Here is a 72,089-nt window from a genome sequence, read left to right as displayed (position 1 = left end):
TACTGGACATGGATATGGAGGGAGACGTTGATCTACTCCGTTGAGAGTTTGGAGACGTGGGGAGTATCTGCGTTGACTTCCTGAAAGTATATAATTAAAACTTTTAATATTTATTTCCAGATTTCTGGCTACGGGAAACAGCTACAAATCATTTGCCTTCAGCTACAGAGTTGGTGCATCCACTATTGCAAACATCATTCCTCAGGTTTGTGCTGTTCTATGGGATCAACTAGCAGGTATATATACATGGAAATGCCAAAGGATGAGGATGGATGGCAGATAATTGCAAAAAACTTCGAATCCACATGGAATTTTCCACACTGTGTGGGTGCAATTGATGGAAAGCATCTTTTGATAAAATCCCCAAACAAGACAGGATCATTGCATTTCAATTACAAGGGTACATTCTCAGTGGTATTAATGGCATTAGTTGATGCCCAATACAAATTCATTTACATTGACGTTGGTTCATACGGACGCAACAGCGATGGTGGCATTTTTGCACACTCATCACTTGGAAGAGCTTTGAGGGCAAATGACTTACATTTTCCACCTGACGAACATTTGGCAGATGCACCCAATTTAGGTCCAATGCCATTTGTTATTGTAGGTGATGAGGCTTTTCCCCTCATGCGCAACTTGATGAGGCCATATCCAGGAGGGAAAAAAACTTTACAGGAGGGTCAACAAGTGTTTAATTATCGCCTATCAAGGGCAAGACACATTGTTGAGAATGCATTTGGTATTATGGCATGCAGGTGGCGTATTTATAACACCAAAATGATGGGTTTGTCATTCTACAATCAACAAAATAGTTAAAGCGACATGTGTGCTGCACAACTTTCTACAGACCACATCAACACCAGCGCAGATAGCATCCATGACGGCTGAACCTATCGATGACAAGCCTGCAGGAATGCAGCATTTTGCGAGAAGTGGCAATCGAGGTAGCACTGAAGCTTCTTTCATTCGTGATCAGTTTAAAACATACTTCACAACAAGTGGCAAAGTATCTTGGCAATATGATGTGGTACGTAGAGGAATGTTTACAGAATAAAATTAAATTTACCTTGAATCGTCATCAGATTTGTCAATATCGGATGCATGGATAGTCTCTCCGTCATCACTGGGTTCTTCATCATAAATGGGTAGATTTCCTTCAGTTCTGTGAATATATCAAGTTACTGATAAAGTGAATATTATGGTACTTTTATGAATATCGTGCTTATGAATCATGATGCAATTGTATTAAATTATCTATACATGATACCAAATAAAACATAATAAACATCACACGTTCTTACTTTTTCTCTTCTACAAATGGGTCAAAAAATTTGAAAATTGAATAATATTTCCATTTCTGTTGCACAGCACTGGCAGACTGTCCACTTCGGGTCTTTGCATTTCTTAATCTTTTGTATCGATCTCTTTTTGACCACCATTTGCGTTTGGTGTCTTCACCTGAAAGTTTATTACATGTATTAATATAATTTTATTATGGCGATGCCGATGGGGAACATGCTAAATGATGATAACAACGAATAGTATGGTGATGAATATGGTGATGATGATGATGATGATATGTAAATAGATGTACAGATTCCTTTACATATTTTTACAACTACCCCTTCAGTCACTGATCCCAAGCTAGCGTCCGTTCAAGGTGGCGTGGGTCGTCTGATCGATTCCACTTACTAGACCCATTAGGCTATTTCTCGTTCCAGCCAGTGCTCCACAACTGGTTAACAAAGGACGTGGTATGTACTATCCTGCCTATGTGTTGGTGAATATAAAATATCCCTTGCTGCTCATCAGAAATAGTAGCCCATGTAGCGGCGGCAGCGGGTTTCCTCTCTTAATCTGTATGGTACTTAACCATATGTCCCATGCCTATATAACCGTAAATAAAATGGGTTTGGTGGGGGTTTTTTCTCTCAATGGGTATGTGTAAACCACTTGCACCGAACAGTGGTTCATTACTGGTTTAACAAAGGCTATGGTTTGTGCTATCCTGCCTATGGGAAGCGCAAATAAAATATCCCTTGCTGCCTATCGTAAAGAGTAGCCTATGTGGCGACAACGGGTTTCCTCTAAAAACTGTGTCAAAAATGACCATATGTTTGACGTCCAATAGACGATGATAAAATAAAAATCAATGTGCTCTAGTGGCGTCTTTAAATAAAACAAACTTTACTTTACTTTTTTACTTTCTTTACTGTACTGCACTGTGCCGTACTGTACCATACCGTAATTTTCATATATAAATTAGGATTACATATTTCAAAAATACATATCTTTACTCTTTTTTTTTATTACATGCATTTTTATTTACATGCATTGCCATATTATAAGTAGGCCTACACAAGATGCTAGGGTTATACAAACCTGATATTTTCATGACGTTGCCAATGGACATCCATATATTTTTATGCATCTGTACGTCTTTGTACATGTGGTGTGCAGGATTATATAACATCTCCCTCTCACGGACAAGTCCTATAAGCTTCTCGTAATCGAAATCGTCTGTTTGTCTCGGCATTTTATAACACTGAACATCAATAATAAAATTAAAATAAACAATTTTATTTTAGTTTAGTATTATTAAATTTTATATACATGTAGAAACAAATTAGTGTAATAGTCAATATTATATGGAACCTTAATTTCAATTAACCAAATTTTATAAAATTACTTCTCCATTAGAATTACAACATGAAATGTAAAATAACAAAGTTATGGTCAGAGTACATATATGATAATTTTATAATTTTAGTAACAGCGAGGAAGTTACTTTTGTTTGCAATGAATGGGGTATTTCGTTTTTAATTACTTAAATAGTAACCTCGTCCCACGTCTATGTACGGTTTACTACCCATTAATGTTGAATGAGAGAATAAAATTTTAACGAAAACATTTATAAGGAAAATAAAGCATTTACCAGAAGTGCCAGACCAACAACCTACATAACTACGTACCTTAGAAACATATAAATTTCACCAGTAAAAGACACTGCAGACAATAACGTTTTCGTATTTATAGCAAATTGATTACAAATTACTTATAGCCATTGGTCGATATTAACTCATCATTTCAACAAGAAATTCATGAATACTGTGATTTCACGTGTAAATGTATTCAGTGGCATACCTGTATCACTTATTTTTCGTGGGAATGTGTGGTATTTGACCTTTAACAAAATATGAAAGTACTTGATGGGTTGGGGTATGTTTGAACCCCACCTTACCACAACCCCCCTATAAAAATTAATTATGAAAATATTTACATTGGTGGAATAATGAAATAACTTACACACACAAACACACAGACATATATACAGACACACAGACAGACAGATATGAATCGCGAGGTCAGGAAATACCCTAAATATGACGTCACACTGTGGGAATCCTATCCGCATCCATTGTCCGCTTCAGTCAAAATCAGATTTGTGCGGACGAGTGTAAGTGTGCGGAAGCGGAGACGGGTAGGTCTCTTTGCATGCATTGATTTCAATACAATCGAATTTGACTGACGACGGATAACGGGTGCGGGAGCGGAAGCGGAAGGAAAAAACGGATAAATGTGATTGCGGCCTTACACTTACCCATTGAGTCACTCTGGGTGGGAGCTGGTAACGGGTTGCGAACCCAGTACCTACCAGGCAGACTTCTATGTCCAATGGCTTAACCACGACGCCACCGAGGCCAGTACTATACATGTGTAACAAAGTTTGATTTACTTTCAGGTCTGTCAGCAGCTTGTGTTCTGAAAGAGCAAGGTCTTAATGTGATCGTGTTGGAAGCCAGAGACCGAGTCGGAGGCCGGACGTACACCGTCAAGGTATATTACAATCACGTGCTTGGCCTGTTTAACATAATTTATGTTAAAGGGACATTCCTGAGTTTGCTGCAATTTTTAACATGTTATCGACTAACGGAGACCTTTTAATGATTGTAATTACATATTAAATATATTTTTCAGCATAAAATATTAATGGCTGTATATTAAACATGTTTTGGATCGTTCTACTATTTGTACTAGGTTAAATTTCATTTTATTTCCTAAATGTTTTTTTTGTTGTATGTACGAAATTATTTGAAGACAAAATCCAGATTGGGCTTCTTACAAATATTAAGACGGCCAGAAACACATCGAATATACAGACACTGATATTCTAAACAAGAAAATATATTTAATATGTAAGTTTAATCGTAGAAATATTTTATTTTTCGGAAACATCTTATAATGCAACAAACTCGGGAATGTCCCTTTAATGAAACTCTTAACATATAGGGGTGGGACGTAGCCCAGTGGTAAATCACTGGCTTGATGCGTGGTCGGTTTGGGATCAATTCCCGTCAGTGGACTAAATTGGGCTGTTTCTCATTCCAGCCAGTGCACCACAACTGGTATATCAAAGGCCGTGGTATGTGCTTTCCTGCCTATCTGTGGGATAGTGCATATCAAAGATCCCTTAATTGATAGTAATGAAAATATGTAGCGGGTTTCCTCTCAAGTTAATACTTAATGTTGAAATCACTGAATGTTTGACATCCAGTAGCTGCATGATGATTAATAAATTAACGTGTTGTGTGGTTTATAACTTTATAACTTTACATATTTAACATAATTTGTATAATTATTTTTAAAGCTACTGTCTCAACAATATTTTTAAATGTTTATTAATGTTATCACAAACTTATGAATGGTACAATGTATGCAGCATTTTTGCCAGAGGGTAGCCTAGCTACAAAGGGTCAAATTATACGTACTCTACAATCTTGGAAATTAATGGATACATTTTTATAATTTTAAAATAGATTATATTAAAATAACTGCTGTTTAAACTTTGTCAAAATGCATGAAATGCAGGCTGGTAGGTACAGGGTTCGCAGCCCGGTATCGGCTCCAACCCAGAGCGAGTTCTTAAGGGCTCAATGGGTAGGTGTAAGGCCACTATACACCTTCTTCTCTCTCACCAACCACTAACAACTAATTCAACTAACCCACTGTCCTTGGCAGACAGCCCAGACAGCTGAGGTGTGTGCCCAGGACAGCGTACTTGAACCTTAATTGGATATAAGCACGAAAATAAGTTGAAATTAAATGGAGAAGAGCACCTAGCTATGATTACAACTATGAGTTGCAAGTAAATTTAGGGTAGGACGTGAGACGTTGAATTGTGCAAAATGTTGGTGGTAATTTTATTTGTTAGTTTTCATAATTAACTTGACATCAACAATAAATAATTAAATTTCTGTTACATTCATTGCAATATAACATCATGCCATTGGTCCAGACGTAGCAACGGGAGTTTGTTCATTTTTCGATGAACGTAAAAATTACATCGTCAGGGAACGTCATATATGTGATGACGTCATTTTATATGGGCAAGTTGTCTTAATGAGCGTTAATGTTTATGGATAAAAAATAATTCAAAATAAATTATGACGTTTTAGTGTTATTATTAGTATATACATGTATGATTCAAATTTAATTATAAGTATTGTCTGTTATTTCTTTTACATTCATCTGGGTATGAAAAAAAAAAAATCATCTGCAAACTTATGTGAGAACGGCTTCACCGATTCACACAGTTTGCGGATGAATTGGGGTTTTACATACCCCGATGAACGTAAAAGAAATAACAGACAATACTTAAATAAATGTTAATGTTTCAGAGTGACAAACTTTGGTATGTTGATCTCGGGGGTGCATACGTCGGCCCCACACAGAACCGGCTACTGCGATTGGCTAGAGAATTTGGCGCCAAGACATTTCTGACCAATGAAGTTGAAGATGCAGTGTTCTTCACAAGAGTAAGGTTTCTTTCTACACAAAACAACTTTTCATTTGCAAGTATTGTTTAAAGGGTTAGTGAATTTAAACATGAGCCAAATTATGTTGGAAAGATGCCTACCTGGACCACCAACACAAGCCTACTGACACTTTAAGAAATGAAAATTGCATAATTTTAGAGTTAATAAAAAAAAACGTGACTACATGTATTCCTGCTAACTGGGAGTAGCCATTTTCATTTGTTTTTGTTGCATCCGGAATTCTAGCTTGGGGTGAAGTGACGTCAGCTCCGACCAATTCCTGTGTGCACAATGTAAACAAACGCATTCATTTACGACAAGGTGCTTCGCTTTCATCAACCTGACTTGTAAAACAACATAAATGACTTCATAATGTAATAAACTATTTAACTAAATAAATTTCAGTTTGCACTAATACAACGAAATGGGGTTATATTAGGGGCCGTCCATAATTTTCAATGTGGAGGGGGTTAAGGGGCCAGCGTACACCTTTTTTGAAAATGAAAAATGTCGATCCATTGATGTGCGAATCGGCGGACACATTCAAATGTCGCGTGCGCAGCTAGCTCTGCTCTCGTCACTTCACAGTAACAGTGTGGCCAATCTACGTCACAAAACAACGTAGTGACGTCATTGTTTCAACTGAAATCGGTTGTATTTTTATAATTACAACTGTGTTAATATCTCACCAAATACTTTCTCAAATGAGATGAAATAAAGCCTACAATGTGTTAGATGTATTAAGGTTTTTTTCTGCAATGTTGTCGTCTAGTGTATGTATTGCTGTTTTTTAAGGTTACCTCGAAAGAGTTTTGATAAATGTTGAGTGGTTTAGCGTAAATGCACTCTTTCGATGTATACACTAGAAGGAAGGAAGGAAATGGTTTATTTAACGACGCACTCAACACATTTTATTTACGGTTATATGGCGTCGGACATACATGTATGGTTAAGGACCACACAGATATTGAGGGAGGAAACCCGCTGTCGCCACTTCATGGGCTACTCTATTCGATTAACAGCAAGGGATCTTTTATATGCACCATCCCATAGACAGGATAGCACATACCATGACCTTTGATGTACCAGTCGTGGTGCACTGGCTGGAGCGAGAAATAGCCCAATGGGCCCACTGACTGGAATCGATCCCAAACCGACCGCTCATCAAGCGGGCGCTTTACCACTGGTCTATGTCTCGCCCCCTCTTACACTAGAATAGAAGGAAACATGGCGGAAAAATGCTTTGTAGGCTTTATTTCATCAAATTTGAGATAGTATTTGGTGAGATATTAACAAAATTGTAATTATTATTTGGGAATATGGACCTGGATTACCTAGCCACATCAACATTTTTCATTTGGGGATGTACACTTTTAGGGGGGGGGGGGGGGGGGGGGGGGGTCAAAAGTGTACTCTTTGTACACTTGTGAAAATCTTCAAAATTATGGACTGTCCCTTATTTTTCTCTGTTAAAAAATCCAAAGACAAAATACATACTATTAGGCCTATTAATTGGTAGGCTATGTTGGAGCAAAAACGACCACTCATGATACCCAAGTGATAATGTTCTTTCCTTGGGACTACGTAATTGGTCAGTTCTGTGATTTTAGATGGGAAAGTCTACTAAATGAAGAGTTTTAAGAATGATTTACAGTAATAAAGCATAACGGCTGATAATGTCCATTACCATTTTAGGGATGGCAGGTATATCCCAATACTTCTGATGTTAAAAAAATACCGCCTGTAGGTAATTTTGTGTCTAGACTGCGGTAATTAATGGCATGTCTGCCTACAAATATACACGTGCCAATCAGGAATCACAGGTGGAGGCCACTGAAAGTACACTAGTACAGACCAATTAACTAAGAAAACACTCCGTTTATCATTTCAGTATGTAGGTTATTGCAGGGACAAAACATGATACAGTTATTTCGACACTTTGACAGTGGTGGCTTATTCTGTATTGTAAAATAATATATACTTGTTGCTGGATTACTGGGATGGATATTATTACAGAACATTGCACAGAAATCAGTTCAGTTCTAAGACTAAATATTATGTAATCACCGGCTCGCCAGATGTCATATTCCAGGGCATAAAATTTGGCACGCACGATTTTGTCGTTCATTTGTCGGTCATGCAAAACCAATATCAAGATAAACAACGGATTGTTTGTGCAAAAGGTGTAATTGTCAATCAGAAACTCTAAAAAAAATTGTCTCTGTTTTCGGAAGAAAATAAGCCTACATTGCCGGTATGTGAAAGATACAATGTATCCATGTACATTCGTTATAAAATGTTACCTGCGTTAGCACGCCACTGACATACATGTATTTACAATTTACGGTAGTTTGCTGAAATTCTCACCTGATGTCACGATATTCAGTGCTTGAAGTACGTGACACAACCTTTATGGGTAGTTTCTTAGAATATTATATTATATACCGATGCAATTTAATGATACTGATGAAAACAAAATATGTTAAATAAGTTATAGACAGGTGTCATGAAAATATCTCTCACTGCTATTCCAAGCCAATCGGAATAAGTAGGCCGATTACGGATTCTCCGCAGAGTTCAACACTTGTATAGGTTCTTTCGGACTCATTTGGGTCTATTAATACCAAATGTGATGACATTCTAGCGACTGTACCTAGTGTCAGACAAAATGACGCTAATATTAACTTTGTGACTGTCAAAGCATACCCGTACATAGCCTCATCTGCCTCGCGTGAAGGTACCTGTGCAGCTACCGTTAGATTGATTTAGTTTAAAACCCATTTTGCCTGTCACAAGAGCATGTACCATGTATTACAAACATTTACATGTACAGTGTACCCTCGATTTATTGCCCCCTGATTTAACGCCAACCTCGCATACCGCCAACTTTCTTTAAAGTACCGTTTTCATTCATGTTTATTTCCCTCGATATAATGCCACCCTCGGTATCCACCTTCCGCCAACGACATTTTTTAACCGAACTCCATTTAGCCATTATAATTCCCTCAATTTTGCCGCCAATGGTCTGGTCACAAAGTTGATTATAGTGACATAATTACTAGCGATCTGTTGAATGGGAAAATCCTAACTCCGTTGTACACTGGCAGTACACACTGAATCTGTTTTTGTTTATTGTGTAGCAATTAACGGATGTAAGTGCTAGAATTGTTTAGGCAGGCGCGGTGTTTGTGTCCAATCAACACTCGGTATAGAAAGAACAGCCGCTATAGTGATCACGTGACAGGGGGGTGCATTAGATTCATTATTTCAATCGCGGATTGTTCTGTCGGGTCTTTGAAGTGCTGGCAACAACAACTCAAGTTTAATTAATAAACAAACTTTAGGTAAGTTTTATTATGCTCTCTCTTTCTCTCTCTCAGCTAGGTTAGCACATTTTGCCAGATGTTGTTGATATTAAGTAGTAATGTGCATTATATATCGTCCAAAAGCCTTGTGTGAGCATCCATTTAACTAGGATGGGTACCAAGGTTGATGACACTTGATGGGGGTAGCAGGGTGTGTGTAGAGCACTCACCTTCAGTATGATGGTCTAAGTGGTCATAAGGTTGACGACCTAAATTTTTATTTTCGCCTAGTAGCTTTTAAGTTAGTCCTAGCACACAAAAAGTATATTATTATATTTATGATAGGAGAAAAGCTACGGAAATCGCTAGTTTGAATATCGTTGAATATCGTTGCAGTCCTTGGCTTTTGAAAAATCTCACATCTCAAAACGCTTAGGTGAGTGAAAAATCGCACACCTCAAAATGCTTAGGCGAGTGAAAAATCGCATTCATCAAAATGCTAAGGCAAGTGAAAACCAAGATTTATCTCGCCTTCGTGTAAAATTCTTTAATCTCATTGGTTGTTTGCCGTTGGACAAATCCCTTACCCCGGCCTGTGGGCGGAGCCAAATTCTCTTATAATTTCCAACAGTTTCCAGCCACTCCAGTTAATGCTAAAGCAATAATTAGATTATAAATAACATTGATAATCAATCAAGTTTCATTCAATTTCGTATTACAAACTCGTTTATCGATGGAACTATTTTTCATCACTGGCAAGTGGTTTCGTTCGTGTCCGCGTGGTACGGCTCCGTTAATAAATTGTTAACAGTTATTGTCTGGCATTATTTTGATTATTTGGCTATATGGTTTAACATGTCGGCTTCGGCTCGGGGTAAAAGAACACACAGAGGGTACATAAAAAGCCATATACCCCCGGTGATGCTTCTACAACTTGTATTAATTTATGAAGTAATATTGGTATTTAGATATAGAGACTTACTTACATGTACATGTACATGTATATGTTGCAAAAATTAAAAAGACAAGACCCTAGTTTTTAAACACTATGCTATAATTTTCACCTACTTTAGTTTCAACCCGTAAAAATGGACACTAAGTTTGGTTAATTTACAAACCTGTAACAAATTTGTATACAACAGAGTGAAACAAGACTCTGTGGGGTTGAAATACCCGTAAAAATAGACTTCAATGCGACTCCATAACCATTAGTTCTCAGAAGCATGTGCATTTTTAAAAATATGAAAAATGCATTTTGTGGTATTAGAAACAACAGAATAACCAGAAACACTTCGGTTGTACGGAAATGGATAATCTAAACAATAAAATATAAGTAATGTTTGATTTCAGTGATCATAAACGGTTCTAATAGTGAAAACTAGGGTATATACATGTACATGTATGTCCATTTAACCAATAAACCAATAATGTGTTCTTCTAATTTTATGTTGTTTGGTTCATTAGTGTAATCTGTTTTCTGTTCCCTTTCAGGAATGGAGTTATTAAAAAATTTCAGGAGCAGTGCTAAAAAAATATGACATGTACTGAGTGATGCAGACAATTTAATTTTTTAATTACAGTATGTAATATTCAAATAAATTTGATGCACATAATTATACCTACCTTTTCAATGTTAGATGGTTTGATGAACATGCAACTAATCATTGTGTAGGAATAAACTTGTCTTGAATTTCATTATTATGTGCACCGAACATGACTAGGATAATTGGCAGGCTTTGACCTCAACGTTTTTCAGCGGTAGCCAACCGGGCTACCAGGTTATAAAATCTGGTAGTACCCAGTAAAAATGAGTAGCCCCATAATTTTAATACTTGAAAAAAATTAGAGAAAATATTAAAATCATTTATTTTTTATTTAAAAACATGTTTTAGGGGTTTTTTTTTAAATCATGAGAAATATACCATGAAATACACACTTGTACCTCTTGATTGCGGAGTAACTGGACGTGTAAAACAAATATATAGTAGCCCGGTGGACTACCAGGTTTAAACATCTGGTAGCCCAAGCAAACATTTGGTAGCCAAAACACCCTAGGCTATCGCTAAGGTCGAGCCCTGATTGGGATTGGAAAAACCCACTGGTTCTGCAGAGGTACAAGCATCTCAGGTGTGCACTATACTGACTGACCGGCCTCGGTGGCGTCGTGGTAGGCCATCGGTCTACAGGCTGGTAGGTATTGGGTTCAGATTCCAGTCGAGGAGATGGGATTTTTAATCCAGATACCGACTCCAAACCCTGAGTGAGTGCTCCGCAAGGCTCAATGGGTAGGTGTAAACCACTTGCACTGACCAGTGATCCATAACTGGTTCAACAAAGGCCATGGTTTGTGCTATCCTGCCTGTAGGAAGCGCAAATAAAAGATCCCTTGCTGCTAATCGGAAGAGTAGCCCATATAGTGGCGACAGCGGGTTTCCTCTCAAAATCTGTGTGGTCCTTAACCATATGTCTGACGCCATATAACCATAAATAAAATGTGTTGAGTGCGTCGTTAAATAAAACATTTCTTTCTTTCTTTCTATACTGACTGAATTAGATCCCTCATATTATTATTATTTTTGTTTTTTAATAACTCGTTGAACGTTGGCCTACAATTAGTTCAATTAAATTGGTAGTGTTGGGGCATTAATACATTCACATGGTTATGAACTGCTGTGACATTTGTGTGTTTTTTATTTGTACAGCAAAGATAAGTACCAGTCATATATTAAAAGCTTGCATGGAAGCTACCGTTCTCGTAACATTTTTTATTGTTATGGTCTTATAAAACAGGTCTTTCTATTAGCTACATAAGGTAAATAGTGGCAATCAATATACAAAATTATTTTATGTAAGTGTAACGTGCATTATTTTTCCAGATTGAAATTATGTGCAGTGTATGAGCGCGATCACACTCGCACACCTTAAAAGGCAAGGTCTGTCATTGCCCTTAACCTTTTCATTTGTATGTGAACTACTGAAGAAAATCGTTCTTGTAAACACTAAAACCAGACGAACGACATATTGGTTGTGTGTGTACAGTATAGAGCAGGGACCTTTAGTACAATGGTCATAAGGTTGATGACCGCCAACAGGTACACCACAAGCTGCCTATAACTATATATATACATGTAGTCTATCTCTCTCTCTCTCTCTCTCTGTGTGTGTCTCTCTCTCTCTGTGTCACTCTCTCCCTGTGTGTCACTCTCTCTCTCTCTCTCTCTCTCTCTCTCTCTCTCTTCTCTCTCTCTCTCTCTCTCTCTCTCTCTCTCTCTCTCTCTCTCTCTCTTTCTCAGGTTAGCAAATTTTTCAGATTATCTATCGTTTTTGCCCGAATTTGAGAATTTGCTCTCTACTCTCCCCCCCCTCCCCCCCCACACACACACACACACACACACTTGTCTGGTATGCATCTGGCTTACACGTCCCTACCAGAATGACTGATAAACTAAAGCTACTTTCCACTAGGGAGGTCGAGAAAATAAACTAAAATGTGCCGTCAAATCGAAGAATTGAGTATTTTAGACATATTTCTCTGTGGGATGTCAACATGTGTGGTTGAAGATCTGAACACTTAACAGCTGCCAGGCACTGTCGTTGTTATTGTCACCCGTAGCTAGGCAATTCATTTTTCATAAGATTTATGTTTCCCTTAGAAACATGCGTGTAACATGATCATAGTAAAAAGAGGAAAACTTGAAAGATGTGCAAAGGAGTTATTAACAAAATCTCTCTCTCTCTCTCTCTCCCACCACCCCCCTCTCTCTCCCGACCCACTAGGTCCATCACTCAATACTACTTCCCTCTCTATATCTATCTCTCTACTCTCTATATCTCTCTCCCTCACAGCCCACCTATCCCTCGCTCCATCCTCCCTCCCTCTCTCTCTCTCTCGCTATCTCTCTCTCTCTCGTCTTCTCTCCCTCCCTACAGCCCCCTCTCTCCCTCCTCCTCAGCTCCTTCCTCTCTCTATCTCTCTTCTTCTCCTCCTCTCCTCTCTCTCTCTATCTTTCCTCTCTCCCTCCAGCCCCTCTCTCTCTCCCCCCCTCCCTCCCTCCTCCCCTCCTCTCTCTCTCTCCCCTCTCCTCTCTCTCTCTCCCTCTCTCTCTCCCTCCAGCCCCCCTCTCTCTCTCTTCCCTCCCTTCTCTCTCTCCCTCCCTCCCTCTCTCTCTCTCTCCTTCTCCCTCTCTCTCTCTCTCTCTCTCTCTTCTCTTCCCCAGCCCCTCCCACACTCGCTCCCTTCTCCTCCCTCCCTCCCTCTCTCTCTCTCTCTCTCTCTCTTCCTCAGCCCCCTCCCCCTCTCTGGTCCCTCCCTCTTCCCTCTCCTCTCCTCTCTCTCTCTACTCTCTCTCTCTCTTCTCTCTCTCTCTCTCTCTCTCTCTCTCTCCTCTCCTCTTTCTCTCTCTCTCTCTCAGAACCAAAAGTACTCAGTACTTAATCACTTTTTATATCCCTTGCTTATCCATTTAAAGATGTGGTACATCCCAAATGTCTGGCTCTCTCTCTCTGTATCCATCTCTGTCCCATATCTCACTCTCTCTCCTCTCTCTCGCTCTCTCTCTCTCTCTCTCTCTCTCTCTCTCTCTCTCTCTCTCTCTCTCTCTCTCTATCTCAGAACCAAAGTATCAGTACTATAATCACTTTTTATATCGATCGATCCCCGTTGGTGGGCCCATTTGGGCTATTTCTCGTTCCAGCCAATGCACCATGACTGGTATATCAAAGGCCATGGTATGTGCTATCCTGTCTGTATAAAAGATCCCTTGCTGCTAATCGAAAAGAGTATACCCCATGAAGTGGCGACTGCGGGTTTCCTCTCAATATCTGTGTGGTCCTTAACCATATAACCATAAATAAAATGTGTTGAGTGTGTTGTTAAACAAAACATTTCCTTTCTTGTCCTTTAAATCTGATATGTTGTCTCTCGACACTTTCCAGGGTCGTTCCAAACGTTTCCGAGGCGTTTTTCCTGTATGTTGGGAGGTCTTATCGCTTGGCTGGACCATGAACAATGTGTTAAGGCTTGATGATTGACACAGATGGGAGAGAAGAAGAGGTACACATTGTTCAGTTAGTTTGGGGTCTCAAAACAAGATTTTCACTTTAAAGGGACATTCATGAGTTTGCTGCATTGTAAGATGTTTCGACTAATAAAATAATTCTACGATTAAAATTACATATTACATATATTTGACTTGTTTGGAATATCAGTGTCTGTATATTCAATTGATTATTTCTGGTCGTCTTAATATTTGTAAGGAAGCCAAACTGGATTTTGTCCTTCAAATAAATTTAGTACATACGAAAAAACAAATCAATACTTTAAGAAATAAAAAATGGAAAATTTAAACCTAGTACAAAAATTAGAACGACCAGACGAAAACACGTTTAATATACAGCCACTAATATTCTATGCAGAAAAATATATTTGATGTGTAATTACAATCGTTAACAAGTCTCTTTTAGTTGATGACATCTTAAAAATTGCAGCAAACTCAGGAATGTCCCTTTAAGTTAGGATTCCCTTTGTACGTCAAACGTGGCGAAAAGTTGCTGTACCTGTACATGTAGTTGAAATGAATATGTATGATTCTGTTTATGTTGAAGCTTACACATTTCCTTATTTGGACATTTACTCCAGGGGTCACTGAACTGGTGCTCTATATAATGGTGTCGTTAAAGAAAACAAACGTAACTTGTAGAATGATCGTAGAATGATCGTAGAATGATTGTAGAATGATCGATGGTTATACGTCTTAAATCTGTTAGCCATAAAACTTCTTTTTTCTTTTTTTAAAACTTTAAAAAAAAATTCATAATCTTACAGTTAATACAATAACTTTACATAACAGATCCAATGTTTATAAATAAATATATGAATGTGAAATGTATACATAAAATACTAATAACAATATCAATACTAGTCTTGTCCTTAAACAATCCTAAAAGCAGTATTCAAAATACAGAAAAAAAGTCCACCCCCACAATATATGGACATTATAAATTAGTTTCATCTCAGTCCACAGTTACCTAAAATCTTGGACCATTTTGTTCGTTCCCTTCAACATCGAGATAACAAAGTTTGACTGCATATATATAATTAATCCTTGAATAAATTGTGACATATAGACCAGAATCTTACAAACTTATCATAATTGCAACAAGAGAATGCCACGCTTTTTGTTACATTATAATATAGACTCGGCTCCTTTTGTATCCATGTAAAATCTGGGATGAGACATAAAACCATAAAACTTACCATAAGCCACTAAGATCAGCCATAGCTATGATTGTTTGGTGGGGCCAGCCTCGGTGGTATAGTGGTTATGCCATCGAACTTGAAGCTGGTAGGTACAGGGTTCGTATCCCACCTGAGGCAATGGGGGATTTTTCATGCCAGTACTGGTTCCAACCCAGAGTGAGTGCACCGCTAGACTCAAAGGGTAGGTATACGGCCACACACACCGAGTTTCACCCACTTCATGGGTGCGATTATGGGTGTGTCTCCCGAGTGTATGACCCCACATGGGGGATGATTACCCGGCATGCACTGCAGGTTCCGTGTACCCCAGGCTCGGGTGATGCCGAGATAACTCAACTGACATCAAGCGTGGAGCACGGCGCTGTCAAGTATAGTACCATACCGAAATGGAAATGCTGCAGTTTCACCATATATCTCATCATCATCCACGTTTGTAATGTCCAAAAAAAAAAAATGTCTTTGACTCTGTTAAATATTTGTGGGTTGTTGGGGTTTTTAAAAAAGAAGAGAAAAAAAATTCTTTGGTGGGAAGAGGCCCTGGTAATGAACTAGCAGGGTTTCTGCCAGAGGGTAAAATGGGTATGGCGACATACCCAAAAATATGGCAGATTTTTTTTTTTTTTACGTTAACCTCGATCTGGACAAAATGAATTACTCTTATCATTACTGTATGATTTCCTTAATCCCAACCCTAAACTTAACCCATTTTCCTTCTGGGAGAGGTCTCCTATACCCCCTGTTGACTGTGGTTGCATTCAATTCCATTATACCATACCCAAAAATGTCTTTCTGGCAGAAACACTGACTAGTAGATCTTCTAGTGGACCGACTGGCAGAAACACTGACTAGTAGATCTTCTAGTGGACCGACTGGCAGAAACACTGACTAGTAGATCTTCTAGTGGACCGACTGGCAGAAACACTGACTAGTAGATCTTCTAGTGGACTGACTGGCAGAAACACTGACTAGTAGATCTTCTAGTGGACCGACTGGCAGAAACACTGACTAGTAGATCTTCTAGTGGACCGACAAACAAAATATTACAAAAATATGATTTCTGCCATTACTTTCTTTCCTTCTTTTAAATTATTTTCGTGCTTATATCTAATTAAGGTTCAAGCACACTGTCCTGGGCACAGACCTCGGCTATCTTGGCTGTCTGTCCAGGACAGTGGGTTAATTGTTAGTTTTTAGTGGATAGTGAGAGAGAAGAGGGTGTAGTGGCCTTACACCTACCCACTGAGTCGTTCAAACTTGATTTGTGTGGGAGCCGGTACCGGGTGGCGAACCCTGTACCTACCAGCCTGATGTCCGATGGCTTAACCCTGACACCACCGAGGCTGTTAGATGTATATTTTCAATCCATCAGTTATAATGTGTGGGATTGTTGTTGTTGTGGGACCGGCCTCGGTGGCGTCATGGTTAGGCCATCGGTTTACAGGCTGGTAGGTATTGGGTTCGGATCCCAGTCGAGGCATGGGATTTTTAATCCAGATACCTACTCCAAACCCTGAGTGAGTGCTCCGCGTGGCTCAATGGGTAGGTGTAAACCACTTGCACCGACTAGTGATCAAAAACTGGTTCAACAAAGGCCATGGTTTGTGCTATCCTGCATGTGGGAAGCGCAAATAAAAGATTCCTTGCTGCCTGTCGTAAAAGAGTAGCCTATGTGGCGACAGCGGGTTTGCTCTAAAAAAAAAAAAACAGTGTCAGAATGACCATATGTTTGACGTTCAATAGCCGATGATAAGACAAAAAATCAATGTGCTCTAGTGACGTCATTAAATAAAGCAAACTTTACTTTACTTTTTGTTGTTATTGTAGATTCCACTTGATGCACCCTGGAAAGCTCCACATGCTGAGGAATGGGACAGCATGACCATGCAGCAGTTTTACGACAAACACGTTTGGACAAAGTAGGATAATTAGTTTAAAAAAAAAAAGTTTTGTTTATTTAGTTGGGGTTTTTTTTTCTCGTTCCAACCAGTGCACCACAACTGGTGATAGGCCTAGGTATGTTCTTTCCTGTCTATGACAAAATGCATATAAAAGATCCCTTGCTGCTAATGGAAAAAATGTAGTGGGTTTCTTCTAGTTGACTACGAGTCAGAATTAACAAATGTTTTACCGTATGACCGATTTAAATGCTAGTCGCAAAATTAACAAGTGTTTGACATCCAATAGCCGATGATTATATTAATCAATGTGCTCTAGTGGTGTCGTTAAACAGAAAAACTCTTTTCTTATTTATCCGTATTTTTTAAAATTAAGATTGTTTGACAAACGTAGGTGGCTATATAGTACAGGTGATTGAATTGATGTAAGTGTGCAAGGGGTTGGGGTTTGTTTTCAGGTGTACCTAAAGAAACGGATATTAAATAACTATTAAAGCTATTGACTGTAGATTAATTTTTGACAAAAAACACATTGAGTGGGTACAAGTTTATAATTTTTACTCACATATATTCACTTAAATAATCTCTCTAAACTAGTCCATATTCAGTGAAACCCCTCCAAACCGGACACACTCTGGTACGTTTTAAGAGGTATCTGGTTTAGAGGTTAAATTATGTACTTATTTGTGAAAAAATGTCTGGTTTTGAGGGAATTCCGGTATACAGAGGGTCCTGTTTCGAGAGGTTTCACTGGAATTCTAACCGATTGGGTAATCGAAAGTTGATCGGTTGGTACCAGCTGATTACAACCGATGATTAATGATGAAATTTTAACCGATTCCCAACACTAGTTTGTAGGATCTATCCCAGTAAACACCTTAAGTTCATATATATATTTCGAACCAATTGTAAAATGGAAAGTTGATGAGTGGGTGTTAGGGGTAGAAACCATGGCTACAGGATAAATTATGCTAAATGGGTAAACCACGTGATAGTAACACTCTAATAACCTATTTAAATTACATACCTATTCAGTCTTACTATAGTGATAAAGACATTTATTTTGTATCGCACATACATGTATGTATGATCTGGACCAGAACTTTTAAACTGGGAATTCCCTTTTTATTTTTACTGCAGTTAGCACCTTTTATTTAATAACGTCATATATGATTTACAAATTACGTCATATTTGAAACATTAGACAAGGCTGCCTTAAGGTATGATTTTTAACGTTAAGTAAATCCATGAAAGGAGTTTTGATCATGGATTTAACAAAGTGTTGTAATGACGTTAAAATTAAAAAACCTGTTTCTGTAAAATACAAAAGAAGGTATGTAATAAATACAGAGCTTCACATACATTGTTTTTGCTTTCTATTTATTGCACTCTTTCATTTTGCGAAAGAACATACCACTCGACTGCTACGCAGTCTGATATGTGGTATATATTCTTGCACAAAATAAACTTGTTACAGTGTAACCAAAGTGTGTGATATTTTTCAGATCACATACATGTACTTTTAGAATTTGATAACTTTGCAAATTAAATGTAAATTAATCGAGATCACAGCACTACGTTTATTGACATTTAAGCAAATGTACTATGGTGACATTCCATAACTGACATAGATATTTGTATTTCTGCACAGTTCTTTACACTGTGTTTTTATTTGGCTGTTGAATTTGTATATTGATGGTGATCATCACTTTATTTGTTTGCATTACCATAGTTTGACACCCAATAGCCGATGTATTTTTCGTGCTGGGGTGTCGTTAAACATTCATTCATTCATTCATCCATTCATTCATTCATTCATTCATTCATTTTGTTTGAATGTAATGTGTGCTCCTTCTGTTAACGCTGCACCCAGATGGGCTAAAAGTTTCTGCCGGGAGTTTATAGAGGTGAACGTAACCTCAGAACCCTACGAAGTGTCAGCGTTGTGGTTGTTGTGGTACGTCAAGGGAGCTGGTGGTTCCATGCGAATCTTCGGCACAACCAATGGAGGCCAGGTTAACACTTGTAAACAGTTTAGACTATATGTTGTTGTTGTTGTCGTTGTTGCTGCGGTCGTTGTTGTAGTGTTACAGATCAAGTTTCACTTTCATGGCGATTTGAGGCGGGGTGTGTGTAGTAGAGTGGTAAAGCGCTCGCTTAGTGTGTGGTCAGTTTGGGATCGATCCCCGTCAGTGGGCCCATTTAGGCTATTTCTCGCTCCAGCCAGTGCACCATGACTGGTATATCAAAGGCCGTGGTATGTGCTATCCTGTCTGTGAGATGCTGCATATAAAAGATCTCTTGCTACTAATGGAAAAATGCAGCATGTTTCCTATCTAAGACTATGAGTCAAAATTACCACATGTCTGACACCCAATAGTTGATGATTAATAAATCAACATGCTCTAGTTGTGTCATTATAGAAAAAAAACCCTAACTTTTTCATGGCGATTTACCATTATTGAGAGTTATAGCCCTTGATTTTATAGCAGATTTTTTTGGTTTTGTTTTACAATGTCTTAAGATATTGAGCTGAAATGTTGTGTGTATCTTCATCATGCACTGTTACAGATCAAGTTTGACTTTCATGATGATTTACCCATTTGTGACAGAGTTATGGCCCATGAACTTAAGGATACTAAACTAAAAAACATTTTGGGGTCCAGTATAGGGGGCATGTATTTCTTTAGCAGTACTCTCAGAATACTCATCATTGTTGTGATTGTTATAGTTGTGATTGTTATGGTATGTGAAGGGAGCTGGCAGTTCCGTGCAAATCTTTTGCACAATTGACAGAGGTCAGGTTAAGACTTGTAAGCAATTCAGATAACTACATGTATGTTGTTATTTGTTGTTGCGGTTGTTGATGCTTTAGTGTTATTGTTAATCTTTGTAAACCTTTTAAATATTGTGTTGTTGTTGTTGGTTTATTATTTGTTTTATGCAAATGTAAATAGTAAATAATTCTGTGCGCAATATAAGACACCTTCTTAACAGCCATTTGTGTTAAAAGGATCTAACTCTGTTCTCCTGTGTTAGTCAGTGGTAAGACATAGCCCAGTGGTTATCTGGTGCGCGGTTAGTCCCTGTTTGTGAGCTCATTGAACTATTTCCCATTCCAGCAGATAGGATACTATACTCATAAATTTACTCATGGATTTACTAATAATGCTTAATCCTTAATGATGTAATATCACAACTGAGAGGCAGGATGATAACAGGTTCAGACATAATGTCTCAGAGGAAAAGAAATGTCTAAAATAATGCCACAAATTTCAACAAAGCAATTCAAATCATTGTAATTACACAACTGGTTCCAGCTAGGTCATCTGATTTTCTACCATTTATCAAAATAGTTTGGCTGCCGACACCTTTGGAATCACTCAGGGTTTGGAGTCGGTATCTGGATTAAAATCCCATGCCTCGACTGGGATCCAAACCCAGTACTTACCAGCCTGTAGACCGATGGCCTAACCACAACGCCACCGAGGCAGGTCTGATTGAACAAGGTCAATCGCAGAGCCATGTACAGGTATGTGGTGATTCCAAGAGTGTTGGCAGCCAAACTATTTTGGAAGTTGCTAGAAGCTAGACTAGATGACCTGGAACCAGTTGTGTAATTACAATGATTTGAATTGCTTTGTTGGTTGAATACAATACAAATTGTCTGATGATATTACTTTAGATAGCACATCAGAAAATATGTGAAATTTGTGGCATTATTTCAGACCTTTCTTTTCTTCGGCAGCCAAACTATTTTGATAAATGGTAGAAAATCAGATGACCTAGCTGGAACCAGTTGTGTAATTACAATGATTTGAATTGCTTTGTTGAAATTTGTGGCATTATTTTAGACATTTCTTTTCCTCCGAGACATTATGTCTGAACCTATTATCATCCTGCCTATCATTTGTGATATTACATCATTAAGGATTAAGGATTGTTAGTAAATCCATGGGTAAATTTATGAGCATAGTATCGTATATGCTGGAAACTATATCTTAAATATTAGTAATTTTAACTCTAATTGATGACGCCATATGACATCATATTTGCGTCATGATGACATCATATTTGCGTCATGATGTCATAAGTGCACCACACTATATTTTTAATAAGATATTTTGATTCTGTGGTATCATATTTCTATCTACATGTAATTATAATAGATTTATGGTGTCTAAATTCAACCATTTAGGAGATATATATGGCTTCAAAGTTTGTGTTGGTGGCCATATTGGATTTATGCTAATTAGCACCTTTCCCGGTGTTAAAAAAAAAACCTTTAAAAAATAAAGATATAGTTTTTTATTTCTCCATTTGTCTTGTAGAGAAGTCCGTGATTTTATGGACCTGTTTCTTCAGGTCATATGAGTTGTCCATGCTTTGGTTTTTGTGGTATATAACGTAGTGCGATGGTAGACACCGGATATTTGCCAACATTAATGGTGGTCAGGTGAAAACGCCACATATAGTTTTAATTATCATCTGACCTTGATCTTCCCTCCTAACCCAATGCTTTGCTGGTTGGCTTTGAACAAAAATGTTTTTCTACTTCAAGATATGATTTAAAACCTTCCTTTTGATGAGACTAGTACATCAAAGGACGACGTATGTGCTATCCTGTCTATGGGATGGTGTATATAAAAGATACCTTGCTGCTGATCGAAAAGAGTAGCTCATGAAGTGGTGACAGCAGGTTTCCTCTCTCAATATCTGTGTGGTCCTTATCCATATGTCTGACGTCATATAACCGTAATTAAAATGTGTTGAGTGCATCGTTAAATAAAGCATTTCCTTCTTTTTTTTACTCCAAACACCAACACTTACATTTGATTTTCTGGGAACAATTAAAAAAAAAAAAAGATTTTTTTTTTAAAGTTAAGAATTTGGTTTTTTTATTTCTCCATTTCTATTGTAGAGCAGTCCGTGATTTCATGGACCTGTTTGTTCAGGGTTTTGTGACCGCCCGGTCATACGAGTCGTCCATGCTTTGGTTTGTGTGGTATATAACGCAGTGCGACGGTAGACACAGGATCTTCGCCACCAGTAATGGTGGTCAGGTGAAAACGCCATCCATAGTTTTAATTATTATCTGGCTTTGACCTTAAATTTCCATCTAACCCAATGCTTCATTTATTGGCTTTGAACGAAAATGTTTTACTACTTCAGGATGATATAAAACCATCCTGTTGGTGATTTGAATGCATTAAAATTCTACATCATACATGCATGTAGCAATTGACCTTGACCTTGACACTTAACCAACCCTTTATAACCACATGCTTTGTCATTGGTGTCCATTTGGGTGGTGGGGCTTGGTGGTGGTGTAAAGCGCACACAGTCAGTCTAGGATCAATCTGCATTGGTGGGCCCATTAATTGGGCTATGTCTCATTCTAGCCAGTGTACCACGACTGGTATATCAAAGTCCGCGGTATGTGCTATCCTGACTGTGGGATGCTGCATGTAAAAGATCCCTTAATTGCTACTAATGTAGCGGCAGGGATTTACCTTGTTTTTCTGAAATGGGGGTCCCTTGGATTCACCTCTTTCTTTTCTGGGGGTCCCAACCTGAAAACAAAGGGTCCCAAAACCACACAAACGACAGAGAGCTGCAGACAACAAATCACGTGTATACTATATGTTTCATTAAAGTAAATTTAACAAGCTGTGTTGTTTTTCCTTTCGGGAAATCAATGTCGGTATTCATTGTTTAAAAATTTACATTTCACTTTGATCTGTATAATTATTTGAACCATTTCCTGCAAGCTAAATGACACTCACAATACCATGCGTTGTTTATGATTCGTGCTACTTGTTTGTTAATGCAAATCAGAACATTTAACCAATTTGCTTTATTCGCCCGGGAATTTCCGATTGTGTTTGGCCTGTTGACGAGAAGTTCCGAATGATCGCAAATCCGCGATCTCGTTCCGGAAATTACCAACTTTACCCGATTAAGCGCAGCAAAGGATAAAGACGCAGTGTTCCCAGAGATTAAAACTTTTTGTTTTCGATAATGGGAATCCGCATTTGAATACGCAGTTTATAGGTAGAAAAGAAATAGTGTGTTACACAGAATGATCGATCTTTGATAGTGGACAGGGTCACTGAAAATGTCAGATATTTTATGCGTCCCACGGGACGCAGTATCTCTATTTTTACGGGTCCAGTTAAGTTTTAGTGCGTCCTATACGCAAGTTTTAGTGCGTCCTATACGCAAGTTTTAGTGTGTCCGGTAAATCCCTGTAGCGGGTTTCCCCTTTAAGACCATATATGTCAAAATTACCAAATGTTTGACATCCAATAGCCGATGATTAATAAATCAGTGTGCCCTAGTGGTGTCGTTAAACAAAAACAAAAGTTTTTTCATGTTTTGAAGTTGATTAGTGTTGAGGATTTATCCAGCCGTTCTGTGGGTCCGAATATAGGCCCCTTCCCAAAAGAAAGTGACACTGAAAATTAATTCCATTTAATTCCATTTGCCCTGAGGGGCGGGACATAGCCCAGTGGTAAAGCGCTCACTTGATGCGTGGTCGGTCTGGGATCGATCCTCATCGGTGGCCCCTATTGGGCTATTTCTCGCTCCAGCCAGTGCATGACGACTGGTATATCAAAGGCCATGGTATATGTACTATCCTGTCTGGGATGGTGCATATAAAAGATCCCTTGCTGCTAATCAAAAAAGAGTAGTCAATGAAGTGGCGACAGTGGGTTTCCTCTACATATTTGTTGTCCTTAACCATATGTCTGACACCATATAACCATAAATAAAATGTGTTAAAAAAAACGTTTCCTTCCATTCGCCCAGAAAAAGTATTCCAATTGTGATTTACATCAGACATGGGATCCTTGCAAAAAATCCTTGATGAATCCATGAGTTTTAGTGAATGGAAGGATGGTTAATGAGACATTTTGAGCCCTGATATGCTTTCTTTTTTTTGGTTCAACTTATCTGCAATGCTGCTTTCATCTATAGTTGGTGTTGAGTGTGTCGTACATGTGTACATTAAATAAACCATTTCCTTCCTTCCTTCCTTCATCTATAGCTGCTGCTTAAACAATATGCTGGGGTGTTGGTAAACACATTCCTACGGTGTTCCAATAGCTGCTGCTTAAACAACGTGCTGGGGTGTTGGTAAACACATTCCTACAGTGGTCTAATAGCTGTATTAAACAATGTGCTCGGGTGTTGGTAAACACATTCCTACAGTGGTCTAATAGCTGTATTAAACAATGTGCTGGGGTGTTGGTAAACACATTCCTACAGTGGTCTAATAGCTGTATTAAACAATGTGCTGGGGTGTAGGTAAACACATTCCAACAGTGGTCTAATAGCTGTATTAAACAATGTGCTGGGGTGTAGGTAAACACATTCTTACAGTGTTCTAATATGTGTATTAAACAATGTGCTGGGGTGTAGGTAAACACATTCTTACAGTGGTCTAATATCTCCTGTATTAAACAATGTGCTGGGGTGTAGGTAAACACATTCTTACAGTGTTCTAATATCTGTATTAAACAATGTGCTGGGGTGTAGGTAAACACATTCTTACAGTGTTCTAATATCTATTAAACAATGTGCTGGGGTGTAGGTAAACACATTCTTACAGTGTTTTAATATCTGTATTAAACAATGTGCTGGGGTGTAGGTAAACACATTCTTACTGTGTTCTAATAGCTGTATTAAACAATGTGCGGGGGTGTAGGTAAACACATTCTTACAGTGTTCTAATATCTGTATTAAACAATGTGCTGGGGTGTAGGTAAACACATTCTTACAGTGTTCTAATAGCTGTATTAAACAATGTGCTGGGGTGTAGGTAAACACATTCTTACAGTGGTCTAATATCTCCTGTATTAAACAATGTGCTGGGGTGTAGGTAAACACATTCTTACAGTGTTCTAATATCTGTATTAAACAATGTGCTGGTGTGTAGGTAAACACATTCTTACAGTGTTCTAATAGCTGTATTAAACAATGTGCTGGGGTGTAGGTAAACACATTCTTACAGTGGTCTAATATCTCCTGTATTAAACAATGTGCTGGGGTGTAGGTAAACACATTCTTACAGTGTTCTAATATCTGTATTAAACAATGTGCTGGGGTGTAGGTAAACACATTCTTACAGTAGTCTAATAGCTGTATTAAACAATGTGCTGGTGTGTAGGTAAACACATTCTTACAGTGTTCTAATAGCTGTATTAAACAATGTGCTGGGGTGTAGGTAAACACAGTCTTACAGTAGTCTAATATCTGTATTAAACAATGTGCTGGGGTGTAGGTAAACACATTCTTACAGTGTTCTAATATCTGTATTAAACAATGTGCTGGGGTGTAGGTAAACACATTCTTACCGTGTTCTAATATCTGTATTAAACAATGTGCTGGGGTGTAGGTAAACACATTCTTACAGTGTTCTAATATCTGTATTAAACAATGTGCTGGGGTGTAGGTAAACACAGTCTTACAGTAGTCTAATATCTGTATTAAACAATGTGCTGGGGTGTAGGTAAACACAGTCTTACAGTAGTCTAATATCTGTATTAAACAATGTGCTGGGGTGTAGGTAAACACATTCTTACAGTAGTCTAATATCTATATTAAACAATGTGCTGGGGTGTAGGTAAACACAGTCTTACAGTGTTCTAATAGCTGTATTAAACAATGTGCTGGGGTGTAGGTAAACACATTCTTACAGTGTTCTAATAGCTGTATTAAACAATGTGCTGGGGTGTAGGTAAACACAGTCTTACAGTGTTCTAATATCTGTATTAAACAATGTGCTGGTGTGTAGGTAAACACATTCTTACAGTGTTCTAATAGCTGTATTAAACAATATCTCCTGTATTAAACAATGTGCTGGGGTGTAGGTGTTCTAAAAACACATTCTTACAGTGGTCTAATATCTGTATTAAACAATGTGCTGGGGTAGGTAAACACATTCTTACAGTACAATATCTGTATTAAACAATGTGCTGGGGTGTAGGTAAACACATTCTTACAGTGTTCTAATAGGTAAACTGTATTAAACAATGTGCTGGGGTGTAGGTAAACACATTCTTACAGTAGTCTAATATCTGTATTAAACAATGTGCTGGGGTGTAGGTAAACACATTCTTACAGTGTTCTAATATCTGTATTAAACAATGTGCTGGGGTGTAGGTAAACACAGTCTTACAGTAGTCTAATATCTGTATTAAACAATGTGCTGGGGTGTAGGTAAACACATTCTTACAGTGTTCTAATATCTGTATTAAACAATGTGCTGGGGTGTAGGTAAACACATTCTTACAGTAGTCTAATATCTGTATTAAACAATGTGCTGGGGTGTAGGTAAACACATTCTTACAGTGTTCTAATATCTGTATTAAACAATGTGCTGGGGTGTAGGTAAACACAGTCTTACAGTAGTCTAATATCTGTATTAAACAATGTGCTGGGGTGTAGGTAAACACAGTCTTACAGTAGTCTAATATCTGTATTAAACAATGTGCTGGGGTGTAGGTAAACACAGTCTTACAGTAGTCTAATATCTGTATTAAACAATGTGCTGGGGTGTAGGTAAACACATTCTTACAGTGTTCTAATATTTGTATTAAACAATGTGCTGGGGTGTAGGTAAACACATTCTTACAGTGGTCTAATAGCTGTATTAAACAATGTGCTGGGGTGTAGGTAAACACATTCTTACCGTGTTCTAATATCTGTATTAAACAATGTGCTGGGGTGTAGGTAAACACATTCTTACCGTGTTCTAATATCTGTATTAAACAATGTGCTGGGGTGTAGGTAAACACATTCTTACAGTGTTCTAGTATCTGTATTAAACAATGTGCTGGGGTGTAGGTAAACACATTCTTACTGTGTTCTAATAGCTGTATTAAACAATGTGCTGGGGTGTAGGTAAACACATTCTTACAGTAGTCTAATAGCTGTATTAAACAATGTGCTGGGGTGTAGGTAAACACATTCTTACAGTAGTCTAATAGCTGTATTAAACAATGTGCTGGGGTGTAGGTAAACACACTCCTACAGTGTTCTAATAGCTGTTGATTAAACAATGTGTTGTGGTGTAGGTGAAAAGCTGTATTAAACAATGTGCTGGGGTGTAGGTAAACACACTCCTACAGTGTTCGAATAGCTGTTGATTAAACAATGTGTTGTGGTGTAGGTGAAAAGCTGTATTAAACAATGTGCTGGGGTGTAGGTAAACACACTCCTACAGTGTTCGAATAGCTGTTGATTAAACAATGTGTTGTGGTGTAGGTGAAAAGCTGTATTAAACAATGTGCTGGGGTGTTGGTAAACACATTCCTACAGTGTTCTTTTTTTTTTTTCATTTCAACTTATTTTTGTGCTCATATCCAATTACGGTTCAAACACACTGTCATGGGCACATACCTCAGCTATCTGGGCTGTCTGTCCAGGACAGTGAGTGAGTTCTTAGTGGTTAATGGTTAGTCTTACACCTACCCACTGAGTCATTAAAAGTCACTCTGGGTGGGGGCCTGTACCGGACTGTGAACCCTGTACCTACCAGCCTTATGTCTGGGAACTGGGAACTCTATTAATTTATATTTACTTTTGTGTAATATTTGATTTGTAACATGAATTTTACCTTTATAACAAATGTGATATGTATTATTTTGTACAGCTTTTTACACTGTCTTTGACATTTCAAATTTCATATACCACCGCACAGCTCTATACACTGTTTTTAACCTAACCTTTTATTTTTACCATTGTATGACATCTATGTATAGCCGATGTATTATTTGTGCTGGGGTGTCGTTAGACATCCATTCAATTCAATTCTATTAACATGCCCATATCGAATGAAGGTTCAGGCACGCCCACCCCGGACTTAGCCTCTGACTTCGCCAGTGACCAATTCCGGGGCCTTATCTCTGATGGCTTAACCACGACACCACTGAGGCTGGTTTACAGTGCTGTAACAGCTGCTAATTAAACAATGCGCCTTGATCAAGTGTGTGTGCAGCAATTTTAGTAGGGGGTCTAATCTGTGTTGAGCAAAATTTATTTGGGGGTTGAGTCATGCTTCCCGAGAAAATAATATTAAAAAGAAAGATAATTTGCTTGAAAGAGAGGCTTTATGATAGTATTTTGGATCTGGGATAGCCCGTGGAGTCAGGCCACCGATCTTATCGGAGGTCGGACTCGGGATGGGCGTGTTCGAAACTCTAGTGGTATATGGGCACATTAAACTAGTTATCATCATCATCTTAATAAGCAAGTGTTTGTTGTGTATTCATGTTGTATAGCAGAATCCGAGGCTACCTGAACATGTTTAGCGAGGTGTCCTTAATAAGCAAGTGTTTGTTTTGTATTCGTGTGATGTATAGCAGAATCCGAGGCTACCTGAACATGTTTAGCGAGGTGTCCTTAATAAGCAAGTGTTTGTTTTGTATTCGTGTGTTGTATAGCAGAATCCGAGGCTACCTGAACATGTTTATCAAGGTGTCCTTAATAAGCAAGTGTTTGTTTTGTATTCGTGTGATGTATAGCAGAATCCGAGGCTACCTGAACATGTTTATAGAGGTGTCCTTAATAAGCAAGTGTTTGTTTTGTATTCGTGTTTTGTAGCAGAATCCGAGGCTACCTGAACATGTTTATCGAGGTGAATGTTACCTCGGAGCCCTACGAAGCCTCTCTTCTCTGGTTTTTGTGGTACATTGCCGCATGTGGAGGCATTAATCGGATTTTTGGTATCACAAATGGTGGACAGGTGATTCAACAAATGTTTGACATTTGTATCCTTCTACCCATGCATGTACATATATATCTATAACAATTTGCCATTAACTCTGCTTGACTTGGCACCACAAATTAACCTAGCTGTTTTTCTTACTTTTTTTATCTAGACTGACTGTATACTAATTTTCTTTCAAACTTATTTTCTAGCTTATATCCAATTAAGGTTCCAGCACGCGGTCCTGGGCACACACCTCGGTAATCTGGGGCCTAATTCACTAAACTCTCGCAACTTCGCGATCTCGCACTGCAATGCTAAAAGACTTGCAAAGAGGATGCTTTGTTGTCTAGCAGAGCCTAAGAGAACTTTGTGAATTAGACCCCTGTTCTGTCTGTCCAGGACAGTGGGTTAGTGACAGAAAAGAATGCAAACCCAGCACCTATACAGATGTATATGTACATGTATACCAGCCTTGTGTTGTATGGCTTAACCACGGCACCACCGACAACACCGAGGCCAGTTATTTACTCAGCTGAAGTATAGACAATGTCAGAGATAGACATGTAAATCAAACTTATCCTGTCTGTAAATCCATACCTTGAGATAAGGCCTTCTGTATACTCAGCTGAAGTATAGACAATGTCAGAGATAGACATGTAAATCAAACTTATCCTGTCTGTAAATCCATACCTTGAGATAAGGCCTTCTGTATACTCAGCTGAAGTATAGACAATGTCAGAGATAGACATGTAAATCAAACTTATCCTGTCTGTAAATCCATACCTTGAGATAAGGCCTTCTGTATACTCAGCTGAAGTATAGACAATGTCAGAGATAGACATGTAAATCAAACTTATCCTGTCTGTAAATCCATACCTTGAGATAAGGCCTTCTGATAAGGCCTTCTGTATACTCAGCTGAAGTATAGACAATGTCAGAGATAGACATGTAAATCAAACTTATCCTGTCTGTAAATCCATACCTTGAGATAAGGCCTTCTGTATACTCAGCTGAAGTATAGACAATGTCAGAGATAGACATGTAAATCAAACTTATCCTGTCTGTAAATCCATACCTTGAGATAAGGCCTTCTGTATACTCAGCTGAAGTATAGACAATGTCAGAGATAGACATGTAAATCAAACTTATCCTGTCTGTAAATCCATACCTTGAGATAAGGCCTTCTGTATACTCAGCTGAAGTATAGACAATGTCAGAGATAGACATGTAAATCAAACTTATCCTGTCTGTAAATCCATACCTTGAGATAAGGCCTTCTGTATACTCAGCTGAAGTATAGACAATGTCAGAGATCATGTAAATCAAACTTATCCTGTCTGTAAATCCATACCTTGATAAGGCCTTCTATATACTCAGCTGAAGTATAGACAATGTCAGAGATAGACATGTAAATCAAACTTATCCTGTCTGTAAATCCATACCTTGAGATAAGGCCTTCTATATACTCAGCTGAAGTATAGACAATGTCAGAGATAGACATGTAAATCAAACTTATCCTGTCTGTAAATCATTACCTTGAGATAAGGCCTTCTATATACTCAGCTGAAGTATAGACAATGTCAGAGATAGACATGTAAATCAAACTTATCCTGTCTGTAAATCCATACCTTGAGATAAGGCCTTCTATATACTCAGCTGAAGACTGGTACATGTGGGTTAGTGACAGAAAAGAGTGTGTAGTGGTCTTACACCTACTCATCGAGTCATTAAAAGTTGTTCTGTATGGGTGGGAGCCAGTAACGCAGGGCACAATATTTCACGAGAACCATTGTTCTGTTTCGCGTTTCGGTTAAGCAACTTTAAAATCACGAGAACTGCCAATCGGTTACGTGGTGAACAACTTCATTCTAAAATTTAAAAGTACCATACATTTGTATATCAGTAATAAAAGAGAAAATCAGTTTGTTTTTAAATACATTTGAACAACCAATGTAGCACAGAACCGTAGTTCAAGTGTTTTAGGATTAGGTAGGCCTAACTCATTGGTTACGAGAACTATATTCACGTAACCGAACAATCGGTTATCTAAGTAAAACTCATGTGAATTGATTTCCGGTTACCTAAGATTTTGAAATATTGTCCCCTGTACCGGGCTGTATACCCAGCACCTACACCAGCTTTATGTCAGATGGCATAACCAGGACACCATCACCTACACCAGCTTTATGTCAGATGGCATAACCAGGACACCATCACCTACACCAGCTTTATGTCAGATGGCATAACCAGGACACCATCACCTACACCAGCTTTATGTCAGATGGCATAACCAGGACACCATCACCTACACCAGCTTTATGTCAGATGGCATAACCAGGACACCATCACCTACAACACTGAGCCCAGTGTTACATGCTCAGCTGAAGTATAGACAATGTCAGAGATAAGGCTTTCTATATATACTCTTTCAAAAAAGAAATGCATAGGTGATAGGGAAAGAAGAAAAGTGTTTTTACAATGTTGCTGAATGACCATGTTTGTTAATGTTCCTGGAATGAGAGAGCATGCCCAAATGCACCCTAAAACAAATTTAACGCACGTTGTGGCACGTTAATTGTGCGACAATTGCAGGAAGTCGGTGTGAAATGGTCAGATTTTGGCGAATGCCCATGAAACTCGGGGGGAAAAGATTGGAGTAGTGATGGGTATTTAAAGCTGCAATGCTTGCAATGATGCCTCATTTCCATTTTGATGTAGACGACTTACAAGATGCCAAGACTAAACCTGCTGAATCGAAACATTGCAATAGGCCACCTCCAGTTAGCTGAATCGCAGTCAGCAGTCGTATGGTACATGAACGTCCATCAGAGCACCATTTTGCGTCTCTGAAACAGGTACCAGCAGTTTCAAATGGCCCAGACGTGGACGACCTCCTCGCATAACAAGTGCAGCACAAGATCACTACATCCGGGTTCTGCACTTGTGTCACCGAACTGCCACAGCAACGAACACTGCTGGACGCATACTTGGTTTGAGAAGGGTGTCTGCACAAACCATTCGGAACCGACTTCGAGAAGCTGGTTTACAGGCTAGGAGACCATATGTTGGCCCCGTCCTGCGATGTCAACATCGACATTTACGTGTTCGCTGGTGCATGAATGTACAGGGGTGGAACTTGGGGAAACTGGAGGCGAGTATGGTTCAGCGACGAGTCACATTTCCTTCTACAGCAACATGATGGGCGACAACGTGTTTACAGATGCTGCAATGAACGTTTTGCCAACAACTGCGTCGCCCAAGTTGACAGATTCGATGGAGGGATTGTCATCATGTGGGGAGCCATCTCATACACTGTCAGAAGTGAACTTGTGTTTGTACAAGGCAACCTGACAGCTGTACGCTACCGGGATGAAATTCTTTGCCGTCACATGCTTCCCATTTTGGATCGACAGAGAGAACTCTTTCAGCAGACAATGCCAGGCCACATACAGCACATGTAACAATGGATTTCCTACAGAATGAGAACATTAATGTGCTGCAATGGCCATCAAGGTCGCCAGAGCTCAACTTCATTGAACATTTATGGGACGAACTGGACAGACGTGTACACCAGCGTAACCCGGAGCCTCGGACGCTTCCGCAACTGTCACATGCACTGCAGGAAGAATGGGCTAGGATTCCACGTGCCCGGATTCAGAGACTCATTCAGTCTATGCCAAGGAGATGTCGCACAGTGATTGCTGCTGCTGGTGGCCACACAAAGTACTGATTTCAGCATCCTCATGCGACGCTGTTTGGTGATGAAAATGCCTCCACTGCCGTCAGTCAGTCCATAGCAAGAACATTGTCACATACATGTACTCATGTCAAATTTGACTAAATAAATAATGATAAGTGTAAGTCATTCGCTTATATTTAACAGAAGTGTTAGATACATATACATGTAAGTGACTTATAAGTGAAGTATAAATGAAATGTAAATGAAGTAATATCCTCTCTCAGTGGTACGTTGCAGAGGAATTTACATCAGCAAATGACAGGAGGATATCATTCTTTGGAAGCTTTAAGTGTATTATTAGATGGGTTTATCACAGTGGCCGAGTGGTTTAGGTGCTGCACTGTCAAATGCCATGCAAGTATGCAGAACATTCGGATCCTGCCAAAATTATGACACGTTGTGTTTTTAAATATTATATTTATTAATAAATTGGTTCGACATTTCTGCTGGTGGACAATTAGTTCCTGAGTGCGCCATTGGACCTGTTGCAATTTAAACAATTAATGAACTGTAATACAAAAACTAAATTACTTTCGAACCGAGTGTTTGACAGTACATGTACATACTATTGTCATCTATGCTTAACAATTATTTTGCTTCCATTTTTGGGGGGAAAATCATAGTGGCCGAGAGGTATTAAGGCACTGGACTGTGAAATGATATGCCTGTCGGTGCAGTGGATTTGAATATTATTGAGCCAGTGACGTCAAAATGGAAAGCGAGGCCATGTTTGAATCACGTGATGAGTCTGTCACGTACACATTAGTTTGGTTACTCAAATTCATAAAATTAATCCCAAAAAATTATTTCTACTCTCACCAAATACAACAAACTTTCCCACGCACATTTCTTTAATGAATCATGTTACAATACCTCATACAAAGTGGGTCCTCAATATATTATGTTTCGTCGGCTACTTATATTATTTTAAAAATAAATTACAAGGAATATTTCATTTAATGACCACTCAACTATAAATTACAGAGGAAAAAAATAGTCGAAACTCCATTTTAAAATGACTCATTCTATGAATTACATGCCAGGAAATTGCATTTTAGGTCATCTAAATTTCAAAATTTTCAAGGTGAGTATGCCGCCCCCCCCCCCCCCCCCCCCCCCCGGACCTGTCTAACTAGCTTGTGCACTTCGCGCATTCAGGCAGGTAGGGCCCACCCTCCTCATTATTCAAAATGTTCCGCTGCCTGTGACCAACATTGATGTCTTCAGTAGGTATTGCAGTGTCCAAATACCGGGCCTTGAAGAACTGTGCATGTTCTAATCATTTGATACATTCGTGCTTATTCACAGTATATATTGTTGCATATACACCATTTACAGTCTCGTTGCTATGGTGTTCTTTGTTAAAGGAATGCTTTAAGCAAGGCTTTTGACTGGTATGCATATTCAACGATATATAATGCACATTATTGCTTAATATCAACAAGTATAATCTTACATTTAATTAATAAAATGGTTAATTGTGACAGCTATTATATATATAACAGGCGCAGTGATTTTGTACCATCCCACTGAATACGCCCTCTGGGTAAAATTATGCAGATTTTCAATTTTCCTTGGTGGATCTAGTTATAGGGTGTACCCTATAACTGGTATACCAAAGCCTGTGGTATGTGCTGTCCTGTCTATGGAAAAAAGTGTATATGAAACGTTTCTTACTGCTAATGAAACATGTAGTGGGTTTAATTCTTATTAATTGTCCAATCTTTGACTTCTAATAGCTGATGATTAATTAATGTGCTCTGTCTAATGGTGTCATATTAAACCAAACAAACTTTTAACTCTTTAATTCTGTGGATTTATTGTCAACTAACCATTTTTATTTACTTTTCCTTGTACAGTAATCTGCCACATGTATAAATAAAGTTGTGTATTTTTTGTAGCACTATTGTGTGTGATGTGTATTGTATGTGATGTGTATTGTGTGCGATGTCTGTGATGTGTATTGGGTGTGACGTGTATTGGGTGTGACATGTATTCTGTGTGACGTGTATTGGGTGTGACGTGTATTGTGTGTGATGTGTATTGTGTGCGATGTTGGCGATGTGTATTGTGTGTGACGTGTATTGTGTGTGATGTGTATTGGGTGTGACATGTATTGGGTGTGACGTGTATTGTGTGATGTGTATTGGCAATGTCTTTTCATATTATTATTTAACATTTGACGTGTCCTAATGAAAACATATTTTTTAACTTTAAATTTATTTTTATAAATCTAATTTTATATTGCCATTGTAAATAATATAAATATGTGCATGTGTTTTGGAACATATTTTAAACTTTGATTATATTTATTTTAAATCTAATTTTATATTTCTTTGTATAATCAGTGCATATGTTTTGGAACTTTAAAGAATTCTTTTTTGTAAATGCTTTGATATATAATCTTTCTTTTTGCCTGCCTACATGCATATGTTGTGGCCTGTTTGCTTGCTTACAAATTCCAGTATGCTTATCAGACCGCATATATATATATATATATATATATATACAGTGTATCTCCTAAATGTCTGCATGCTTCTGCAGTTGCCCACCCTGCATGTACCCTTCCTCTACCTACTCACATAACATAAATGATGACATTTATAGTCTTACACTTTTTGCTCAATTAATAATTCGGAACAGAGTTATGGCCCTTTAATTTTATGTTGGTTTGTTCAGGTTGCATAGTACCAAAGAAGAGAGTACTGTGTCAAAGTTCGACGTGCACCGTCAAATATTTACGGAGTAAAAGCAGCTGTGGGTGTGATTGGTAGTAATATGTGACATTGATTATTTGTGCAAATACTATTATCCATTGACAATAAATAAATACACTTTTATTTGTTATACAGTTGTTATGCAGGATATACCAGAGGTTGAAACTAATGCGGGGTACCCCCAAAAATGGAACTGCAATTTTCAGCAAAAATGACGGTTGCTATTAAAAACATAAATTAAATCTCTTAAATGATACGTGACCCCCCCATTTTCTTGCAGCTAGATTAGATGTGAGGTGCCACACTTTCTATTGCTGTACTTCCTGGGTGTGTTGAAACGCTGCTTATATCAGTTTTATTAGTAAACGTTAACATTATCGACAATAGGAATTGATTTGGTCTAATGGAACCTTCTGGTGCATGGCCACAGATCACAGTTATCTTCCCATTTAGGTGGCCACAGATCACAGTTATCTTCCCATTTAGATGGCCACAGATCACAGTTATCTTCCAATTTAGGTGGCCACAGATCAGTTATCTTCCCATTTGGAAATATATCAACGCAAGTACAACTTTGAAGTGGCAACTATTAGATTGAAGTTGACAGGGGAGAGTATGTTGTTTACAGACATGTACATGTACATGATTTGACATGGAGAAGGCTTAATAAATTGTATAACTTGTGCCAAATCAATTTGTTCTTTAAAAAGTAATAAAATATGTTTCAATCATTTTGACATTATGAAGACCTTTTTTTTTTGGTGGTATGGTAATTCCAGCCATACAAATATAGTGCTTCATTTTGATAGATACAGGTACACGTATAAACTGATTAATAATTTGTACTTTATTTTATAATTTTTACTTTCTTTTACTAGATACAGTGTTTCTGCCATAAAGAAATTTTTGTGTATGGGGCACTGTGGAATTGAATGCAACCACAATCAATGGGGGTATGGGGAGGCCTCCCCCAGAGAGAAAATGGGTTAAGTTTAGGGTTATACGGTTAAGAAAATCATACATTAATGATGAGAGTAATTTGTTTTGTCAAAAGGTTCATTTAAAAATAATAATCAGCCAAAACATTTGGGTATGGCGCTAAATCCCATTTTACCTTCTGGCAGAAACCCTGATACAGTGATTACTATTTGTAGTTTTTATGGATATACAGAAATACAAAATGATTAATTATAATATGTACTTTATTTTGATATATATACAGATATAAACAGTTACGAAAGTGACAGACTCTACATGTAGTTTTTAAACAATATATACAACATTTATCATTTATTACAGCCATTGTTGATAACTGAAATCAAACATTATGATTTTGTTGTTTAGATTATTAATTTCTGTACATCCGAAGCGTTTCTGGTCATCCTGCTGTTTCTAATAGCACAGAATGCATTTTTTATATTCTAAAAAATGCATATCTCACTGAGAATTAACAATTTGGAGACGAGCTCTTGCATCTTCTTTTAAATGGTATATTTCCATGTTTCCACGTCAGTCTCTTGTTTCAGTCTATTGTAACTTTATCAAAGTATATGTTACAGGTGTGTATATACAACATGTATATTAAAGAGACATTCCTGAGTTGTAAGATGTTTCTGACTAATAAACTATTTCTACGATTAGACTTACATATTAAATATATTTTCTTGTTTAGAATATCAGTGTCTATATATTCAATGTGTTTCTGGTCATCTTAATATTTGTAAGAAGCCCAAACTGGATTTTGTCTTCAAATAATTTTATACGTACGAAAAAAAACATATTTTAGGAAATAAAATGAACTTTAACCTAGTACAAATATTAGAACGATCAGAAACACGTTTAATATACAGCCACTAATATGTTGTACATAAAAATATATTTGATATGTAATTAAAATCATTAAAAAGTCTCTGTTAGTCGATAACATCTTAAAAATTGTAGCAAACTCAGGAATGTCCCTTTAATAGATAACATCTTAAAAATTGCAGCAAACTCAGAAATGTCCCTTTAATGAAACATAGTTTCCATTTTCACAGTTGATACTAGGGTCTATGATTTTAATAATAGATACAGTTATAAAGAGTGCTTAATCCTTTGTATTTTCCTTGATAGATACAAATATAAACAATGGATGATAATATGTACTTTATTTTACAACAGGAGAGGAAATTTGTGGGAGGTTCCATGCAGATTAGTGAAGGTTTAGCTAAGAAACTTGGAAATGGTGAGATTTGTTTTTCCACTTACAGAGAGAGTAAATTTAAGTGCTTTTTGACATTACCAATGTCCCATGTTTGATGTGTATAATCATGTTAATCATATAATATGAAAGGTTGTGGGATGTGCTGTCCTGTTAGTGCTTATAAAAGAGGCCTTACTGCTAATTAGCCAGAATCACCTGTGTAGTAGCATTTTGAGTGTCGTGTTTGAATCTTAGTTGAATATATAGGCATGATCGATGCATGGCCCATTGGGCTATTCCTCGTTCCAGCTACTAGTACACCACGACTGGTATATCAAAGGCCGCGGTATGTGCTATCCTGTCTGTGGAATGTTGCATAAATGGTTTACGCAAATTTTCAATTATAGAATTATCAGAGGCCTGTACTACCTGTATATAGTGAAATTTCGACCCCTGCAGTAATTAGTGGCTGTAGTTTAGTATGTGCTTGAGTTAGTAAATAAATATTCCTTTCTTCTTTTTTTCTCCTGTTCAGAAAAGGTGCTACTGAAAAGCCCTGTGACAAAAATAGAGCAGAAAGCCCATGAAGTGGTGGTACAGGACCTCAATGGAAAGCAATTTTCAGTAAGGCTTGTTATATAATTAAATTTTCATTACATTCATTACAGTATGACGTCATCCCATTAGTCTAGCCGTAGCAACAGGATTTTGCTATTTCTCATTCCAGCCAGCGCTCCACAACTGGTGTAATAAAGGCTGTCTGTGGGATATGGTGATATAAAAGATCCCTTACTGCTAGTCAAAAAAGAGTACCGTATATCTTCGCCTGTAAGTCGATCTCGGCTATTAGTCGAGTCCCTAATTTCAAGCCCTGAAAACATATTTTTTTTATTGACCCGTTTATAAGTCGACCCATGAAAAACAACTAATAAATATTGAAATATTTCTTATTTTCAGCACATGAGAACAATAATGTACAATATTTGAACAAAAGAAAATTATTTTACAAACTTCGGTTTTCACGTTTTGTACATCCCAATATAATCAAGACTATTCCAATCAAACTATCATTATTACATAGCATCAAAACGTAATATTCCCTTAGTAGAGAGTGAAAGCTGTTTGACTGTTACTGTATGGCACTGTACAGATGTTTTTGTGCACAGACAACAACTTTATTTATAAACACTGACAACAGATCACTACGATAAAACTAAAAGTATCACGTTTTGCCGCCATATTAATACATGTAAGGAGGATAACTCTGGAAAGTACACTGGTTTTTGTACCAAATGATGTGTGTCCCTATTGCTCTAGTGAACTGCAGAGATCAGTCTATTTTAAGGCTCAGTAATATTCATGAAGTTAATCACCGACAAAACATTGTTTGAACAACCATTAATGCCAGTGACCAGATTTCAAAATAAACTCAGGCAACAGGTAGTTAGTATTGTTTACATTTTTGCTATTAGTGATGACTTTTAATTTAACTAAGTGGACTGTTGTCTTGGCATGTGAGTGAGATCACACGCCTTTTCGCATAACCAAAACCGTTATAATGCCAAAAACAAATAGGTTATAAAAATTAAATGTGTCAAATTAACATATTTGAGTATAAATACATGGCATACTTCAACAATAAAACTTTTAAAATAATCCCCAAAACTGTAATATTTTTTGGTGAACTTTTTTTACCCTCTTATAAGTCGACCCCCCAAGTTATAAAATAATTTTTGGGTAAAAAAAATTCGACTTATAGGTGAAGATATACGGTAGCTCATAAAGTGGCGACAGCGGGTTTCCTCTCTCAATATATGTGTGGTCCTTGACCATATGTCCGACGCCATATTATAACCGTAAATAAAATGTGTTGAATGCATCGTTAAATAAAACATTTCCTTCCTTCCTCAATGGTAGAATAGTAGCCTGAGGTGTGATGGGATGTACGTGTAGGACCGGCCTAGGTATAGTGTTGTGGTTAAAGGCATATTGTCACAGACCACTGACCTATTTAATGGTCTAACAAACTATTACCTGAACAAATATAATTTGATTTGTCCCTAAACGTACTATATTCAAATATTCAACCATCTTCTTAACCACCATACTCCATTTATTAATGACATATTGTAAAAATAATTGAATTATGGCAATGGTCCATAATTCAAAATCTAAAATTGTCGAGAGGGATGACATGGATTTCACTCCATCATGGTTCAGTTAAGGTGATGCGATAGCTAGATTTGGTTTCCAACAATTAATGTAATTTTCATTTATTATCCATTTTTAGAGAAATAAGGTCCTTAAATCTGTGACATTATGCCTTTAAGCCATCGGACATAAGGCTGGTAGGTACAGGGTTCACAGCTCGGTACCAGCTCCCACCCAGAGCGAGTTTTAACAACTCAATGGGTAGGTGTAAGGCCACTACACCCTCTTCTCTCTCACTATATAACCACTAACAATTAGCAACTAACACACTGTTCTGGACAGACATCCCAGATAGCTGAGGTGTGTGCCCAGGACAGCGTGTTTGAACCTTAATTGGATATAAGCATGGAAATAAGTTGAAATGAAAAAAAATGTACGTGTATAGGACCGATCGTCCTGCAGTGGATCCTGTGACACCCAATAGCCGATGTGTATTTTTGTCCTGGGGTGTCGTTAAACATTCATTCGTTCATTCATTCATGCAGTGGACCCTGTGACACCCAATAGCTGATGTGTATTTTTGTGCTGGGGTGTCGTTAAACATTCATTCGTTCATTCATTCATGCAGTGGACCCTGTGACACCCAATAGCCGATGTGTATTTTTGTGCTGGGGTGTCGTTAAACATTCATTCGTTCATTCATTCATGCAGTGGACCCTGTGACACCCAATAGCCGATGTGTAGTTTTGTGCTGGGGTGTCATTAAACATTCATTCATTCATTCAAATTGATATATGACTAAATACAATAATTATATAATTTATATTGCAGCTTTAAATAATAAATTCCTACATTTTTATTTCAAACAGCAGAATGATCAAAAACACATTGGATTTGTCAAAAGTGATCACTTAAAAGAAAATCTTGTCAATAATATGTGTAATATAATGATAATATTTTTTTAATAAAACAAAAATAATAATAAAAAAAAGAGCAATAACTGAGCATATTTTACTGTGCTAAAAACTTAAAGGCATACTGTCACGGATTTAAGGACCTTATTTCTCTCAAAATGGATAATAAATAAAAAACACATTAATTGTTGGAAACTAAATCTAGCTATCGCATCACCTTAACTGAACCATGATGGAGTGAAATCCATGCCAACCCTCTCGGCAATTTTAGTTTTTGAATTATGGACCATTGCCATAATTCAATTATTTTTACAAAATATCATTAATAAATGGAGTATGGTGGTTATGAAGATGGTTGAATAAAGTACATCTAGGGACAAATCAGATTATATTTGTTCAGGTAATACTTTGTTAGGCCATTAAATAGGTCAGTGAATTGTGACAATATGCCTTTAAGTTTCATTGCCTTTACTATAATAAATCCCCTACCGGTTCAACCAAAGGGAACTATTAGTTTCATCTCTGTCTGTCTGTCTGTCTGTCTGTCAGTGTCAGAGACGAGACGTAGCTCAGTGGTAAAAAGCTCACTTGATCTGCGGTCAGTCCAGGATCGATTCCCATCCGTGGGCCTATTTACTCCTGGAGCTGGGGACTTTTTGCATGCATGATAGGTCCCCTAAATCACCCTCCATATTTGTTGAGGGGACCAGCTGGGCCCTCATAAAAATCAGGGTGGACATTCTGATTCCTGGCAATGAATGAGAAATTTGAACCTTATAGGAATGCTTTAGGCAAGGCTTTTTGACTGGTATGCATATTCAACGATAATATAATGCACATTATTGCTTAATATCAACAAGTATATTATTATATTTAATTAATAAAACGGTTAAATGTGACGGATATTATATATAATGGGTGCAGCCATTTTGTTCTATTCCAGTGAATATGTCCTCTGACGAGCTGGTGGTTATGTAATACTTAACGCATAACGTCAGGAATTAATCTTAGAACTAGAGAAACAAATCTACCTGGTTTTTGCGGGATGATAAACTAGTCATGCATTGCAATGTTCTGTAATAATATATACATCCCAATAAGCCAGCAATAAGTATATATTATTTTCCAATACAAAATAAACCACCATTGTCAAAGTGGCTACACAACAATTCGAAATAATTATACTATGTTTTGTGCTTGCATTAACCTATGTACTGAAATGATACACACAATTTTTGACTTACCGAAAATCTAGTAATTTTTGGATTTTGTCAAAAGTTCAGATGTCATCTAAGTGGTTAATATGTTACCTTTTTCAAAGATTATGATTTTAAAAACTTACCTTGAAAATTATCCAATCTAAACCGACTTTAATTTATTTGATAGGGCAAACTACAAGCGTAACTGATGATTAATAAATCAATGTGCTCTAGTGGTGTCGTTAAACAACTACAAACTTTTTTTTCTCTCTCTCTGTCTCTCCATCTGTCCATCTGTTCATCTGTTACACATATTTTTCCAGACTTTTTCTTCCCAATTTAATGCCTCATGTACTGTTACAGATCAAGTTTGACTTCCCTGGTGATTTACTCATTTTTGACAGAGTTTGAGTGTGTCATTAAATAAACCATTTCCTTCCTTCCTTTTGACAGAGTTGATGCGAGGTCGGTTTGGGATCGATCCCCGTCAGTGGGCCCATTGCACTGTTTCTCACTCCAGCCAGTGCACCATGACTGGTACATCAACGGCCGTTGTATGTGCTATCCTGTCTATGGGATGGTGCATATAAAAGATCCCTTGCTGCTGATCAAAAAGAGTAGCCCATGAAGTGGCAACAGTGGGTTTCCTCTCAATATCTGTGTGGTCCTTGACCATATGTCCAACTCCATATAACTATAAATAAAATGTGTTGAGTGCTTCGTTAAATAAAACATTTCCTTTAGGACAGAGTTATGACCCTTGGGGCCGGTAGGGGACACATATTGCTTAGCAGTACTCTCACAATATTTTTTTTTCTTTTTTTCCTAGGCCAAATATGTCATCGTAGCAACACCTCTTCCTCTCCAACAGAAGATAGTGTACGAGCCTCCATTGCCTAGTCGGAGAAACCAGCTCATACAAAGACTACCAATGGGCTCCGTTATCAAGACCTTTATGTATTACAACACACCATTCTGGAGGAAAAAAGGTAGACATTCCCAATGACTGCTTATACACTCATCCGTTTGACATCCATTGAATGTTCAAGCACGTTTGTCGTGAGCACATTTGCTGAATTCATGGGAAATATTATTAGTTTCATTATATTTGTTTTTATTATTATTATCATTATTTATTTACAGATTTTATTATTATTATTATCGTCAACGTCCCTAACTGTGTTATAACTGCAACTCTGTTCAGTTTATTTGTTTTCTCATGCACAGTTCGTGCAGTTAACATCAGATTGGTTGTCATCTGCTTGTTGTTCATTTGTGAGGTTTTTCATCACAATTCAGGAACATTTTTATCAGCAATAAAGTTCAGACAAGTAAATATCTAAATACAAAACTTTACAAACCCCTAAAACCATTAAAGTTGTTTTTGTTTATTAAAATTACCAATATCAAGTCAAAATGACTCATAGAAATTGACTTAAAATGAAGGAAGATGAATTAAAATTTGATATGTGTCACTTGACCTCACACGTGTCAGATCAACAAGGCCAAATCATTTAATTTTTATTATTTTTTAAGCCCTCTGTTATTATTATATTCGATCTGCAAAAGGTATGCTACATTTTTGTGCCTCTGCTGTATTGAATAATATTCATAATCCATTCATAACAATTGTAAATAACATTGAGGGTATAGATTGTGTTAATTCAGAATCAGTTCCTTAAATATTTTTATGAACTATTCACTGGTACATGTATGAATGTAATGCCTGTCAGTATTGACATCAAGTGTTGGCTATGGATGTTGGTAAAATGTGGACCGGCCCAGATGCTTTACAAACTGAATGTTTCCTTTTAAAACAAATTAATATTGAACAAAGTTTTCATCAACTGTGCATAGTTAACAAACATGTATTTTCATGTAGTGGCCTTAAGAATGGAAAATGACGAACCGCACATGCGCAGTACGATACTTTTTGCAAACGCATGCACCTGAACACAGTTAGAAACATTGCACACTTTCCTATTTACTGGAGGGTGCTTCACTTTTACTTAGTAGAATGGATTTGTTTTACATCCACCTTTTTTATTGTTTACGTTAACAGATTGCAATCTATTTTGTTTCACTTATCCCAGCTGAAAAATGTAGAATAGTATTTCCATAAATATTACATTGTATAGTCATGTTTTTGTTGTTAGGTGAACACAGTTTGGGATGTTGATGGTATATATTATTATTTACAGATTTTATTGTTAGTATTATTATTTGTTATTGATATTATTACATTAATCTTATTATTATTATCATTTATTTATTGCATTATTATTGTAAAATATTATTATTATGAACATTATCATCATCGTTATTATTTATTATTATTATTTATTATTTTATTATTATTACTATTATTAATCAATTGCTATTGTTATATTAAATTATTATTATAAAAACTAATGTTATTATTTATTAATAACATCACTGTGGTTATTAATTATTATTATCATGATTATTATTAATGTTATCATCATCATCCTCATCATCATCAAAATTATTATTGTTTCCATTACTAACTTTTGTGTGATAATTGTTTTATCTGTACTTAACTGAACTCGCAACAATGGTTACATGTTATTGGTTACACCAAAAGGATAGCAAACAACAATAGTTCGTTAGCATGCACATTACTGTAATTTTCAACTGAATTCAAGATGTCTGTAAGCTGCATTACGTCAAGATTCGTCAAAACATTACATGTGTTCAGCTGATCCTACAACTTAAGCTTATTCTTTTTTCAGTTTCTGATATGATGACCTTACTAAAATTCTATGTCGCTACTATGTCACTCATTTGGATTTTGCTAAATGTTTAGATCTCTAATATTTTCTGATTTACACCAGGCATCAAAATAAGCATTGTATCTGGTAACCCATTTACAGTATACCACACAGTATAGCCTGGTAACCTATAGGTTACCACAACTATATGAATTTAAAGTAGAATTGAAGTTCTGTTATTGGTACGACTAACGAAATCTGGAAGTAAATTTATCTAGTGGGCGATGCTTAAACGCAGATTGCCGAAATTGCTTTGCAATTGCATAAGTGCGCACGAACATCGGTGCAATTTCGTATGAGAAAACCAAACAGAAGTAAATTCATCTAGTGGACGCTGCTTAAACGCAGAGTGACTATAATTGCTTGCAATTGCACAAGTGCATGCAAACATCGATGCAATTCCTTACAAGAAAATAAAACACGGAAGTCCGGAATGCATTATCTGGTTTACCTTCGGAAACAAAACTACCGTTCCCGTTGAAACTTTTGTCGAGAACGAAACACCATTCTCGACTTTCTTACATGTGGTAACCTCCCGGTAACCTGAACAACCGCTCTTGACTTATTTCGACGTCTGATTTTCAAAATTACTTTTATTATCATCATTATTATTACCATTATTTATTATTACACTAATTACTATTCCTATTTATGTTTGCAGGTTGCTGTGGGTCGGCAGCTATTGATGACCAGGACGGACTGATCGGCTTCTGTCTGGACGATGTCAAACCGGACGGTTCACATCCGGCCATCATGGGGTACACACCATTACTATTTAATATACCTTCATCATCGGCAGGCCTTCATCGGTCGTGCCCAATGGCTGATGTAGTTTTTATGCTGAGATGTCGTTAAATATCTATTCTATCTATCTATTGATAGGTTGGTCATGAATGTGAAACAAAATGTTTGATGATAAAGTAAAAATAAATATAATACAAATACGTTTTTAATTTTAAAGATTCATTCGTTATACACCATGGCTCCACATACTAGCTGTTTTGAGAAAATGTTTTATTGATTTTCGTTAGTTCATATACCTTTCTCTGACACTCAATACCTGAGGGGCTGGATGTAGCCCAGTAGTAAAGCACTCGCTTGATGTGTGGTTGGTTTCGTATCGATCCCCATCAGTGGGTCTTTTGGGCTATTTCTCGTTCCAGTCAGTGCTCCACAACTGTTATTTCAAGGGCTGTGGTATGTGCTATTGTGTCTGTGGGATAGTGCTACTAATGAAAATATGTGGTGGATTTTCCTTTAAGATACACACATGTAATATGTGTCAGAATTAGCAAATGTTTGACAGCCAGTAGTTGATGATTAAAATAAATCAGTGTTCTCTAGTGGTGGTGGTACACAAAATAAACTTTTCACTTTTATTGATACATCAGAGGTGTCTGAAATTACACTGATAAAAGTAACAGTACCCTGTATTTGACCATAGTGGCTAATTAAACAATGTGCTGGGGTGTCGTTAAACAAGCATTCCTTTTCTTTGCATGTTATAAAGAAGGTATGAAATAAATACCATCAAAACCATCAAAACTGGACTCTCAGAAAACTGGAATTCTATCAAAACTTTATGGTGGGTCTTTTTTTTACAGTTCTTGTTTAAATATCAATACAAAACAAAACCTCTCTAAACCGGTTACCACTTTAAAACAGACTTTGTACTTTTTCCCAATGCTGGGGAAGGAGGACGGGACGTAGCCTAGTGGTAAGGTGCTTGTTCAGTGCGCGGTCGGTATGGGATCGATCCCCGTCAGTGGGCCCATTGGGCTATATCTCGTTCCAGCCAGTGCAGCACGACTCGTATATCAAAGGCTGTGGTATGTACTACCCTGTCTGTAGGATGGTGCATATAAAAGATCCCTTTCTGCGACAACTGGTTTCCTCTCTCAATATCTGCGTGGTCCTTAACCATATGTCTGCAGGGTGCCATATAACCGTAAATAAAATGTGTTGAGTGCATCGTTAAATAAAACATTTCGTTTTTTTCCTAGTGCCTGTGTTTGTGAAACTTTAGAGTCTACATTCGAATCTCCAATGACATTACATGCATACAGTTTGTGTGGCATTAAGTCTCTGACTTTTATTAGTAGTCTAGGGTTGGACGTAGCCCAGTGGTACTTGATGTGCTGTTGGTCTGAGATCGATCCCCGTCGGGTCACCATGACTGGTATACCAAAGGCTGTGGTACTAATGGAAAAATGTAGTGTGTTTCCGTTCTAAGACTATATATGTCAAAATTACCAAATGTTTGACATCCAATAGCCGATGATTAATAAATCAATGTGCTCTAGTGGTGTTGTTAAACAAAACAAACTAACTTTTATTAATAGTCTAGACTGTAACTGTTTTAGGTATGTATGACCAGTAGAGAGAGGTTTCACAGTATTGAATGTTTATAATAAATTAATACATGTCTGCTTTCAGGTTCATACTGGCCGACAAGGCAAGAAAATATTGTGACCTGACTAAGGAGGAACGCAAAAAGAGAATTTCTGAGTTGTATTCTAAGGTCTTTCAAACAGACGAGGCACTGAATGTATGTACATTAAATATATATATTTATTACACACCTGTGTAAGATATTGCTTGTGTCATAACAATCACTCAATATCTAACTAGTGTAATATTGGCATGATGTAGATCGCTTGCTGACCCAAAAAAATCCTAAACCAGCTTGCCTGTCATATCATTTTTATGAAACTTATGAACAGTGTTGGTATCTTGACTCGCTTTCGCTCGTCGGATACCAAAACTGTTCATGAGTTTCATAAAAAAAATGGTATGACAAGCAAGCGGGTTTAGTATTCTATATTTCTATATGTATGTATGTATGTGTGTGTCTATATTTATATTTATATATATATATATATGTATGTATGTATGTATGTATGTATGTATGTATGTATGTATGTATGTATATATATCTATGTATGTGTGTATGTATATATGTATGTATGTATATATATATATATATAGAGAGAGAGAGATATATATATATATATATATATATATATATATATATATATATATATACACACACACACACACACACACACACACACACACGCATACACATACGCACACACATACGCACACACATACACACACACATACACACACATACATACACACACACACATACGCACACATACGCACACATACGCATACACACATACACATACACACACACAACACATACATACACACACACACACACATACACATACACATACACACACATACACACACACACACACACACACACACACACACACACACACACACACACACACACACACACACATACATACATACAGACACACACACACACACACACACAGATACATACATATAAGAAGGGTCCATGGGAATAACCTACAATGTCTCATTTTTGGTATTTTTGAAATAAGTGAATTTGAAAGTTTACAACTTTGTAGTAATCCAATCATTTAATATGTATACCTAAGCAAGCATGTTTTACCAACAACCCTTAATGGCCTACCTTAACTATGCATTTTAATTTCATTGTGTTAATTACTATCACCTTGACATGCACAACCTTTATAACATTGACATCACGGGTTATTCCATTGTATTTTAGGGGCAGGATGTACATGTAGTCTAGTGGTAAAAAAAGAGTTTTTGTTTAACGACACCACTAGAGCACATTGATTTATTAATCATCAGCTATTGGATGTCAAATAGCCCAGTGATAAAGCATTCACTTAATGTGCGGTCGGTCTAGGGTCGATCCCCGTTGGTGGTCCCATTGGGTTTTTTCTCGTTGCAGCCAGTGCACCACAACTGGTATATCAAAGGATGTGGTATGTGATATCCTGTCTGTGGGATGGTGCATATAAAAAATCCCTTGCTACTAATGAAAATATGTAGTGGGTTTCCTTTCTATGACCAGCCTCGGTGGCGTTGTGGTTAGGCCATCGGTCTACAGGCTGGTAGGTACTGGGTTTGGATCCCAGTCGAGGCATGGGATTTTTAATCCAGATACCGACTCCAAACCCTGACTGAGTGCTCCGCAAGGCTCAGTGGGTAGGTGTAAACTACTTGCACCGACCAGTGATCCATAACTGGTTCAACAAAGGCCATGGTTTGTGCTATCCTGCCTGTGGGAAGTGCAAATAAAAGATCCCTTGCTGCTAATTGAAAAGAGTAGCCCATGAAGTGGTGACAGCAGGTTTCCTCTATCAATATCAGTGTGGTCCTTCGCCAAATGTCTGACGCTATATAGCCGTAAATAAAATGTGTCGAGTGTGTTGTTAAATAAAAACATTTCTTCCTTCCCTTTCCACACGATATTAGCTGATTCACTATGAATAATGATACTGGTTAATATATACTTGTAGCCAATACTGGTTAATATATTCTTGTAACCGATACTTGTTAATAAATTATATTCTTGTAGCTGATACTGGTTAATATATTATTGTAGCCAATACCTGTTAATATATTCTTACAGCCGATACACTATGAGGAAATGGACTGGCTAGCAGAGCAGTGGTCTGGTGGATGCTACACCACAATGATGCCTCCTGGATTCCTGACAAAGTTTGGAAGGTAAACATATTTTCACGGTCAATACAAGCCACAACAGTAATCATAGGATTGCAAGCTTGCTACCATTTTGTATCATAATTATGTTATTTTTCAAGTGAACAATTTTCAGGAAGGACATACACTTGATACGGAATGCTGATATGTTTAATATCCTATGTATTACCCAATTTCAATTTAATGTTGTTGTTTGTTTGGTGGGAGTGGGTGGAGGAACTATAATATTCAGCTTTGTAAACATTTGACAGTTTTTGAGCATAATTGTCTAGTGGTATGATGACGAGGTTTTACATCCCACTTTATGTTCCAGTGGAACATAACATTTTGATATTTTTAACCAGATGGATAATAATCAATCTTCCAATGCTACAGGCAGTTTCTTTTTTTCAAATGTATTTTTTTGGTGGAGCACGACCTAACCCTCCTAAATATTTCACTGACCATAGTTTAGATCCCCTGACGGAAGAAACAAAGATAGTGGCCATGCTATATTTAGTCAAAAATTATTCGATAAATGTGAAAATTACAAATTATTGCAGTTTTAACTTTGACATACATGTAGCACCTTTAACTCTATGTGCTAACTGTTTTGTGACTTATTTTCAGAGAAATACGGAAACCGATTGGTCGGTTGTATTTTGCTGGGACAGAGACTGCCACCTATTGGTCAGGTTACATGGAGGGTGCCATCCAGGCCGGAGAGCGTGCTGGAAGGGAGGTAAGTAAGAAACTGAATGCACAGTGCTATGTTAATATGAGTTGTCTTTGTACTTCAGGTATCTCACTACCATTGATTATACATTGCTGACAATTATACAAACATAAAATCAAGTACTGACTAAATTATTAACAGTAGGTGCTATATACTACCTGACATGAAGAGAACAGCCTTTGTGACAGGATTTAAGAAAATTAAATTGATTATTCGCCATCTGCAACTTATTATCCAGACTCCTTGAGACATGGAGTAATGGAGGGGAGGCAACTCTCGTTAAAAATATGTAACGCAGGCACTGTGAACAATGGTCTTGCCTGTAGCTAAGCAGATATGCATCTGTCAGTTTGATATGCCAAAATCAAGAGACAATGTTACCCTTCCAATATTCCATAATCATACTGTCAAGTCTGTTCAGACACCAGTATAATAAAATAAAGAAAAGAGGTACTCTTTTTCATAGAACTAAATCTGTCGCCTACACGTCATTCATTGGCTGAAATAGCTGTGTGATCCCTTAAGGCATATTGATATCTTTCATCGCTGTTTAATTTATTTGTTGTTAGAAATCCTTTGCTGCTAAACATTTTTGTACACATTTTGGTTTTTATATTGTTATTAAATATAAGATACAGTTTGTTGCAGTTTTAATACATGAATTCTTCTTACAATTACTGTTTAGGGGATAACTGTGTTGTATTTGACCATTTGCAAACATTAACTCTGGTTAACTGTTGTATCGCAAATTAAGTTGGGTTTTTTATTGTTTAAATTACAATGTATCGGAATGAACGCAGTGTCGATAAATTTGCCTGGTCACTATGATCATGTTTTTAGTCATCCGCATTTTAAAATAATTATTGTGCAAGCAAATTAAAATATAAATTTTTATGTGTAATAAAACTATTGCTCCTAACTTTTTCAGTTTTTTATTTTATTGTTTTATTAACCACATTGCAAACTAGTATTGCCAATTTGACTTATTCCGAATACAACTATACGCTTAATACAGAAGGTTTCATAATTTCCGTTACTTACTGCCGCATTCCTATCATGCAGTGTTATGCATGTAACATCACACACACGTTTATAAACAGCATTTACGTCATAAAATTTAAAGGAACATGCATTATGCTTAAGAAAAGATCATAAACAGCGTTTACGTCATAAAATTTAAAGGAACATGCATTATGCTTAAGAAAAGATCATAAACAGCGTTTACGTCATAAAATTTAAAGGAACATGCATTATGCTTAAGAAAAGATCATAAACAGCGTTTACGTCATAAAATTTAAAGGAACATGCATTATGCTTAAGAAAAGATCATAAACGGCGTTTACGTCATAAAATTTAAAGGAACATGCATTATGCTTAAGAAAAGATCATAAACGGCGTTTACGTCATAAAATTTAAAGGAACATGCATTATGCTTAAGAAAAGATCATAAACGGCGTTTACGTCATAAAATTTAAAGGAACATGCATTATGCTTAAGAAAAGATCATAAACGGCGTTTACGTCATAAAATTTAAAGGAACATGCATTATGCTTAAGAAAAGATCATAAACGGCGTTTACGTCATAAAATTTAAAGGAACATGTATTATGCTTAAGAAAAGATCATAAACGGCGTTTACGTCATAAAATTTAAAGGAACATGCATTATGCTTAAGAAAAGATCATAAACGGCGTTTACGTCATAAAATTTAAAGGAACATGCATTATGCTTAAGAAAAGATCATAAACGGCGTTTACGTCATAAAATTTAAAGGAACATGCATTATGCTTAAGAAAAGATCATAAACGGCGTTTACGTCATAAAATTTAAAGGAACATGCATTATGCTTAAGAAAAGATCATAATCGGCGTTTACGTCATAAAATTTAAAGGAACATGCATTATGCTTAAGAAAAGATCATAAACGGCGTTTACGTCATAAAATTTAAAGGAACATGCATTATGCTTAAGAAAAGATCATAAACAGCGTTTACGTCATAAAATTTAAAGGAACATGCATTATGCTTAAGAAAAGATCATAAACAGCGTTTACGTCATAAAATTTAAAGGAACATGCATTATGCTTAAGAAAAGATCATAAACAGCGTTTACGTCATAAAATTTAAAAGAACATGCATTATGCTTAAGAAAAGATCATAAACAGCGTTTACGTCATAAAATTTAAAGGAACATGCATTATGCTTAAGAAAAGATCATAAACAGCGTTTACGTCATAAAATTTAAAGGAACATGCATTATGCTTAAGAAAAGATTTTAAAAGTACATACATGCAACTAAGCACAGGGACGTAGCATATGAATATGTAAATAGGCTCCTGGGGAATCCCCCAAATTTCCAACATGTTAATGCTAGTTTCACTTCTGCAAATGAATTTGAATGAATTTGATTAGCCAATCAAATTTTGTGTTATATGCAGAGTAAATTAAATAATAAATTATATTTTAGGATGGCATGTTTTTTTTATTTTACTAAAAAGGAGGTTGTTTCATTTTCCAAAACATCTTCAATTGTTTTTATAATTATCAACATGTCTTTCATATTAGTCTGTGCTCCAAAGCCTGGGTTGTGGGTTTTTCAGGTATTCCTAACATGGTAAGATGCAGAATGCAGAATCATTTTCTAAAACTACATGTATATTGTATACAAAAAAAATTCTTAGCTTGTTTGGGTTTTTTTGTAGGGGTGGGATAAATGTTACAGATATTAAGATATTCTATGTCAGTTTTTCCTTAGTAGCCAGTTAATTACCCAGATATAGTTTAGGAACAAATTGAGTGATTTGTTTTTATTACTTAGATTTTGGCTGAAATGGGGAAGATTCGAAGTGACCAGATATGGCAGGATGAACCGGAGGACAAGGTATGGCATGTTTTTTTTCACCAATTCATCCCTTCTTCCTACTAACGACACCACTAGAGCACATTGATTTATTAATCATCGGCTATTGAATGTCAAACATTTGGTAATTTTGACGTATAGTCTTTTGAGATGAAACCCGCTACATTTTTTCTTTAGCAGGAAGGGATATTTTGTATGCACCATCCCACAGACAGGATAGCACATACATATACCACATCCTTTGATGTATCAGTCATGGTGCACTGGCTACCATGAGAAATAGCCAACGAGGATCGATCCTACACCGATGGTGCATCAGATGAGCGCTTTACCACTGGGCCTGCTCCTAAACAGAGTCGGGACATAGCCCAGTAGTTAAGTCCTTGCCTGATGCACAGTAAGTCTAGGATCGATCCCCGATGATGTAACCATCGGACTATTTCTTGTTCTTGCTATTTCAAGGGGCTGGGACGTAACCCAGTGGTAAAGTGCTCACCTGATGCAAGGTCAGTTTAAGATCGGAACTCCCCAGTCGGTGGGCCCATTAGGTTATTTCTCATTTCAGCCAGTGCCGCGCGACTGATTAATCAAAGGCCATGGTATGTGCTATCCTGTCTGGGATGGTGCATATATAAGAATCTTGTGCTATTGATGGGAAAAATGTAGTGGGTTTCCTGACTAAGACTATGTTAAAATTACCAAATGTTTGACATCCAACAGCTGATAATTAATAAATCAGTGTGCTCTAGTGGTGTCGTTAAACAAAACAAACTTTAACTTTTTACTCTAGCACTATACATTGTGTATATGTCAGAATTACCAAATGTTTGACATCCAACAGCTGATAATTAATAAATCAGTGTGCTCTAGTGGTGTCGTTAAACAAAACAAACTTTAACTTTTTACTCTAGTACTATACATTGTGTATATGTCAGAATTACCAAATGTTTGACATCCAACAGCTGATAATTAATAAATCAGTGTGCTCTAGTGGTGTCGTTAAACAAAACAAACTTTAACTTTTTACTCTAGTACTATACATTGTGTATATGTCAGAATTACCAAATGTTTGACATCCAACAGCTGATAATTAATAAATCAGTGTGCTCTAGTGGTGTCGTTAAACAAAACAAACTTTAACTTTTTACTCTAGTACTATACATTGTGTATATGTCAGAATTACCAAATGTTTGACATCCAATAGTCAGTGATTAACAAATCAATGTGTTCTAGTGGTGCTGTTAAAACAAAGCAAACTTTAAACAGATTACGTTTTGTACAACTCTACTTTCAAACACCATTTAACACTTGTCAATACACATGTGTAGTCACAACTTTTATGTTAGTGTGACATAACTTCAGACATAATTGTCTGTGTGTATATTTTTTTTTTTGCATTGGTAATACAGTGAAACCCCACTTAAACTGGACATCCACTGTACTAATTAAAAAGACCGATTCATAGAGGTCCAGTTTTGTACTGACATTTAAAAATAGACAGTGAAAAATGTCAGGTTTTGAGGGAATTCTGGTTTACTGAGGCACTGGCGTAGGAAGTGGGGGATGGGGGGCAAGGGGGGCATGTGCCTCCCCCCCCCACCCCACTTTTCAGATATTTTGCTTTATATTTGCTTTATAATAGTGTAAAAGTGTGTTAATATAAAAGTGTGCCCCCCCCCCCCTCTTTTTGACACCTTCCTACGCCACTGTGATGGTTTTGAGATGTTTGCATTGTAAATATAAGACACAAAACAATTATCCATAATAGAACAAAATGGGCATGAACTCTGTATTAAAAAATGTCTGATTGTTCTTATGCAACTTATTTTTACACTTTTTAATTTAATTAAAAATGTCTGATTGTTGTTACACAAATATTACTTAATAAAAAAATCTTTGATTGCTTTTTATTTCAATAACTTTGTCTGATTGTTGTTATACAAACTTTCCTTAATTAAAAATCATGACAGTTGTGGTGGCAGTACTTATGTTTGGTGCCACCAGTGGAATAAGATATGCTCACCTTTTTCCACGAGGGTGGGACGTAGACCAGTGGTAAAGGGCTCACTTGATGCACTGTCGGTCTAAGATCAATCCCCATCTGTGGCTCATTGGGCTATTTCTTATTGCACCCAGTGCACCATGACTGGTATATTGAAGGCTGTGGTATGTGCTATCCCATGCATATGGGATGGTATACATGTATATAAAAGATCCCTTGCTACTCACTGAAAAATGTAGCTGGTTTTCTCTCTAAGACTATATGTAAGAATTACTAAATGTTTGGTATCCATTAGCTGATGACTAATAAATCAATGTGCTCTAGTGGTACTATTGAACAAAACAAAGGTTACTCTTTTCTTTTGGCAACACCTTTTGACAATGATTTAGTCGTCACAGCTGTACTTATTCTAATGAAAGAAAGAAAGAAATGTTTTATTTAACGACGCACTCAACACATTTTATTTACGGTTATATGGCGTCAGACATATGGTTAAGGACCACACAGATTTTGAGAGAGGAAACCCGCTGTCGCCACTACATGGGCTACTCTTCCGATTAGCAGCAAGGGATCTTTTATTTGCTTCCCACAGGCAGGATAGCACAAACCATGGCCTTTGTTGAACCAGTTATGGATCACTGGTCGGTGCAAGTGGTTTACACCTACCCATTGAGCCTTGCGGAACACTCACTCAGGGTTTGGAGTCGGTATCTGGATTAAAAATCCCATGCTTCGACTGGGATCCGAACCCAGTACCTACCAGCCTGTAGACCGATGGCCTAACCACGACACCACCGAGGCCGGTTTATTCTAATGACCTCTGTCCTGTGCTGGTTTTTATTCAGTAAACTAGTCTGCTAGTGGCAGTCCTCTATTGAGCATTGCAGTAAGGATGTATTGTTCATAAAGGATCTCCTCAGGAGTGGCTGTCTTTATATATAAATGAGATACTACAGATTAATGGAATCAACCACTATTTTGCCAATTTTAATTCACACTGGATATACAAACACTCTTTTGATTGTTCTGTTAAAAATGGGGGCGGGACGTAGTCCAGTGGTAAAGCGCTCGCTTGGTGTGCTGTCGGCTTGGGATCGATCACTGTCGGTGGGCCCATTGGGCTATTTCTCGTTCCAGCCAGTGCACCACAACTGATATATCAAAGATCATGGTACATGTGTATGTACTATCCTGTCTGGGATCGTGCATACATGTATAAAAGATCCCTTGCTACTAATGAAAAAATGTAGCGGGTTTCCTCTATGACTGTCAAAAATTACCATATGTTTGACATCCAATAGCCGATGATTAATAAATCAATGTGCTCTAGTGGTGTTATTAAACTACTTCTTAAATTATTTTTTTATTATATAAAATGTTTCAACATAATATATATTGTTATACCAATTTTCTTTTATTAAAATGTTTTGATTGCTTTCCTTTAATAACTCAGTATTCAAAATGTCTGATTGTTACACAAAATGTATTTCATTAAACTCTTTCATTGTTTTTCTTTAAAGGGGCATACCCTAGTTTTTAAACACTAAGACATATTTTTGACTATTAGAGCCGTTTATGATAGCTGAAATCATATTTTACTTAGATTTTATTGTTTAGATTATCCATTTCCGTACATTTGAAGTGTTTTTGGTCATCTCAGTGTTTTTAATATCACAAAATGCATCTCTCATATTTTTTAAAACGCACATGCGTCTGAGAGGTAACAGTTATCGAGTTGAGTTTTCATCTATTTTTAGAGCGTATTTCACCATTTGAAAGCCACAGACTCATGTTTCACTCAATTGTAACTTTATCCAAATGTGTTACAGGTTTGTAGATACATGTAACTAAACTTAGTGTTAATTTTCATGGGCTGAAACTAAGGTCTGTCACTTTAAGGGACATTCCTGAGTTTGCTGCAATGTTTAAGTTGTTATCGACTAACAGAGACTTGTTAACGATTGTAATTACATATCAAATATATTTTTCTGCATAAAATATTAGCGGCTGTATATTAAACGTGTTTCTGATCGTTCTAACATTTGTACTAGGTTAAATTTCATTTTATTTCCAAACATATAATTTTATTCGTACGTACAAAATTATTTGAAGACAAAATCCTTTTTAGCTTCTTACAAATATTAAGAATACCAGAAACGCATTGAATATACAGACACTGATATTCTAAACCAGAAAATATATTTATTATGTAACTTTAATCGTAGAATTATTTTATTAGTCGGAACATCTTACAATACAGCAAACTAAGGAATGTCCCTTTAATACCCCTGTTTTGAAAAGGTCTGAGTTTTTGTTAAACACATGTTTTTCTTTGTTTTTCAGGAGATTCTTCCACATCCGTTTGAGACAAGTTTCTGGGAGAGACACGCCCCATCTGTCCCTGTTTTCCTCTGTCTCACCACCACCGCCCTGCTGGTAGGGGGAGGTGTGGCCGGTACTCTTGTGTATCACAAATATTTTCGCTGAACGCAAAACAGTTTTTTTTTTTTTCATTTGACACTGATGACTAAAATTTATTTTTACTTTTGTAACAGATGAAACTGATCATTGTAAGCTTTTTTAAAGACGTTTATTGGAGAAAGTAAGACTGTTATGATGTTTGTTATAAATGTCATGTAGCTCGGTTCGTGTAGTTGGACTCTGATTAAGGGAGTCGATTTTTACTTTTTCTAAAAGATGAGGCTAACTATTGTAATCCTTTTCAAGAATATTTTAAAGACAAAAGATAATTTTAGAACATTTGTTAGAATGTGATGTAGCTCAGTACTAGAGCTTCCCACCACCCCCATCCCCATCAGTGGACTTGCTAAGATAGTTTCCATTCCATGTGCTCACAACTGGCATGTTAAAAGATGTGGTAGGCAGAGCAGCACTCTTTTTACATGGTCATATACCACTAAGGTTTCAAGCATGTCTGTCCCAGGTCCAGTCTCTAGATAGCCAGTGGCCTGATCTGGGACAGACCGTGGTAGGCAAAAAGAAAAAGACATTTTACTGCAGGTCAGAAGGATCTTTTGTGGTAGCAATGTATTCATTATCTAGGTCAGTGGTCATATAATAACCATATGCTGAATGTTTTGATATCTGCTGAGTTAGTAATGGGCTAGTATGTTATTTGTCAGTGATGTGAAAATCTTGAAGCTAGATATTTTTTTGCAGTTATGTCAAATGCTATTTTAATTGAAACGGCTTTGTTAAAGGTGTGATGTGAATGTTGCATAATAGAGGCTTTTCAGCAAAATTATTTTATTAACTTTTGCTTGGAAGTGTAAACATTATACATGTATGTATCTTCAACTATATTCCTATAAAATATTACAATCAAATAATTATTTTACTAGTAGAAAAACGTATTTTAACTGGAGAATCTTTGAAGGATGACAGACAGAATTGATTATGTTCATTGGAAGCAAACACGTTATGATGTTGCCAACAAGTTTGCTGGCTTTTTGCTACTCATCTGTCTGTGGGGGCTTTATCTTGCTACCAGCAATCAACTTGTCAGATTTTGTCGATTTGCCAGGTTCATGTGACTTGTTACGATGTGATGTTTGTATAGCATACTAGCACACATTACAATTTTGATAGTCCCAAGTTATATAATTTGTAAAGATTATAATTGTTTGGCTTTTTTTTAGCAATATACATGTAGGCATCGAAATAAGTCGAGAACAAGTCGTTCGAGTTACCAGCTGTCAATAAAGTCAAAAACAGTACTTTGTTCTCGACAAAATCTTATTAAGCCAAAACTACACCACCTAAATTTGGATCATTTGTGTTACTCGAATATAAAATACACATTTACGTACAAGTAGCAGTTGCCAGAATGAGGCAATGTACGGTTTATACTATATTATTAACGTTCACTCTGTAACGCAACTAAATCACAAAAATAGACATCATATTTCATATGCAACTTAAATTTCTATGTTTAAAGAAGCGGAATACATATTGTCACTTTTGTTGTAAATCAAAAAGGGGCGTGGTTTATTACACCAGCATAACATTTTGGCACTAATACTGGAAGTCTATCTTAATTTATTTATTTTTCATCTGGGGGGGGGGGGGGGGTCCCTAATGAAATACGTAGTAATTCAATGAATACAGGCATGCATACAGGATTATCCCATCATTATGTGGACTGTGGTGCTTTAAGGAAGGAATACATAGACAATCTGGACCATCACATACATCGTCCAAAATATTAGTGTTCCCATTATTTGATTTTAGTACCACCACCCTAGTTTCATTCAGGGGATGTGTACAAATGATAAAATAATGAGAAAGCTTCTGCAGCTCTCCGTCTCAGGTCCAACTAGAAATAGCACCCCTACAGAATCTGGAGCTTGGACTAAGTAGAAAAACAGTGATGTGAATGAGTAAAAACATTGATCAGTGTGTCTCTGAATGGAGTTTTTAGTAATAACAATGGAAATTGTAAACTTGATAAATGTTGGGGTTTTGAGGGGTGGGTTTAGACAATATTTACTGAAATAAATGAAGTGGATCGACAAACAGGCGGAAGGCCTGTATAAATACCTGCCCCCCCCCCCTCCCCCCCCCACAAGATGATGTTGCATATAAACTGCATGCATTTGAATGAATGAATGAATGAATGAATGAATGTTTAACGACACCCCAGCACGAAAAATACATCGGCTATTGGGTGTCAAACTATGGTAATGCAAATAAATAAAGTGATGATCAACATCAACATAAAAATTCAAGGTTTAAACAAAAACAGTGTAAAGAACTGTGCAAAAATACAAATACAAATATTACAGAATTTTACGGACACCGAATTTTACTCTAAACTTCAATTTGTGCTGTATTGGCCATTCTCAAAGAGAATGTTACACCCCTGCACCACGGTGAGGTTACAGCACGCGCAGAGGCATTTGAATGAATGATAAACGTGATAAACGTGACATAAATATCATTTTAGCCATTACATACATGTACAAACTACAAATACTAGGTTCGGTTTAAACATATAGTGCACATATTTAGTTCCAGGCTAACAACTTGTGCACATATACATACATGTATATACACACTGGCCTAGGAAGCAGGATGGCATGTCCCCACCCCCCACCCCTCCATATGTGTGTGTGTGCGTGCGCGCCCACCCCCTACACACATACACAAACACTTTTTGGCACCTTCAGACATCACTCGTACATAAGATACATATGAAGAGTTTAGGCGCAAAATGCGATATATCCATTTTTCATTTCCAGTAAAAGTGACGTTTTAATTGGCATATATCGCATTTTGATTTTTAAAAAACGGGATTTACCCAATACAATTTCATAAGGATCAGTCGCGTTTTGCGGCACATCAGTGGGCCTACGATTAGCCCTTACTGACAGACAATAATGGCTTTAACTAAAAACTAGAAAGAAAATGGTTTATATCGTGTTTTGCATCTGAACTCTTCATATATAAATTATACATGATAAATGTGTCACAAAACATGTATGTATGATAAGCCTGCTTATTTCGATGCCTACAATATAACCTAGATTTCCTTGTTTCGTTTCTTCTGTACACATGTTTTCAGGGCTAGCTCTGCCACTCGCCAAATTTGCCAGTTGCGAATTTTAGAAATAAGTGGCAAATTTCATTTTTATTTGACGAAAAAAATTCATGTAATAACTGGTGTTTTGTTGGAAAATAAGTCTGGGTTTTGCATTTTTTAAGATAATTTGGTGAAATGTTTTCCTCACCCAGAGCTAGCCCTGGTTTTGATTATATTTTATTGATTTTAATTGTACAGGAATCGTAATCATTGAAAATTGTAATTTAAACGACCATGTACTTTTTTCTTTCTACAGTTACTTTTGTTTCTGTGTATTTTGATAGGTTTTGGTAGATGAATGATTAAATTGTAATTTTGTAATGTGTAAATCAATTACCTTGAACGATTTTAAGTTTTGATTGTTCACATTTTCCTGTTTTGTTTTTATTTGTATCTGTGTCTATTTATTTTTTACTTTTTATTATTCACATTTTCCTGTTTAGTTTTTGTGTTATATCTCTGTTTATTTATTTTGACAGGTTTTTTTTTAAAATAAATATTTACTAAAATTATACTTTATAAAATCTAAACAAAAATCTTTTAAAGTTTATTGTTAAAAAAATTATAATGTATCATCTGTTGTTTATAAATATTTTGACAGATTTTGATAGATATTTAATAAAACTGTACTTTTATAATGTCTAAAGAAAAATCTTTGGAAGATTATCTAAGTTTCAATAATTTACATTTTATCTTGTGTATCTAAATAGTTTATATAAGTAATGTCTCCGTTTAAAACCACAAGTTTAAAATCTCAACGTTTCATCAATTAAATGTAGACATCGTCAGGAGAAAACTAAACATGAGTTTAGCATTTAAAACCAGTAGGATAAAAACAGTTCAAGTGAAACGCTGGAGTTAAAAGATTAATCACATCTCAAGATAAAATGACTGGAAGAACTGACAAAAAAAGGATATGAAAACAGTTCAGATAAAAAAAAAAAATTCTAAATATTTTGAATGTTTATTTTTCACAGATATTTGTTATATTGTACTTCTATAAATTCAAAGCAAAAATTTGTTGATAATTATTTAAGTTGTTATCATCCCATTTTGTTGTGAATTGTTACTACGGTATCTAAATCTTTGAACAGTTTCTGATAGATATTTGATGAAATTGTTTTGTTTTTATGCAGGTTACATATTGAAAACACACCACACAATTTTCAGTTGTTATTAGTAATAACTTATTACTATCTTGAGTGTTGTTTATTTTCTACCGGAATACATACAGTTATATAAAATGTTGTTATTACTATCTGTGTGAAGTTACTATCAAAGACACAATAACCCTAACCCTTGTATACAATTTTGAGTATTATTTATTTCCTACCAGAATACATACAGTTATATAAAATGTTGTTATTACTATCTTGTGTGAAGTTAATATCAAAGAGTCAATAACCATTAAACCTAACCCTTGTATACCATTTTAAGCATTATTTATTTCCTACCAGAATACATACATGTAGTTATATAAAACGTTGTTATTACTATCTTGTGTGAAGTTACTAACAAAAAGTCAATAAACCTAACCCTTGTATACCATTTTAAGCATTATTTATTTCCTACCAGAATACATACATGTAGTTATATAAAACGTTGTTATTACTATCTTGTGTGAAGTTACTAACAAAAAGTCAATAAACCTAACCCTTGTATACCATTTTAAGCATTATTTATTTCCTACCAGAATACATACATGTAGTTATATAAAACGTTGTTATTACTATCTTGTGTGAAGTTACTAACAAAAAGTCAATAAACCTAACCCTTGTATACCATTTTAAGCATTATTTATTTCCTACCAGAATACATACATGTAGTTATATAAAACGTTGTTATTACTATCTTGTGTGAAGTTACTAACAAAAAGTCAATAAACCTAACCCTTGTATACCATTTTAAGCATTATTTATTTCCTACCAGAATACATACATGTAGTTATATAAAACGTTGTTATTACTATCTTGTGTGAAGTTACTAACAAAAAGTCAATAACCTAACCCTTGTATACCATTTTAAGCATTATTTATTTCCTACCAGAATACATACATGTAGTTATATAAAACGTTGTTATTACTATCTTGTGTGAAGTTACTAACAAAAAGTCAATAACCCTAACCCTTGTATACAATTTTAAGCATTATTTATTTTCTACCAGAATACATACATGTAGTTATATAAAACGTTGTTATTACTATCTTGTGTGAAGTTACTAACAAAAAGTCAATAACCCTAACCCTTGTATACCATTTTAAGCATTATTTATTTCCTACCAGAATACATACATGTAGTTATATAAAACGTTGTTATTACTATCTTGTGTGAAGTTACTAACAAAAAGTCAATAACCCTAACCCTTGTATACCATTTTAAGCATTATTTATTTCCTACCAGAATACATACATGTAGTTATATAAAACGTTGTTATTACTATCTTGTGTGAAGTTACTAACAAAAAGTCAATAACCCTAACCCTTGTATACCATTTTAAGCATTATTTATTTCCTACCAGAATACATACATGTAGTTATATAAAACGTTGTTATTACTATCTTGTGTGAAGTTACTAACAAAAAGTCAATAACCCTAACCCTTGTATACCATTTTAAGCATTATTTATTTCCTACCAGAATACATACATGTAGTTATATAAAACGTTGTTATTACTATCTTGTGTGAAGTTACTAACAAAAAGTCAATAACCCTAACCCTTGTATATAATTTTAAGCATTATTTATTTTCTACCAGAATACATACATGTAGTTATATAAAACGTTGTTATTACTATCTTGTGTGAAGTTACTAACAAAAAGTCAATAACCCTAACCCTTGTATACAATTTTAAGCATTATTTATTTTCTACCAGAATACATACATGTAGTTATATAAAACGTTGTTATTACTATCTTGTGTGAAGTTACTAACAAAAAGTCAATAACCCTAACCCTTGTATACAATTTTAAGCATTATTTATTTTCTACCAGAATACATACATGTAGTTATATAAAACGTTGTTATTACTATCTTGTGTGAAGTTACTATCAAAGACACAATGACCCTATACATACAGTTATATATAAATCAGTTTTATGTATTATTATTTTCTTCATTTCTTTGCCCCGTTTATAGCTACAGATTGACTGGTGCGTTTTTAGTGGAGTCCGGTATACTTTAATGAGTACAATATACAGATTAAAGCTAACAAAGTGTGAATTTATGCCACAATTATGGTTGTCAGGGACGTACCTAGCCCCTAAAATAATGGGGGGGGGGGGGGGGGGGGGGGGGGAGTACAACAATCATGGGGTGGTAAAATGTTTTCTTGATGTGCGGTCAGTCTGGGATAGATCCTGTTGGTGGGCCCATTGGGCTATTTCTCGTTCCATCCAGTGCACTACAACAGGTACAGCAAAGGCCGTGGTATGTGCTATCCTGTCGGAGATAGTGCATATAAAAAAATCCCTTGCTACCAATGAAAAATGTAGTGGCTTTCCTCTTAAGACATATGTTAAAATTACCAAATGTTTGACATCCCATATTAGTTGATGATTAACAGATCAATGTGTTCTAGTGGTGTCGTTAAACAAAACAACCTTTCATTTTTAACATGTGGTTGTTCAGTTATTTCATACCTTTATGTAGGTGGAATGGGTTACTATAAAGATAAATGTATGTTTACAAAACGTTATGGTGGAGGGAGATGTTAGTCAAACATCTTCGAAACAGTTGGTTTATTTGTAATTATAAAACAGTGAAGTCAATTATTGCTGTTTTGTTCTTTACTTCTTTATCATAAGGAGCAGCATAGTCGTTTTTTTGCTCGCTTGAAGTGCATGCATCGCAGGATCGAACCACCTCAGTGGACCCATTCAAATGTGAGAAAGTGCATATAAAAGATCCCTTGCTGCATTAGGAAAATGACTACAAGTCAGAATAACCATATGTCTGACACCCAATAGCCAATGATAAATTAATCAATGTGCTCCAGTGGTGTCGTTAAACAAAAGAAACTTTCTTTACCATGAAGATAAGTTACGGTGGAGGGAGATGTTAGTCGAGTGTCTTCAAAACAGTTGGTTTTAATTGTAATTACAAAAGAAAAGTGAAGTCAGTTATTGCTATTTTGTTCTTTACTACGTGATTTTTAAAAATTATTATTACCAAACAAACCTAAATTATATACATAAAATCCAATAATATTGATCGAATTGTATTATATTGTCAAGAAAAATTGTTGGGTGATAAATGTTATGTAAATTTAGAGGAGAGAGTCTTCGCGTTACAAAACGTTTACTTGGGACGAGGGGTGTGTGAAAATATGCCACATTTTGTGTTGTTATTTTTAATGGCACCTACATGTATAGGGTCTTTTTTTTAGGGAGACAAAAAGATAATTTTTGAACTAAAAACGACATTGTATATGGTCTTTTTTTTTAGGAAGATGAAAAGATAACTTTTGAACTAAAAAACAAATTGTTTTATATTTATGTCTGTGTTTGTGGATGTGTTAATAAAAACATTATTTCACTTTGAGTTTACGCCCCCCCCCCCCCCCCCCCCCCCCCCTTTATGCAAATGGGCTATTTCTTGTGCATTGACAGGTAATGGTTTTGTCCTGTTTGCTATGGTGGCCATACGTTGATAAAATACTAGGTTGTGCCGTAAAAAGGGTCTATTTGTCTTGTCATTACAAAGTAAACAACGAGATATAGTTATTACTTTTTCAGGAAATGACAGTACCAACTTTTACATTCAGCTCAATGTTATAATGTCAGTTTTATCTCCATTTCTCACAAACTAAAAGTCCTAGATCAATTTAAACTTGGTTATATATGCACCTAAGGATGTTCCCCGCATTGCAAGTGAAATAAATAAGACATGCATTGAGCTGATTATCTATGGGTGCAACTGTCAGTGACATCAAATATGTTTATTGTAGGTGACACAATATTATTTAATTCTGCGCAATTCTTGATAACGTGAAAAAGGCACCTTTAATTTTTTTTTTTTTTTTTTTTTTTTTTTTTTTTTTTTTTTTTTTTTTTTTTTTTTCTTTCTTATTTTTTTTTCTACATACATGTACGTGTATTGTCTGTGTCTGTAGTTCAGAATATCTTTATTCATATCAAAATAATACTATCCACTAGCAAATTATATACATATCCGACCACAACCTTTCTTGTTGATGTTCTCTGTTATCCATTTCAGTGCCGATGTATTTTTCGTGCTGGGGTGTCGTTAAACATTCATTCATTCCATTTCAGTGCTCCATATTGTTTTAAACACCTGCAACTATTTCATTCGCCACTAAATAAATAAAGTAATTTACACTTTGCTCATATGAGCAAAGTGTACATTACTTTGATTGGCAATCTGATGTCCTGATTGCGTTTCCCTGTGTTGTAATGCCGTTGAAAGTTGCCACTGTGAATACTAGTATGAATATAGCCATTATTCTGATGTCAGCTTTTACTGCTTGAAATTTAATCATTTATTGTCTCATGGTGTTGTGAGCATTATGTGAATGTTTGGTATAATCAAGTGCAATAAATACATAAATATATAAAAATAAATAAGTAAATAAATAAAGAGAACAAATATATGTGAATAATGTATGTACCATTTATGGATGATTATAGTGATGATTGTAATGTCTGGTTTTACTGTTTAAAATTGGATGATTTATTATATTGTGTTTGTGAGCAATAAATAAATAAATAAATAAAATTATCTCATTAAATATATTCTGCATAATACAGAGTCGAATGGGCATTTGGCAAAGCAGTGGTTGACCCTATGGATCTCTATCTAGTGCTTCGTCCAGAGGAAGGCTGCCACTCCCGGGGAGATCATCCACTGGGAAAAAAACATTCTTTCTACATTGCCAAAAGAGGACTGCCACTCTGTTTATTTTTGTTTTGTTTATCTTAAACATTAATTTCTCCTGTAAAAATAATAAAGTTTTATGTGTACTGTGCTAGGATTACACGATCCAAAAGAGGACTGCCACTGGGTTTTCTTCTTCTTTATCTTAAAGATATACAGTTCACTATTAGAGCCATTTATTATTACTGAAATCAAACATCACTTGTATTTTATTGTTTAGATTATCTATTTCCATACAACCAAAGTGTTTCTGGTCATCATGGTATTTCCAATACCACAAAAACATTTTTAAAAACCAGGACAGAATTTAACCTTTCTAAACCGGATCCATCCTAATACCAGACATTTGTCTTGTTCCCACAATATATTATTGTTTTATGTGCATGCTTGTATATAGATAAGTTTGGTTATACCCACTGAGTATATTTGTTTAAATAATGGACCATATATTTAGATATTTGTTATGATACCTTAGACTGTATCAAAGTCTTCTGTTTTACACTAGTCACTGCTTGGTCATTGTTCACGATATTTACAGAAGTGTATTGTTTGTCATGTTAGCAATGTTTAGTTGAAATATATATTTTTTATAGTGACAAATAATGCCTCAACTAAGTTAGTCTGTTGAAAATATTTCCGTCTGTTTTATTTCAGAACTTCTCTTTAGCCGTTGCAGAACGGCCTGAGAGTAATAAAGTTGTGTTCTGTTCCACAACACTTTGCTTAGTGTTGGTTTGTAGGTTTTTCCTTTTTTATTGGGTTTTTTGGGGGGGTTTTTCATTTTATTCTGTGTGTGTTGGTTTTTTCGTTGTTTTATTTTGATTTATTTGATTTTACTTTTGATTAATTTTATTTTACTTTTTTGTTTGTTTTCTGTGCATCTGTTTTTGGGGGTGTTTTTGGGTTGTTGCTGGGTTTTTTGAGGGGGGGGGGGGGCGTGATGTGGGTAATTATTCATACTAATATTACTTTAAAATTTTTGTTTTTGGGAAGGTGACTTATTTTGATTTATTATATTATTTATTTATTGTTATTTCATTTATTTTTGTATTATTATTATTTGTGGGGAGTGGGATAATTATTACTTTAACAGTTTTGTTTTTAGGAAGTTGACTAGTTATATAAAAGTCCATCTCGAGTATTCAAATGTACATTAAGTTGCATGTCCTTCCAACTGCTTGTAGAGGACTGTCGTGTCCTAAAACTATAATTTCACCATGTGATAATTCAGCATTTTAATTTTAAATTTATTTTAATTAATGATGCTATATAGTCATGCTTTTTTTTTTACATGTTACAGAGTGTAGAATGTTTCCATCTAGAGTTTTTACATGTTCAATTATTGTACTGATTGATAATGTTGAAATATTTTCTACTCCGGACTATATTATGGAATAAAATGTATGTTCTGTCGTCCGAGTTTTGATTTTTTTTTTCTTTCAGTTTAATTAATGTGATAAATTATGTAATGTGCACTAGTGGTTCCATTAAACTTAGCAAAAATATACGTATTAAAGTTGGTTTGTTTTAAGAACACTACTACAGCACATTGTTTTATTAATCGTCGGAAAATGGATTGTCATTTTGACAAATAGCCTTAGAGAGGAAACCCGCTAGTACCTAGGGATCTTTTATATGCACCATCCCACAGACAGTATAGCATATATCACGTCTTTTGATATACCAGTCGTTTTGTACTGGCTGGAACGAGAAGTAGCTCGATGGGTGCACCGAAGGGGATCGATCTTGGACTGGCAGCACATCAGGCGAGCATTTTACCACTGTGCTATGACACTTGTGAAAAGAGAAAATATCCAGTGTCAGTGGCCCCCATCTTCTAGCCGTAGTTTACAACGTGCTGACGTGTTTCCATCTATTTATTTTTAGTTCAATGGCAGCTTGCGGGAGAGCGTCACATTCGGGTCGCTGTAACAACAGCTTTTGCGACGGAAAGCTGCGCGTAGCAGTCTCTTTAGACCAACGGTCAAAATCGTCGGTTACTAAAAATATTTTATTAAAAAATATGCACACGAAGTACATATGCGTACAAAACAAAGGTGGGGGTGGTGTCATTCGATTGGAACCATGGATATTGTAATGAATATAGCATTATGGTCTCACTATACAGATTGACACTGCCATCGAAACCCATGTTAAATTACCAACTTCAAATGAACGGGTTCTCGTTGGCACTAATAACATACGCCATTGTGGACATACTTTATATAAGCATTTATTTTCACTCCAAAATTGAGTACATATTGTTTTAATTCTTCACCATTTCCTAGAAGTGAATATGTGAACCATAACGTGTCACAATTGGGAACTATAGTGGACCGTGATCAGTGAACTGTGTAGCGATACCTGGTCAGGTCAGGTCATAGGGTTTTACGTGCACATTCAGAACAAGCTGTTGTAGCGCACGCCTGTCGTGGCACAAGAGCCGGCCTTGGCCGGATCCTCCGTCCATGACAGAAAATGCGATACCTAATACCAATAACCATATAAAAACTATTACAGGAAGTGCTAATATATTAACGAGCTACTCTCGATTCACTAATAATTCTTGCTCCATTCAAAATTCCATAGCACCATTACCTCCTCCGCCTGTTACCGACCACGGGTCGGGCTGCTGGTGCTCACTTGCACCTGCGAATGTAGGCGGTCCCTCCTCTCCCCCCCCCCCACCACACACACACCTTTCCTGTCCTGGACGGAGGAGCTGGCCAAGACCGGCTCTTGTGCCCAGGACAGGCGTGCGCTACAACAGCTTGCTCTGAATGTGCATGTAAAGCCCTATGACCTGACCTTACCTGCTAATATGGCCTCAGATTACAGTTATCTTCCCATTTGGTTGTCGAAAATCCGGAAGTTTGACCGCGCAAGTAGTCTGCTGTTTGACTGTGATTATTTCATGGCAGACAGCTATGAAGTGGCAACTGTTTGACTGAAGTGACAGGGGATAGCATGTAGTTTGTAAACATGTGTAACTTGTTGACATTGAAGACTTGTTTGTGGTAATTCCGGCCCATGCAAAAGTAGTGCTTTTTGTGTAAAATGGGTGTACTCCGGCCTGGTTTAGAGGGTGTGTCTGTTTAAACCAATATGCTGGGAGAAAGAGCTGGACAACAGGGGTTGTCCTTTTCAGGGTATGTGTCCCCCATGCAGGCAAAGGTACATACAAAACTTCACGGGCCTGCTGATATTAATAAAAATGTTATAGCCACTAAGGCTATATAGAAACATATAGCGAAATTAATTGTGGTCTGAGGCCTGATATAGTTCACACATTACACCGGTTAAATGCTTGATTCTGATGAAAGTATTATAACCAGAGAGGTGAAATTACACAGACTGATTGTGCATACCACAAGGAATATGAAAACTAATTTATTTATTTTCTAAATATTTTATTAAATTAAAAAACATTTTTTTTGAATTTATTAAAAAATTAAAATTAAAATTTTCAACTTTTAAATTTCAGTATCCTCCAAAATAGCATAAAATGACCTCTGATGTCACTACAGTTTGTGCAATATTTTTTTTAACAGTTTTGAGCTAATAATTTGGTAAAAAAAGAGCAAAAGTTGGATTTTGTTAGTCAATATTGAGATTTTTTTTTTTTTTTACATATTGAATTTTAATGAGTTTCTCAATTATTGCAATTGGACAGAAGATCTAAATATAATGAATATATCACTACTAAATGTAATTAAAACACTTTAAATAAATAGTATACAGTTTTTAACAAGATTAAGTACTCTAATAATACATTTCACCTACATTTATGTAAATTTACACACTTCAGTCATTTTTCAAAAATGGTCTTTTATCCTTAGAAAATCTAATAGGCTAATATTCTATGCTGTCTGAATGTATTTATTGTGTTCAGTAATCAGATGCTGGTATACTTGTCAAGTTTATTGCAGAAAATGTGCCAAAAATGTTAACATTTGGCTTGTAATACATATGGCAGAATAATCCATAATGCATATTCAGTGGTCATTACTACAAACATCCTTCCAATCAAGAAATACTACACTGAGGTATCCCAGACACTGGCACATGACTACACTTGTTAACAGTTATCACTGGAAACTGAAAAATATGGTGCAAGTACCTCTTGGTAGGATTTATATCAGCATTTTGTAACAAAATCTTCATTTTCAAAGTTGTCGTCAACAAAAAAAATATTATGGTGTATACCTGTGTAATATCTGTAGGGCATATTCATATTAATATGCATTTATATGGACTGTTTTGCCTTTTACAAAGTGGCTACATGTCTAATACAGTAAATGAAGTAGATTAAGTAAATACAGCAGGTCAAAATTGAATATGAGGCCTATCATGTCTAATTTTCCCTGAAATTAGTGTGTAAACATTTGTTGCAAATGGCCCCAATTTTGTGACTTTCACCATCCCTCTGACACATTTCTAATAATGTATCATGAATTCAGTCACCATATCTTTACTAAGCCTCCACTTATCATATCTAAAATGCAAAATTTTACAGTTTTAGATTTTTTTTGTTTTTCAAAAAATTAAATTTAAGTTTAATATTAATTAAAAAATGAAGTAAAATCTAATGATTGATTTTTTTTTCTTTAAATATTTCAAAATCTTTCCAAGACAACACTGTGCAGATAGAACATATGTAGAAGAAAAAAATAGCTGCTCATTGTATGAAGAAATTCCAAAATTTTGATAAAGTTATTACATTTTGAAGTTGGTGTCCCTCAAGTTTCCATTGCTAAAATTGGCCATGGCAAGGCACTGTGGTAGGTGTTTTTTAACACAGCCTCTGTATACTCTCAGTTTAAAGGTGACATACCGATACTTACCGAGCATTGCTTTTAATATGTATATCATTGGAATGCATTAGTGTGGGCCAGTTTTTAGGGGAAAAAATGGACTGATAGGCCTCAGATTACAGTTATCTTCCCATTTGGTTGTCGAAAATCCGGAAGTTTGACCGCGCAAGTAGTCTGCTGTTTGACTGTGATTATTTCATGGCAGACAGCTATGAAGTGGCAACTGTTTGACTGAAGTGACAGGGGATAGCATGTAGTTTGTAAACATGTGTAACTTGTTGACATTGAAGACTTATTTGTGGTAATTCCGGCCCATGCAAAAGTAGTGCTTTTTGTGTAAAATGGGTGTACTCCGGCCTGGTTTAGAGGGTGTGTCTGTTTAAACCAATATGCTGGGAGAAAGAGCTGGACAACAGGGGTTGTCCTTTTCAGGGTATGTGTCCCCCATGCAGGCAAAGGTACATACAAAACTTCACGGGCCTGCTGATATTAATAAAAATGTTATAGCCACTAAGGCTATATAGAAACATATAGCGAAATTAATTGTGGTCTGAGGCCTGATATAACAATTCCCGGAAGTGTATCGTTGGGTTACGGCATGGCCAAGCTGACGACAAGTCTGTGTTCTCAGTATGAATAAAAGCCACTATTATTTTTAAATGAGTTTGTTGAATTACAGAATTGGCGACGAGGTAAATTGGGCTATTTCTCATTCCAGCCAGTGTTAAGTGACTGGTGTAACAAATGTCGTGATATGTACTATTCTATTTATGGCATGCCGCATATCAGGCCTCAGACCACAATTAATTTCGCTATATGTTTCTATATAGCCTTAGTCGCTATAACATTTTTATTAATATCAGCAGGCCTGTGATGTTTTGTATGTACCTTTGCCTGCATGGGGGACACATACCCTGAAAAGGACAACCCCTGTTGTC

At 36.3% G+C, this 72,089-nt stretch overlaps 1 protein-coding gene across 2 annotated transcripts; it reads left to right on the top strand.

Annotated features, from left to right (window-relative positions):
• The first annotated feature begins 17,211 nt into the window (after positions 1-17,211).
• On the top strand, positions 17,212-59,572 carry LOC121373375 (amine oxidase [flavin-containing]-like). 2 transcript variants are annotated; one of them, XM_041499998.1, is made up of 11 exons: positions 17,212-17,299; positions 22,200-22,341; positions 37,614-37,677; positions 38,171-38,259; positions 42,729-42,888; positions 45,353-45,449; positions 47,128-47,239; positions 49,178-49,275; positions 49,879-49,990; positions 52,800-52,862; positions 57,187-59,572. In XM_041499998.1, exons 1-11 carry the CDS (start codon positions 17,259-17,261, stop codon positions 57,328-57,330), a joined length of 1,122 nt encoding a protein of 373 aa, XP_041355932.1. In that variant the 5' UTR covers positions 17,212-17,258; the 3' UTR covers positions 57,331-59,572. The 2 variants fall into 2 exon arrangements, with proteins under 2 accessions (XP_041355932.1, XP_041355941.1); XM_041500007.1 differs by lacking the exons at positions 17,212-17,299; positions 22,200-22,341 and adding an exon at positions 28,135-29,030.
• The last annotated feature ends 12,517 nt before the right edge of the window (positions 59,573-72,089 follow it).

Source organism: Gigantopelta aegis, chromosome 1 (genome assembly GCF_016097555.1).
Source record: "Gigantopelta aegis isolate Gae_Host chromosome 1, Gae_host_genome, whole genome shotgun sequence".
NCBI classification, from domain to species: Eukaryota; Metazoa; Mollusca; class Gastropoda; order Neomphalida; family Peltospiridae; genus Gigantopelta; species Gigantopelta aegis.
Note: the sequence above shows the minus strand (reverse complement) of the source record. Positions and strands in the feature narration are given on the sequence as shown.

Coding starts and splice junctions, on each gene's coding strand:
- LOC121373375 (XM_041499998.1), top strand. CDS start 17,259: ATGACCATGCAGCAGTTTTACGACAAACACGTTTGGACAAA. Junction 45,450..47,127: donor TCACATCCGGCCATCATGGG/GTACACACCATT, acceptor GTCTGCTTTCAG/GTTCATACTGGCCGACAAGG. Junction 49,991..52,799: donor GAGAGCGTGCTGGAAGGGAG/GTAAGTAAGAAA, acceptor TTTATTACTTAG/ATTTTGGCTGAAATGGGGAA.